The 72089-nt window shown below is 44.2% G+C and overlaps 2 protein-coding genes across 2 annotated transcripts; both read right to left on the reverse strand.

Moving 5' to 3' along the window:
• Positions 1-4492: 4492 nt before the first annotated feature.
• Positions 4493-30079, reverse strand: LOC115082422 (OX-2 membrane glycoprotein-like). The gene is made up of 6 exons (XM_029586656.1): positions 29965-30079; positions 26156-26494; positions 10612-10893; positions 9663-9762; positions 8442-8634; positions 4493-5226 (listed from the first exon to the last, which is right to left on the reverse strand). Exons 1-6 carry the CDS (start codon positions 30044-30046, stop codon positions 5095-5097), a joined length of 1128 nt encoding a protein of 375 aa, XP_029442516.1. The 5' UTR covers positions 30047-30079; the 3' UTR covers positions 4493-5094.
• A 24981-nt stretch (positions 30080-55060) lies between these two features.
• On the reverse strand, positions 55061-61504 carry LOC115082423 (cell surface glycoprotein CD200 receptor 1-like; the record flags this gene model as incomplete). The annotated part of the gene is made up of 5 exons (XM_029586657.1): positions 55061-55150; positions 55215-55832; positions 59055-59247; positions 60274-60373; positions 61223-61504. Coding segments are annotated over 4 exons (707 nt in total), but the record flags the coding sequence as incomplete, so codon positions are not given.
• Between the last annotated feature and the right edge of the window lie 10585 nt (positions 61505-72089).

Consider the following 72089-nt stretch of genomic DNA (forward strand, 5'->3'; position numbering starts at 1 on the left):
TCAACAAACTCTGTTTCCAGATGATATAACGAAAACCACCTATATTCTCTCATTACTTGAGGATAAGGCTCTGACCTGGGCCTCTCCGCTCTGGCAGCACTCGGATCCAGTATTACAGGATCTACCATGATTTCTTGAACTGTTCCGAATTGCGTTTGAAGAACCAGGGAAGCAAGCTGCTGCCAGTACGGATCTGCTGCATCTTCGACAAGGAAGACAATCTATTTCAGATTACAACATCGAATTTCGGACACTGGCGATGGAACTTCATTGGGAGGAATCTGTTCTACGATTTATTTATCTAGAAGGTCTATCTGCCAGAATCAAGGACGAGCTAGCCGCTCTTGAACTTCCTTCCTCCTTAAATGCAGTAATTGAAATGGCTACCAGGATCGACCGATGGCTACAAGAAAAGGCCCGGGAAACACTAGGATCACGGAGGCGCCCGGCTACCCCTTACATTCTGCCTTTCACCTCTACTACATCGAGAGAATCCTCAGTTCCCGAGGGACCGGTGGCCGAACCCATGCAATTGGGCCGCGGACCTCTAACACCTGAAGAACATCTGAGACGTCGCAAGGCGGGCCTTTGTCTTTACTGTGGGGGAGCTGGCCATCGTATTGCCACATGCCCTATTCGGCCGGGAAACTCCAAAGCCTAGGGTGCTCAGGGGGAGTCACTCTAGGTCTCGCCTCCCCATCTCCCCCACTCACTTTACAAGTCACTCTGGACATCAGTGGACATGTATTTAACACTTTGGCTTTAATAGACTCTGGCGCGGGGGGAGAATTCATTTTGCAGGAAGTAGTGGATCAACTCCGCATCCCCACTCAACTCTGCTCCACACTGTTGATCATCTCTTCTATCCATGGGGAACCATTACCTGGGAAAATCACACATCACACAGTACCTATAAACTGCCACATTGCACCCGACCATACCGAACAAATCACCTTCTACATCCTCAGCAAAGCCATCCACCCCGTTGTGCTCGGGATTCCCTGGCTTCAACGCCACAATCCACAATTCGACTGGACGTCTTTGAAACTTATTCAATGGGAAACCAGATGCCATGGGACTTGCTTACGGAGATCTACTTCTGATTCTAGCCTCATCTGCACTTCGGTACTACAGAAACTACCCCCACAATATGCACAATTCGCAGACTTTTTTCCAAAGAGGCCGCGGATATTTTACCCCCGCATCGAGAATTCGACTGCGCTATTCGATTGGTTCCAGGATCCACTCCTCCGCGGGGTAGAGTTTATCCTTTATCTGCCATGGAGATATGGGCGATGACTGAATACATCCAGGACAACCTACAGAAGGGGTTTATCTGTCAATCCAACTCTCCTGCAGGGGCTGGTTTCTCTTTTGTTGAAAAGAAAGATGGGACTTTACGTCCTTGTATTGACTTTCATGGTCTTAACGCTATCACCATCAAGGATTGTTATCCCCTGCCTCTTATTGCTGAACTGTTCGATCGTCTGCAAGGAGCTCAAATATTCTCCAAATTGGACCTGCAGAGGGTGTACAATCTAGTTCGGATCCGGGAGGGAGACGAGTGGAAAACAGCATTCAACACCAGAGATGGACACTATGAATATCTAGTCATGCCTTTTGGTTTAACTAATGCCCCTGCTGTTTTTCAACATTTCATTAATGAGATTTTTTGAGACTTATTATATATTTGTGTGATTGTTTATCTCGACGATATTTTGATTTTCTCCAGGGACCAACAGTCGCACCACCAACATGTGACGCAAGTTCTACAACGTCTAAGGGAACATCACTTATATGCCAAACTGGAGAAATGCATCTTTGAAGCAGAATCCTTACCCTTTCTAGGATATATTATTTCAAATCAAGGGTTCGAAATGGATCAGACTAAAGTGAAGTGTATAAAAGAATGGCCCCGACCCAATGGGCTACGAGCTCTCCAACGTTTTTTGGGTTTCGCTAATTATTATCGTCAATTCATCAAGAATTTTTCTAAACTGACTGCACTGTTAACTGCACTTACACGTAAGGGGGCCAACATCAAAACCTGGTCGGTAGCAGCGATGGAAGCATTCCAAACTCTCAAGGACGCTTTTCTGCGGCAACCCTGTCTCCGTCATCCAGATCCAAGATGTCCATTCACGGTGGAGGTAGACGCTTCTACGGAGGGGGTTGGAGCAGTTTTGAGTCAGAATGATGCTGGTGGGAAATTCCATCCCTGTTCCTATTTTTCAAAGAAATTTTCACCTGTGGAACGCAATTATTCCATCGGCGATAAAGAACTGTTAGCCGTCAAACTTGCATTTGAAGAATGGCGGCAGTGGCTAGAGGGAGCTCAACATCGGATAACAGTCTTTACGGACCATAAAAATCTGACATATTTACAACAAGCCCACCGCCTGAATCCGCGACAAGCTGGGCGTTATTTTTTACACATTTTGACTTTGAATTAAAATATCGACCAGCCAGTAAGAATATTAAGGCCGACGCATTGTCACGATCATTTATCTCCGAAGACATAGAAGAACCCTTACAGTACATCATTGACCCTGCCCGTGTCATTCTTTCAGCAACTTTCATGGTTCCCGTTGGTAAGACCGTGGTACCCAAGAGGCTCCATAATAAAGTTCTAAAGTGGGGACATGACTCTCAGTTGGCAGGGCATCCGGGACGCAGACGTACTCAGGATCTGCTTCAACAACACTATTGGTGGCCAGGGATGCGTAAAGACATTCAAGCGTATGCTGACTCCTGCCCTGTTTGTGCGCAGCACAATAATCCTCCTGGGAAACCTTGGGAGCAGTTGCAACCACTTCCTACACCCACAAGACCATGGACACACATCTCCACTGATTTTATTGTAGACCTCCCAGTTTCTGCATGACATACAGTAATATGGGTGGTAGTTGATAGATTTTCTAAAATGGCTCACTTTACACCATTGCCCGCCCTTCCCTCCGCTCCACAATTGGCACAGCTCTTCATGGCACATATTTTTCGTCTCCACGGAATACCCCAGCACATCACGTCCGACTGTGGGTCTCAATTTATGGCTCGATATTGGCGAGGTCTCTGTACCAAGTTTCAGATTGCACTGGACTTCACCACGGCTTTCCATCCCCAGGCCAATGGGCAGGCAGAGAGAACGAATCAAGCTCTGAAACAATTCCTGCGCTCTTACGTCAACTCCCGACAGGACGACTGGGCGGTTTTGCTGCCTTGGGCAGAATTTTCCCACAATTTCCATTCCTGTACTTCCCACTGGATCCTCTCCATTTCAAATTGTCTTCGGTCATCAACCGGCCCCACCAGTACCGCTACCTCTGCCTGTCTCCTCTCCGGCAGCCCAGCTCACCGCCATCCACTTCCAAAAACTTTGGACACGTACGCAACAAATGTTACTGAAAGCGGCTCGGACCGCTAAGAAATTTGCTGACCGACATCGGAGACCCACACCATGTTTTCACCCTGAAGATAAGGTCTGGCTCAGTACCAGATATATTCGTCTACGGGTTCCCTCGATGCGTCTAGCTCCCCGGTACATTGGTCCCTTCCCGGTAATCAAGCAATTGGGGCCCGTGACTTATCGATTACGCCTTCTGGCTACTCTACGCATTCACAACTCATTTCATGTTTCTCTTTTGAAGCCATTGATCCTCAACTGGTCCTCTCGGAAGGTTCCTGTTTCTTCTTCAGTAAGGGCGGAAGACGACACTTATCAAGTTCGGGAGGTTCTTGATATTCGCAAGCGTGGTCGTAAGTGGGAGTATCTTCTGGCCTGGGAGGGATTTGGTCTAGAAGAGAATTCATGGGAGCCTGCTACGAACATCTTGGACAAGGATCTCCTAAAAAATTTTTCACATCAATCATCCTGGGAAGCCCAAGACTTCTAGGGGGAGGCCTAAAGGAGGGGGTACTGTTATGACTATTGGCCACGGCAAGCTGCGACCAGGGCCGGTCACTTACCCCAACAACCGGACTGACCGCCGATGCTGAGGCCGGCGTCGGTGGTTCCTTCAGCAGCAGCAGCCGCTACTGCTTCAAGATGGCCGCGGCGTCCTTCCCCCGCGCGGCTATGCTCCGCTCCCTGAGGTCCTCTAGGGCCGCACGGGCGGCTATGGCCTCGGTTTAAAGGAACACCTACAGGAAGTAGGTTGGTTCCTTCCTGCTACCTCCAACCTTCAGGGGACTATTTAAGGCAAGGTCTGAGCCCTCAGACCTTGCCTTGGCTTCTTGGCTCCAGTGTTAGTTCCTGATCTTGGTTCCTGGTTGCTTCCTCTGTGTTTGATCCCTGGACTGGCTGCTGAACTCTCTGGCTCTCGACCCCTGGACTGGCTGCGGATTCCTCTGATTCTCGACCCCTGGACTGGCTGCAGATTCTTCTGGCTCTCGACCCCTGGACTGGCTGCGGATTCTTCTGGCTCTCGACCCCTGGACTGGCTGCGGACTCTTCTGGCTCTCGACCCCTGGACTGGCTGCGGACTCTTCTGGCGCTCGACCCCTGGACTGGCTGCGGGGTATTCTGGATCTTGATCCTTGGACTGGCTGCGGAGTGTGCTGGCTCTTGATCTCTGGACTGACTTCTGTTACCTCTTCAGGTTTCTTGACCTGCTGGAGGCGCCAGCTTCTGTTTCCACGACCCGCTGGAGGTGCCTACCCCTGTTCTCTCGACCTGCTGGAGGCGCCAGCTATCTGGACTAAACGACCTGCAGGAGGCGCCTGCATCCAGATCTTCTTCAATTACCTCCAGTGATCTTCGTGATTGGCCTCGCCTACCGACGAGAGGACCAAGGGTCCACCTCCCAAGTCAGAACAATATATGCTCATTTTTAATTGCGTAATGTTTGGAAAATTCACCTTTAAAAAGTTTCTCTTCAATAATTTTGCAAACATCGAATTGTTCCCTGCATTTAAACTTATCATATTCCATCCACTATAAATTTCCTTCCCTCTTCTCATCTTTTTTGTTGTTTCAAGTAATAATCTTATATTCTATATGCCTGTTTTTTCCAATTCATTCTTCTGAAGTTTCGACTTCTCTAGGTACCCTGCACGTTCTGCATTTCTCCTTCTTCCTGCTAAATCTTGTTAAAATCATCCTGAAGTGATTTTTTCAGTCTCATGCATGTCCTCATTTTCAAAAATGCACCTAGACACCTTCTTTTTGCCATCCTCTGGTTTCTGGTCTATTTTCCTCTGCTTCACCTTGGTTCCTGGGGTTCCCACCTGTAATGTAAAACATCAAACAGATCAATGCAGGTACTGGAAGAGGAAGGTTTCTGGAGATTAAGCAGTCTTCAGAATACTGATTTTCCTGCTTTAGTCCCACTGCCTGACTTTTTATATACCCTCTTAGAAGGCAGAGATCTTTTGCTCACTCAAAACCTGCTAAAAACCCACCTTTTTGAGGCAGCTTCTAAATCGTAGATGTGATTCTTCCTGAGCATGACTTTGTTTTTAACCAGTTTCTACAATAATCAATTACCTGAACCTCATGCAAAGTTCCCAGAGCCTCTTTATTTGTTTGGTCTATGTGTCTTGGCTAGATTGTGAACTCCATGGAGCAGGCACCCTGTGTGTGCCTTGGAGCATTAAATAAATAAATAAATAAATAAATAATAAAGTTGAGCAGAGAGAGATATAGTGAGAGAGCATTTGCCCAGTTCGACTGGCCTGCCTGCAGCGAGAACAAGACGGGAGAATGCATGCCCACATACAAGGAAATCTCGTTTCACAAGGGGTTGCTTCGTCACAGGAAGGCCTGAAATGGAACACCAGCAGAACCATCAGCAGAAAGTGGAAGGACTGAATGCAGAATACATTTAACAAGAGCTGAATGAAATATTCAATCAGGAGCTGTTTTTGCCATTTGTTTTTAGACTCAGGGGAGGATTACAACAATGTAATTGTTGATTCAGACAACAACCAACAAGGCCTGACTACACAGTTTGGATAAACAAATAAGCGTGGGGGTAGCTTGCTTATCACGGCGGTTACTACCCTAAATCAATTAAGCCTGATACATCACTTGAATGCATATACAGCATTGCTCTCTGTTTCAATGGCAGGGAGAAAATGTGGAAAAGAGGATGTACATTCAGACAATATCCAACAAGGCATTGATCTGTGCAGTCTAGGTAAACAAGCATCGGGGTAACTTGCTTGATGCGGCGATTACTACCCTTAACCATTAAGCCTTATGATTATCTTTGTTACGATTTCTCCTGTAGCTGTGCCACAGGAGGCCTCTCACCTTTTTCTGGAGGCCGCTCCGAAGCCAGGGCCTCGCTTGAGCAATTGTCCGGATCCTGCTCCACGGCCTGAGAGGCCTTCGGCGTTGTTCGGGGCCTACTCGAGGCCTGCTCTACTGCACCTGGACGTTCTGGTTTGGGCCATGCCCTTCTCCCTAGGGGCAACCCCGCGGCTCCTCTCCACTCTTATAGACCCAGCGAGGGGCGGCCCATCTGGACTCCTCCCAGGGAGTTGCCTGTATAAAAGCTCTTCTCCAGCACTCATGCCTTGTATCGGAATTACTTCGTCCCTGGAAGTTCCGGTCTTCCAGCACTCCGTCAGGCCTCTGTGCATCATTGGAGCTCCATGTCTCGTCTGCTTCCTGTGTTCCATGTCTTCATTTCCTGAGGTCCCTTGCCCAGGCTTCCTGATGTTTCACTTCCCGATGTCTCGCTTCCTAATGTTCCAGGATTCCTGATGTTCTTCTCCTGTGCCTTAAAGTTCTCCTGACCTACCAGCTCCTATGGTTCTCTGGATGACACTCGCTCCGTCATTGGAGTCTCCTCACAGCTGGATCCATTTCCTGTGTTTCCGAGTTCTCCTCACCTGCCAGCTCCTATGGTTCTCCGGATGACACTCACTCCGTCATCAGAGTCTCCTCGCAGCTGGATCCATTTCCTGTGTTCTCGAGTCCTCCTGACCTGCCAGTTCCTGTGGTTCTCCGGAAGACACCGGCTTTGTCATTGGAGTCTCGCCTTGGCTGGTTTCCTTCCTGCGCTTGTCCCGCTCTCCGCGTGGTCCGTGACCAGCCTCTTCAGGTTGTGTAGGGCGCGCAGAAGAACAGGGTGGTCCATGACCAGTCCCGCGGGTGGACTGTGTAGGGTGTCCTGAGAGACAGTGCCAATGACTACCTTCCCAACTTCTCGTCTCGTCTAGAGTCTTCCAAGTTCCTCGTCTCGTCGACAGTCTTCCAAGATCCTCATCCACTTCCGGTGTCTTCACATCCTGAGTCTTCTGTGACAGCAGGCCTCCGTCTGCCCTCATCCTCAGTCCGGCCTGCTGCTTCATGCCGATACCAAGCAGCAGGTCCGAAAGGGCTGGGAACGGTCGGAGGACTGTTCATATACGAACATCACATTGTTGGCTCCGGAAGCATACAGGTCAGACCTTGTCTTCGCCCATGCTGGACACACCGCCAACCCTCGGTTCGGGTCCTGCATTCGTCTGGGATCGGGCCGAGGCCCAAAGGCACACTAAAACCCCCTCATTTGCCATGCGAAATCGCTAAAAATGCACCCCCTTTGTGCGTGCCGCCCCCGATTTTCTAACAGACTCGCACATGTTATAAATCGCGCATCCCCCGATGCGCACATGGATGTGCGATTTTATAACATGTTGAGTCTGTTACAAAATCGGGGGCGGCGCGCACAAAGGGGGTGCATTTTAGCGATTTTCGCATGGCAACGCAGCGGGGGCCTTCCCCATTTCCCTCCCAGTCCGCTCCAATTTAGGAGCAGACTGAGAAGGAACTTTCCTACCCTCCCTTCCCCCCTCCTCCCCACCCTCTAAAAACAATTTCAAATTTTGTTACCTTTTATTTTATTTTGTTTATTTTGTTACCTTGTTACCTCTCACTAATATATTATCTCTTAGGAGCAAAGATTTTTATACTTATATGACATTGGGTCCTGGGGAGAGAAAGTAACCTATAAGAAACTCGTTATTAAAGATTTTTTCACTCAGCACTGCCTGACAGATTATGAACCCAAGACAGAAGATGGGGAGAAGGATTTACTGTTGCTATTAGGTTTAATAATTTGGGTTGTGGATGGGATATTATATTTTTGGATGGTTGTTTTGGCATAGTGCTTAAGAAGGATATCTATGACTATTATTTGTCTGTAAATGTGGGCTATATATGACCTGTCAGTGTGTTTCTGAATAGTTTTATTGTTCCTTGCTTTGAAACTGATAGCATAATGTAAGCTACCAAGCAAAGTGAAATAAATAACTAAAATAATTGTCTTTTGCTTTTCTTGACAGTATGAAAAGAAAGAGTTATTTTCCTGGCCAGCTAGCATCTGTTGGCTTTCTTTCCATGTACGGTAGGCTATGGATAAAATCATGCTAGTGATACAGTGTAAATTCCCAACACTGGGAGAATAAAATGTTTGTTTAGTCCCATTAATAAGGCCCACTGTGATTCTTACATGTGTTTTCTCCGTCTGGGGATTGGTTTTGCAAGGTGTTTTCTGGGATGCTTCACCCAGGGTCTGGTACCGCAGTTCTCTCTCATCTGGTCTGCTGGGGCCATCTTCAACCAAAATGTTGGGGGCATCCCCTTGTTGGGTTTTGATCGGTATTTTTAACTCTGGAATGCTAGGTACACTTGGAATCTCTGACCTGTAAGTCAAAACACATACTGTTCAATATCTCTTCCAACACAACTAGGTTGAGCAACCAAAATATCTTATAAAAGGAGATAATACAAATTCAGTGGTGAATTTTTAGTTAAAGAACAGCAAAGTTCACTGTCTCAGCAAAGTAAGCTGCTGTATAGACTACATCTAGTACTTCTTTTAATCATTTTCCAATGTGATGATATAATTGTTTCAACAGCATAAGACTTTGAATTGAATTTTCAAGCCATTGAATTGGTCCCTGGTTTCCCATTCGAGTAATGTAAAATGGAGTGTTGCATTTAGGATACACTTAAATGCTGTGAGAATGTGTCCATCATGTTATTTATTTATTTATTTATAAAATTTATACTTGTTTGATCCACTGTTCTTGGTGGTTTCTAGTAAACAAAAAATGATTTTGAAATAAGGATAGACCTTGGTAGAATGGTGTTCTTGTTATTTTTTATTACAGTTCATGAGAAGCCCCTGAAATAGACATCATACCAAACATTGTGCCTGAACCAATCAGACTGCATTTCATATGAGGTCATTGCTGACAATTTCTAAACATGGCTGTATCAGAAATTTGAGGCAAATTAGTTAAACCAAACAGTGTGGATAAATGTAGAAGCATGGTGGACAAAAAAAAACCCAAAACATACGGCCCTATCATTCCTTCAAAGATTCCCTGTGCTTGTTTGATGCTTTCTTGAAAATAACACTATAAAAGTTTCTGAGCCATTCTTGACTCTCAGCTCCAGCATTCCAGACATTATAACTGGATGGAGACTCAACAGGAGCAAGGGCACAGTTCTCGGGTATTTGGGGTAAGGCTATGGGACAGGGAAGATGCACTCTGCCCATACACAAAGAACTATATATAATGCCAGGAGCAACGCTAGTAACCTAATATTTTTTAGGAAGAATTTTGACTGATTTTCTAAAAGTGAAGACTATGTTATATATAATGGAAATTTCTGAGATGCCCTTGTAAAATGTATATTTCCCAACAAATGAAAAGGCTCTCACTTTCTAAGTTTCCTTGTCCAAATCCACACAAAGATGCACACTATCAGGACAGGCATGCTGATTATTCCCCAATGATGATGTCTTATTTCTCCATCAATGGCTGAAAACACAAAGCAACAGAGAATATGAAACAATCCAACCAGACGTAGAATTTAAATTTCAGGTTTACAACCCACTCCACACCACATGTTCTCCTCCACCTTTGCCCTGGTCCTCTCCCTGATGGAGGAAGGCCTCCTCTGAGATGACCCATTAAGGGCAGCTCCTGGGCCAGCAAGGGTCACTCCTCGAGCTGCATTCTGTTGCCATTGCTCATGAGTGGTAGACTCATCATCTCCATGATGTGCCAAACACCCATACCTACATCCTGTGTAATTATTCTGCCTTGTGCAGCTCTCCTCTGCCTCTCTCATCTGGGATCCCTGCTTCGCCCTTCCTGAGAATAGAGACGTATGTCCCAGATTCTCCTCTCCAGAACAGAAAACAATGGAAGGAAGCTTCTTCTACTGGGGGCTTCTTCTACCCAGATTTACCTATTTTCTGTAAAAAATTAATATTTATGTGCTTCATGAATTACAAAACTGAGCTAACAAAAACAGCTGGCTCAGCACATGCTCCCATCTTTGAGAGTATGCTGAGCATTCAGTTTTTGCTAACATGCCACATCCCCATCTACATAATAATGACACATCAGAACTTCCTGTGTGATTGAAAACCATTCAGCATTGTGCCTCATAATCAATTTTCAAAAAAAACAGTAGCTTGCCTAAGTGCCTAAATGCCTTTCAAAATTGCTCTCCCCATGATCAAGGATTCCCAGCCAAAAAACTGGGTGCCAGCAGTTAAATGGTTCATGGCCCATTTCCTCTTCCCCCCAGTTGGAGCGCTTTGCCTAATCTGCTATTCCTCAGAGGTGAAAGGTTGCATTCAAAAACTGGAAGGGACTCACCTCTACCCTCCGGATACTGGAAGACTAGAAGTTCCTTGCTCTGCACTGGGTGAATGATAACACAACTCAGAGATTGCAGAGATTCTGCAGAGAAGTTGCATGTGCTCGTCACAGTGACTGTTCCATCAGCATTCTGAGTTCTCGACTCCTGGGGTGGACCAATCAGGGCTGTCTCAGGCTTCCAGTTGATTTCTGGAGTAGGCTTCCCTGTAGCTGTGCAGTTGGCTAGAATAAATCCATCAGTGCTCTGGTCTGAATGCAGGGCACTTACTTCAGCCAAGGCTGGGAAGGATAGGGGAGAAAAGTGCAGATAAATGAAAACAGCATTTACAATAAAAGACATTTCATTGTAATCAGAGCTATGTAACTCTAGAGCGTTGTCCACTTACATTGTCCAAAATGTCATAACCTACTTCAAAGTACACCTTCACAAAAATTACTTTTTGAAAGTAATCCTTCTCCGTTTCAGATAATGCCGCTCCAATATGCTCCCAAAGTCAGACGCGCATAGTGGCGGCAAAGCATCAAAACAACCCTTGTCTGCAGACTGTTCTGAACTGTTTGCACACATTTCCTCCCTAGTGGATTCACTCTTGAGTGTGTTCCATCCTCCATTTATTTGTTGGTTTATAAATACTAGAGTGACATATTGGTCCCTATAAAGTCTCTCTCTCTTTCTTTCTTTCTCTCCCCCCCCTCCCCCCATATAGGGTGGTATAATCAACAATATAGACTTTTCAGCCATGGCTCCCCACTAGAAGTAGAAATCAAGTCATCGGGGTCTTATTAGACCCATCCTGGGGCACCAATCGAGGCTGCCCCCCCAAAACAATAAAATAAATTCTTATAAATGCGTGTGACTACGAGCCCCCATCTCAGCCAACTCCTTATTCCTCCAAACCCAAATAGTGACCCACGTCCGTCCCCCCCCCACCCCAGACTCTCCCGATACCCCAGTACCTTAAAATCTGCATTGGTGTTAGGTTCAGGGCCTGGGGTGTCCCCTAACCCCAATTAGCGCCAACATGACCTTGCTCCTATCACATGTCTGGGGACTGGGCCATGGCCATTTGGCTTTGTTCCAGGTCCTTGCCCCATCACATGACAGGGTTAGGATGCAACTTTCTATTCATTTACCTAAATTTAGATGCCTAAATTAGGTGCCTAGTTCTGAAAATCAGTGCTAAGCTCCTGTTTCCCCACCCTTACTCTGTCCCTGTAGCCATCCACTTTTTAGGATCCTAATGAAATTAGTTTCCTAAATTTAAAACTTAGTCCTAGTAAATTTTCAAAAAGGCCAATTTAGAAGCCTAACTCCAAAGATTAGGAGCCTAAACTCTTCAAAAATTGGGACCATAGTAAATAATGGCAGATAAAGACCAGAAAGTCCATCCAGTCTTCCCAGCTGTTATGATTTTTCCTGTTTCACAATCTTATCCTACCTTCTTAATGCCTCCCCACCAGTAGAGACCCTCAGTAAGCCTCTCTACTAGCCTTGTCATGATCCTTCTCACTGTAGCTTTCATCACCACTTGTTTGAGTCCCTTGAAAGGCATCCACAATCTTTCTACTTCTTACAGATTCTGCAGAAAGGTTATTCCAATCCACATCTGTCAGATTAAAATCTCCATTGAGCTGCACTTCACCTTCCCGACTCACCTTTTGGCAGGGCCGACACATCCTATTAGGCAAGCTAGGTGGTTGGCTCGGGCATCGACCCTTAGGGGGCACCAAAGAGCAGCCAAGTGGGGCCACAAGTGGAGCCTATCCCGCTCACGGCAGAGGAGTAGAGATTCAGTGGGCTACAAGCACTGCCCATCCTGTTCGTGGCCCAAAGAAGCAGACACTCAGCGGGCGCGAATGAGGTAAGAGCCGAGGCTGAGACTGGGGGTGGGGGTGGGGTGGGAGTGCTAGGCAGAAGGCTTGCCTAGGGCGCCTAACATCCTTGCACCGGCCCTGCCTTTTGGATGTTTTTGGCCAGATCTCTGTCCAGTTCCTCTGAGTGGCAAGTAAACCACACCAATGTAAATGGAAGTGCCATTACTTCCATTTTTAAAAAAAATATTTATCTTATTTAGACAGAGTGTAATGGTAAATGAAACCTACTCTGAAGAGAGAACCATGTTAAGTGGCGTGCCACAGGGATCAGTGTTGGGACAGATTCTGTTCAATAACTTCATGAACGACATTGCAGAACGGTAGAAGGTAAGGTTTGTCTATTTGTGGATGATACTAAGATCTGCAATAGAGTGGACACGCCTGAAGGAATCGAGAGAATGAAAAGTGATTTAAGAAAGCTGGAAGAGTGGTTGAAGATTTGGCAGCTGGGATTCAGTGCCCAGAAGTGCAGAGTCCTGCATCTGGGATGTGGTAATCCAAAAGAGATGTATATGATTGGGGGGGGGGGGGGGGGGGGAGAGAGACTGACGTGCATGGACTAAGAGAAGGATTCTGGCAGAAATAGTGTCTGGCAATCTGAAGGTGGTGAAACAATGTGACAAGGCAATAGCTAAAACCAGAAGAATGCTGGGCTGAATTGAGAGAGGAATAACCAGTAAAAAAAAAGGAGGCGATAATGCCCTTGTACAGATCCTTGGTGAGGCCTCACCTACAGTACTATGTTCAGTTCTGGAGACCGTATCTCAAAAGGATACAGGATGGAGGCGTCCAGAGAAAGGTGACCAAAATGATGTGGGGTCAGCATCGGAAGACTTACGAGGAGAAGCTGAAGGATATGAATATGTACACCCTGGAGGAGAGGAGGTGCAGGGAGATATGATACAGACTTTCAGACACCTAAAGGTTTTAATGATGCATGAACCTTTTCCATTGGAAAGAAATCAATAGAACTAGGGGTCATGAAATGAAACTCCAGGGGGGACGACTCAGAACCAAAGTCAGGAAATATTTCTCTTCATGGAGAGCGTGGTGAATACCTCAAATGCCCTTCTGGAGGAGGTGGTGAATACAAAAATAGTCAAAAAATTCAAAGGGGCATGGGATAAGCACCGTGGATCCCTAAAGGCTAGAGGATGGAAAAGAGGAAAAGAAGAAAAGAGTGCATGTGGGTAACTTGTTTGTGCTGTGGTTACTATCCTTAACCAATTAGCCTTGATGCTTATTTTTTTCTGATTTCAAGACTATTGACCACAATAACAAAGAACAGCCTTGCGATAACAGCAAATAAGCAAATACTATAGTCTTTGGTACAATTTCCTTTAGTTTGTTCCGTCCCCACCCCCCTATCCTCCCAGCAACACTGTTAATACTGCACATCAAATGTCAAACAAAGGAATATATTATATATAACATCATAGTGTTCAAAATCAGGGTTGTTTTACTTTCAGCCAATTTATATGCAGTTCCCATTTCTTATTACATATCTACAAGTTATTACATCTCAAAGCAGTAAGGTGACCAAAAAAGTATCTCTCATGACTACCTCTAGAGATGGACAATAAGGGGTAGATTTTCAAAACTTAGGCGTGCACACATGGACATGCGATTTTATAACATGATCCCTGGTCCAAAGTGGGACCATAGATGTTCAACAGAGTGCATATTTCTTCAGCTATCACCGTTTTAAGCATAATATAGCATCCCTCATTGTCTTTGCAAATTTCCCAAAAATCAGCACAAACATTCTTAGAAATTAAAACCCGCACTCCACCATATTTATTTTTCCTAGAACTAGACGCTAGATACATGGATGGGGAATCCTTTAGATTTTATCAGCAGCTCATCCTTTATATGTAAATGTGTTTCCTGTATAAATAGAATGTCTGCCCTTAACATCAGTGCTTCTTTGAACAACATGCTCCTTTCAGATGGAGAATTTAAACCTTTAAAATGTATTGAAACTATTGTAATAGCTATAATGTAGAAAATAAACATAAAGGCCCAAGATGTCATTAGAATGTAGAAAAAAAAAAAAAAGGCAAATAGCTGTAAAGTGTTCAATTCTCAACCTCTGAAAAATAACCTTGCACAAGGTAAAACAAAAACCCTCACAAAAACCACACATTGTTTACTCCTTCCCAGTGTTGTCTTACCCCTCACAGAAAATTCCCTTCTCCCCGCTCCATAATTGTTATAATCTACTGCACACTTTACTGTGGAGGATTGACATCTCTCAAGGCCGACACTTCTATTACCTGGAGCTAAAACATAAAAAAGTAAATTCAACTCCTGTGAAAGGCAAACTTTCTTTTAAAAGCATCGGCTTGAGGAGTTAGTCAACTAAGTGGTCATCTTGAATGAGTGATGCCACTTCCTTCAAGCACTGATGCTTGATGCAACTGCAACATTGCTCTCCGCTTTGACGGCAGGAGGAAAGGGGAATTGGATTCAGACAGCAACCGAGGGCCCCGACTTTTATGGTCTGGAAAGCTGATAAGCATGGGGTAACTTGCATCGAGCCGCAATGACTACCCTTAACCGATGATATGGTCTTACCTACCTTAACCAATAAGTCTTGATGCGTTTGATGCCATTGCATCATCGCTCTCTGCTTTTGTCGGCAGGGGTTGGGTGGAAGAGGAATTGGATTCATACAACAACCAACAGGGCCCCTGGCTTTTATGGTCTGGGGTACTGATATGCAAAAATAAGGGAAAAAGCATAGGACTGCTTCTACAGCCAAGTACGTAAGCAAAGCACATCAAGCAGCACTGTCTGAATTTTCAAGAAGGCTCATCACCCAGTAAAAATGTTGCTAGCAGTCATTTTTTTTATGGGTTATCATAAGGCTTGGGGATAACTGCATGGAACGGCAGTTGCTATCTTGAAGAGAAACATGGGTGTAACCTACATGGCATGGCAGATGCTACCATAAGAAGCTTGCTGGGCAGACTACGGTAGATGGATCATTTGGTCTTTTCTTCCATCATTACTATGTTAACAAATACAACTCAAGAATGAACTTGATTTGAAATCAGACATCTAGTTATAATAATAAGGGAATAAATTAATAAAAATTAAAATAAATGAAACGCAATAAGATTCTGCTATATGAGGGGGGAGTGTCCACAGTAAATGTACAACACCAAATCAAGAAAAACAGATCCTCAGAGGAAACAAAGAGGGCATGCAGAGAGCAGCTTAAACCAAATAGCACAAGAACACCCACCAGTTTATCCAGTGGAGAGGGGGGGGGGGATATCACAGGAAGGTCCCCAACCAGGACCCATTTTGGAAGACAGAAAAGCAGTGAGCTGAGGACGATTTTAAAAAAGGCACGTTAAACCCTGGTACTACCACAAATGTAGAACAAAGCTGCAAAACCTGAGGTTGCATAAAAAAATATTAAGGAGCAGACTAGGAGGGAAATTCCCTACCCCCTACCCTAACCTTTCTTCCCCTTCCCCTATCCTATCCATCCCCTATCCCTATCCTAGGCCCCCCCCATTTTTTAAACTTACTTTTTCCTCCTGCAAAGGAGCTGCAGCAAATGGCCGCTGTACCAGGCGCCCCTAGCCCCGCCCCCAGACCGCCCCTCTGCTGAGGCCCGGCTGTTGTGCGTGTAATAGGGGTTATGTGAGCCGCCGGACCCTTTTAAAATGCACACGTAACCCTGTGTTTTACGCACGTGGGCCATTAGAAATCCGGCCGCCAGTGTAGCAACTTCAACCGCTGCCGAGTCACCATCACTTCTTTTTACAAATGAGTACAGCACTTAAACTTTTCCCCTGTGTTTCAGTTGCTTGGATATTCTTGACATAAAGAGATAACCCTCTCCCTTTTCTGTCATCAGTATCCTTATAGCGCAGTACAGCCGTGTCCCATTCATAAGTCTCCGTAATAGCGATAATATACAAGTCTGCCTCCACCATTAGGGCCTGCAGATCTGAAACTTTATTGGCCAGATTCTAAGCATTTGTGCTTATAACCTTCTGGCTGTTCCTCCTTGGCTTGCTGTTTTTCCTGATCTCCTTTTCTGCCTTTTTGCCAAGGAGTGATTAATTTTGTTATTTTATCCACTCCACCTCCATTTCCAGAGATAGTTTTCAAGGGTGATGAGTCAGATGAACTGAACCAAATCACTGTGTACCTGGAAGATGTAGTAGGCCAGATTGACAAACTAAAGAGTAGCAAATCACCTGGACTGGATGGTATGCATCCTAAGATACTAAAGGAACTCAAAAATTAAATTTCTGATCTATTAGTAAAAATTTGTAACCTCTCATTAAAATAATCCATTGTACCTGAAGACTGGAGGGTGGCCAATGTAACCCCAATATTTAAAAAGGGCTCCAGGGGCAATCCGGGTAACTAAGGACCAGTGAGCCTGACTTCAGTGCTGGGAAAAAATAATGGAAACTATTCTAAAGATCAAAATCGTAGAGCATATAGAAATACATGGTTTAATGGAACACAGTCAACATGGATTTACCCAAGGGAAGTCTTGCCTAACAAATCTGCTTCATTTTTTGAAGAGGTTAATAAACATGTGGATAACGGTGAACCGGTAGATGTAGTGTATTTGGATTTTCAGAAGGCGTTTGACAAAGTCCCTCATGAGAGGCTTCTAAGAAAGTGAAAAAGTCATGGGTTAGGAGGTGATGTCCTTTCGTGGATTACAAACTGGTTAAAAGACAGGAAACAGAGAGTAAGATTAAATGGTCAATTTTCTCAGTGGAAAAGGGTAAACAGTGGAGTGCCTCAGGGATCTGTACTTGGACGGGTGCTTTTCAATATATATATAAATGATCTAGAAAGGAATAAGACGACTGAGGTTATCAAATTTGCGGACGATACAAAATTCTTCAGAGTAGTTAAATCACAAGTGGATTGTGATACATTACAGGAAGACCTTGCAAGACTAAAAGATTGGGCATCCAAATGGCAGATGAAATTTAATGTGGACAAGTGCAAGGTGTTGCATATAGGGAAAAATAACCCTTGCTGGAGTTACACGATGCTAGGTTCCATATTTGGAGCTACCACCCAGGAAAAAGATCTAGGCATCACAGTGGATAATACTTTAAAATAGTCGGCTCAGTGTGCTGCAGCAGTCAAAAAAACAAACAGAATGTTAGGTATTATTAGGAAGGGAATGGTTAATAAAACGGAAAATGTCATAATGCCTCTGTAAGGCTCCATAGTGAGACCGCACCTTGAAAACTGTGTACAATTCTGGTCGCCGCATCTCAAAAAAGATATAGTTGCGATGGAGAAGGTACAGAGAAGGGCAACAAAAATGATAAAGGGGATGGAACAGCTTATCCTTCTGAAGAGGTTAGGACTATTCAGCTTGGAGAAGAGACGGCTGAGGGGGAATATGACAGAGGTCTTTAAGATCATGAGAGGTCTTGAACAAGTAGATGTGAATCGGTTATTTACACTTTTGGATAATAGAAGGACTAGGGGGCATTCCATGAAGTTAGCAAGTAGCGCATTTAAGACTATTCTGAGAAAATTCTTTTTCACTCAGTGCACAATTAAGCTCTGGAATTTGTTGCCAGAGGATGTGGTTAGTGCAGTTAGTGTAGCTGGGTTTCAAAAAAGGTTTGGATAAGTTCTTGGATGAAAATTCCATTAACTGCTATTAATCAAGTTGACTTAGGGAATAGCCACTGCTATTAATTGCATCAGTAGCATGGGATCTTCTTGATGTTTGGGTAATTGCCAGGTTCTTGTAGCCTGGTTTGGCCTCTGTTGGAAACAGGATGCTGGGCTTGATGGACCCTTGGTCTGACCCAGCATGGAAATTTCTTGTGTTCTTATGTACCTCTGACTATGCTCTTTTGATAGTGAAGGCATTCAGCAAAACACTGGTCCTTCATAGAACTAATGTACCACCATACCTGTGCAATGCCCTCTCTGGATCCTTGGGTATTGCAGCTGGAGCTGGGGTTCAGGGCAGATGAGGAGGTAGAAGGCCAGAGGCCCCTCTCATGCTCTCAACTATCAGCCTTTGCTGGAGGGTGCTTGATCCCAGCAGTATCAATTATTACTTCAATGGGCATGCTATCTTCCTGCCCACTGGATTTAACCCTCCTCAGTTACCAGACTATCAAATCCCAAACATTATATATGATTCATCTGAATCAATGGGCTCTTGAAAGATCTGTTCTAGAAACTGATCAGTAGAAAACAGGGAGCGCTGCACTGGCTTTGGCTGAAACCCTAGGCCTTGCCTTCCCTGCTCCTGTACCGCCCTGCATGGAGATAAAATGAAGAATATTGCATTAATGTCTGTCTCTCACAGGAGACTCATCTGGCATGTTTACTAAATGTCATTTTGACCTAAAGAAATGAAGAAAAACAGTAAAAAACACATATGAAGTCTTCACTGTAGGCTACACAGCACTCCATTATTATGTGTCTTTGTAACACTCTTTCTACACAACGCTGAAAAGGCACTGTATGAAAAGGTGCAGCAGCCCTTTCCTAGTGTGTGAACACTCCAATAATCTGTGTTTCAGTCCTGTCACGCAACAGGAATACACAAGGGAACATCCACAAGAATAGGTTCACACACAGCTCAGGAGCTATACTTGAAAGGTTTTAATGATCCATGTTCGTCAACAAACCTTTTTCATTGGAAACAATTCAGTAGAACTAGGGGTCACGATTTGAGAGGAAGACTTAGAACCAATGTCAGGAAGTATTTCTTCACTGAGAGGATGGTGGATACCTGGAATGCCCTTCCAGAGGAAATGGTGAAGACTAAAACTGTGAAGGATTTCAAAGGGGCATGGGATAAACACTGTGGATCCATAAAGGCTAGAGCAGAGCTTTCCAAACTGTGTGTCGGGACACGTTAGTGTGTCGCCTGCAGTGTGCAGGTGTGTCGCGAAAGCCCGGTCAACTCTGATGCGAGTTTGGGCTTTTTTTTTCTAGAGATTCACTTTTTTTTTTCAGTTTATGGGTTGCTTATTATTGGGTGATTTTTGCTGTCAATTGCATTTTTTGGGGGGGCTTGGTGGGTGGAACGAGCCCAGCCATCCTTGCATTGGCTGCTGCTGCCGATGAGGCCTGGCCATGAGGAGTACTGACTGCAAGCAGCAGTGTCTGGTGATCATGGAAGGGAGTGAAGCACTTAACTGGCAACAATAAAAAAGACGAGGTACACGAGTGTGGGGGCCAGACATGTGCTGGGGGGAGAGAGATGAGTGAGTGGGGGGCAAACGTGCTGGGGGGACAGACATGTGCTTGAGGGGGAGAGATATGAGTGTGTGGGGGCCAGACATGTGCTGGGGGGAGGAGAGAGATGAGTGTGTGGGGGACAGACAATTTGTTTTATTATTGTTTCTCATAAATTATAACAATAACATGAATCTTGGAATATATATTTTTAATATAAATTTAAGGTTTTCATGAGATAGGTTGTGTCGTGAAACATTTTATTTATGTATATATTTAAGGAAACATACATAAATTGTCGAAATATGTTTCGTTCGTTTAACCTTTAACCTCTGGTTTACTAGTAGACTGAATTACCGTGTCGTGAAATTATGTTTGTCTAAAAAGTGTGTCACCAACATGAAAAGTTTGGAAAGCTCTGGGCTAGAGGATGGGAATAAATAAAAATGCTAAACCTGCCTGGAGCAGCAGTTACTACTACCCTTAGGAGAAACTTAGGGGGTAAGCTGCATGGAGCGGCAGTTGCTACCCTTAAGAGAAACATGGGGGTATCCTGCACGGAGCGGCAGTTTACTACCCTTAAGAGAAACATGGGGGTATCCTGCACGGAGCGGCAGTTTACTACCCTTAAGAGAAACATGGGGGTATCCTGCACGGAGCGGCAGTTTACTACCCTTAAGAGAAACATGGGGGTAACCTGCACGGAGCGGCATTTACTACCCTTAAGAGAAACATGGGGGTAACCTGCACGGAGCGGCAGTTACTACCCTTAAGAGAAACATGGGGGTAACCTGCAAGGAGCGGCAGTTACTACCCTTAAGAGAAACATGGAGGTAACCTGCACAGAGCGGCAGTTACTACCCTTAACAGAATCATGGGGGTAACCTGCAAGGAGCGGCAGTTACTACCCTTAAGAGAAACATGGGGGTAACCTGCAAGGAGCGGCAGTTACTACCCTTAAGAGAAACATGGGGGTAACCTGCACGAAGCAGCAGTTACAATCCTTAAGAGAAACATGGGCGTAACATGCACAGAGCGGCAGTTACTACCCTTAAGAGAAACATTGGGGTAACCTGTACGGAGCGGCAGTTACTACTTTGGGAAGCTTACTGGGCAGTCTAGATGGACCATTTTGATCTTTTTCTGCCATCATTACTATGTTACTATGTAAGCTCAGAAACAAAAAAAAGTAGGCGGTTTTCAGGGGTCAGAGAGGACAGGGGAAAAGGGAAGGAGTATGGGCAGTGAGATAGGGACGTTCCCTCCCAGTCCGCTCCTTAATTGGAGCGGACTGGGAGGGAACTGGGGAAGGCCACGAGGTGTCGCCGTGTGAATTTTGCAGTATCCCACCCCTTCTTGCGCGCGCTGGCCCGGATTTATAACATGCAAGCCCATATGTGCACATGGATGCATGCACATACGTTTTAAAAATCTACCCCATATCCAGTAAATCCAGCCTGTTTTATAAATTTGCCTTGCCCAAAGAGCAATGGTATTCTATTCTACACTCAAGGGAGTTTATTCCAGCCCTGGGCTTTGGAGGTTATCCTTCACCCCAACAGAAAGAACCCATCCTTTAGGAGCAGAATCGGGGGAAAGAGACTGAGGAGGTAGCCCCAAAATGCAAATATTTTATGGCCCTTTAGGACATAATTTATCCATAAAGAAAGGGTTACACAACCTTTAGAGGCTACTCTTATCTGAGAGATAAAAAACTAACTTAATGATGTGGATCTTTTGACTGAAGATTCTTTGTTCCCTGAAATAAAGTACATGTCACATTAATCACACAGTGCCTGGATGGAATGGGTATTCATTCAATAGTCACTTGATTATTGAATGAATACCCATTAATCTTTTCTTCTCAGGGTCATGGTACTAGTGTGCAGCAATTACCCTAGTTCACACTTATTATTTCTCTGCAGGATTTGGAAAATCATCTGCTTGGAGTGACTAAAAGATATAATTCTACCTTTATCCTTCTGCATTCCCACATTCCCAATTTCTTTTGGAGTATAGCAAAGAAAGACATTGTTAAGAAAATAATATGCTGCCTGCTGAATGGTTTAATCGATTTGGTATACTAACTTATCATATAGAATAAAGGTGGTTGGCAATACAAATTATAAAACAAACCATATAGCAATATAACAATATCCACAAAATGACAGAATTAAAAATTCATTATAAACTATAATAAATATATACAGTGGTCATGCCTCTTAATCTTATTGCATCAGACTCTATGATTTAGAATTCAGTTAGTGAAAAGTTGTTCAAACAGCCAGGTCTTAATCCTGTTTCTAAATTTAAGGTAATTCAAGAAGGCAAGAAGAAAAATAATATAGATGCAAAGAGTTAATTTATTTAATTTAAATGACTAAAGAAAACAAAATTTTGAAAAAAAAAACCTATAACATTTCATAAAAAGTACAAGAAATATGAAAAAATTATTCCACACTTTTTTTATCCTATTTTCTTATTACCTATTACTGTGTCTGCTTAATTATTGTTCTGTTTCTGGTACCAGATCTTTATATAGAAGAATGGTGCCCTACAATTACTCTTATTCCCTTTACAGTGACAATGTAGGCACTCTACTTGTGAACTCACAGGTCAGTAAGCTGGCAAGTGGAAAGGTTATCTGGATAAAGTTAGCTGGATAACTTCAGCTGCTCAGCTATTTACTGCATATTTGAAAAAGGTTACAAAGGGGCCAGTCTTCCTTATCATGGGCCTCCAGGGACAGGGTTTCCCATGCCTTCTCTCCAGGCAACATCCAGAGGTCTTCCAAGGTTTCCTACCAAAAACATTTTCCAAAACCTGAAAATAAACCAGAGGCAAAACCCAAACCAGCCAGTTAGTGGACTGGAAGTGTAGTCTCCTGACCTTGCTCAGGATCCCTAGGCAGGGGTTGCTTGGATCCTCTAAGTAGGCACAAAAATCCAAATTAGAAACACACTTCTGTACTGCTCTGGAACCCCACCCTTATTCTCTCAGTAGAGAGCTGCTTTTATTGCCTACCAAAGGGATGGCCATCCTAGATCTCTAAAAGGGAGGGGCTGTACCAAATGGGACCTCCCCCTAATTGCCAAGTATATTGCACGAGCTAAAAGGAGTTCACTAAGACCTTAATGGTAATGAGCCCAAAGGGTCATTACATTAGACTGGCAGGGCTTCCACTTAGCTGGACAGTGCTGATGTTCAGACTTACCCGGTAAAACTTAGCCAGTTAGTTCTACATATCAGCACTGTCCAGCTAAGTGGAAGCCCTGGCCTTCGAATGCCGTTGTACTGCTTCTTTTTATACAGTTAAATTTTAGCTGGACAATGACTTACTCAGCTAAAATGTAACCAGTCAGTGGGCGTGGATATTTAGAACCCCCAAAATATGTCCAGTTAAGTTGCAGCTTATCCAGACAAACCCTATTGAATAAGGAGCTCACTAGTATTACACAAATAGAAAATAAAGCAAAATATGCAATCTACGTTTTTCTGTCCTGTTTCATTTTCTCCTAGAGGAGAGATGGGGATGTAAGATAGAAATATCTCAAAGGTGTCAATAATGCACAATATGAACATTTTTTAAGCTCTTTATTTTAATTTTTTTCATAGAAATTACACAGCTGACAATGAATATTACTGAACAAATTCACACCAGTTACAAACCCTCTTCCCCTTCCCAGCCCCAAATCAACCCACCCTTTCCCACCACAGTTGCATCACAATGCTGAAATATTTTCAAGTGGAAAAAAGATGTTCTAGAACAAGAGATCATGATATGAGGCACAAAATGAGCAGGCTCAGGAGTAACAAAGAAATATTTCTTCACTGAAAGGATGCATGGAAAAGTGGAGATGATGGAGTCCAAAACAGTAACGATATTCAAGAAATCCTGGGATAAATACAGAGCATCCTTATCAGTGGGGAAGTGAAGGGAAAGTCAGAGATCAAACAGGGTCTGATACTGCAACAGGAAGGAAACTGGGCAGACTAACTGGACCTTACCGCACTTAGAATGCCCACTTGACCACTTTTGCTCAGCAAAGGTTCATGCCAATTGTGGGGTCCATGTCCTCCTGGGTACCTTACTTCACCTCCCAGTCTGTCTCTGGGGACCATGCCCTCCTGGGGAACCTGACTGCACCTCTGAACTTGCTGCTGGGGTCCCCTTCCTCCTGGGGAACTGCTCGATCTGCTGCTGGGATCCACACCTTCCAGGCAGACAGCTTGATCTGCTTTTGGGGTCTACACTCTCCTGGGAGAATCAGGGTTACATACCAATCTGTTGCTGGGATCCACACCCTCCTGGGGGACCACTTGATCTGCCACTGGGATCCACATCCTCCTGGGGGATTGCTCAATCTACCATTGGGGTTATTTTGCTCAAGGGGGACCCAAGATCACATCCCGATCTTCCGCTGGTCTCCTCTTCCTCCTGGGCATCTGCATGATCGGATGCTGGGGTCCATACCCTCCTGGGGGACTCAGGTTCACCTCCTGATCTGTCACTGGGATCCCCTTCCTCTCAGGGGGGGGGGGGGGGGTCACTCGATCTCCAGATCTGCTACTGTCCTTCAGGTCTTCTCCAGCTTGGGTTTACAACTCCACTAGGCTCATGGTTTCTTCAACATGCAATGATTCAGGACCTCCGCAGTCATAGCTTTCAGCAATTTTAGCTCCACTAAGCTCATGGGCAGTCATTCACTGTTATCCAGCCTAGATGGGTCACCTTCTCTCAGCCAAAAAGCCAAGACCCAGGCAGAACCATGGAAAGAGAAGATGTGCATACCCTTCCATCCTGCCTGATTTTTTTTTTCTGTTGTCTGAGAATTGGGTACCCAAGGGTATGACTCCCCTTATTAGTCAGGGTGATAATCTGTTTGCTTCTAGGACTGTTTTTTCAGTACATTTCTCTCATAAATCCTTCTCTCATTCAGAATTCTTCAGTGTAGGACTTTTCCAGTCATAGTTCTGTAATTTAGAATTTTGCTATCCTTTGATTTAACGTGATATTTCACTGCAAGTTACCAACAGTAGTCTGGAGGCTATGACATGCAAATCCCCTATCTGAGAGTCTCTGACTCATCTATTCAGTGTAAGATAATATCATAAAAATCAGAGGTTAACAATACTTCTTCCTAATGCATTTTATTCGTAACAGCTTTAACATTTGTAAACCTAATACCCACGATAAATCCCCACTCACACAAACCCTCATTCACACCATTTATCGTGAGTATTAGGTTTACATATGTTAGAAAAAATATTTTCTTTATGTATTTAAGATTGTATGTAAATTAGGGTCCAGTCGCAATAATAAATAGTGAAAAATTATTTTGTACATGTTAAAGCTGTTATGAATAAAATACATTAGGATGATGTATTCTTAACCTCTGACTTTTGTGATATTATCTTACATATGTTCAGAGAATATGCATGTATGTTCATCTATTCAATGGTTATTTAAGCACCTTCAATGGTCATTTAAGCACCTTCTGGCAACCTTTTCAATCTCATTTTGGGTTTCCTGGGCTGGTGGTGCATGTTACATAGCTGCATTGTGCTCTTTTTTCTCTGCTGTAGTTCACTTAAATGGTAGCATGCTCTTTACCCTCTCTCCCTTGGGAAGGGGGTTTCAGACTTTTCTGCTTTCATATCCTAAATTTCTGTGTTTTAAAACATTTATAATATTTAAATGATCATAGCAGAGAGCGAGTGAGTGTAGCTGGGTTCAAAAAAGGTTTGGATAAGTTCTTGGAGGAGAAGTCCATTAACTGCTATTAATCAAGTTTACTTAGGGAATTGTCACTGCTATTAATTACATCAGTAGCATGGGATCTTCTTAGTGTTTGGGTACTTGCCAGGTACTTGTATCCTAGATTGGCCACTGTTGGAAACAGGATGCTGGGCTTGATGGACCCTTGGTCTGACCCAGCATGGTAATTTCTTATGCTCTTATGGCATAGGGAGAGTTATTTTCAAACAACCCACATGGGCTAAAGTCTGTGGACATTTTGCCCGCAGATTGGAACTAGCAGTTTCTGTCTATTTGTTTCAGTTTTCAATGACCTGAAGCAAAAATACTCTCATTTGTTTCTGATTACCCATTTGTTTCAAATGAATGCACATTCCTAGTTATCAACCAGTTTCCAGTCCATAGATGCAATGGGGCAAAAATAAACTAGCTCAGACTGACCTTAATGACCTAAAACCAGCTGGTAATTCTAAAACAGTGTCAACTGTGGCTCAAATAATCCAAATTAGAATTAATTCTCTAGTTTGGATGCAATAATACTCATTCTCCATGGACACAGCATTAAGTATAATTTCACTAACAGCTTCTTATGTGAAACACTGTGTGTAGACGAGAGGCACTGGCATGCAGAGTGGCCAGAACTATGGGTGAATTGGGAGATTGGCATGTGTAGTGTTCCATTTTTAAGGTTTAACTTACTTTGAACATGGAGGCATGTTTTCCCGCTGTAAAATCCATGTGGATAAGCATTAAAAATGCAGATATAGCAGGCTTCATCCTCCAGCTTCACTGCCTGCAGACTGAAGGATGTCATGCTGGTTCTGATGCCTTCAATGTGCACTCGCTTGCTGAATGCACCCAGCACTTTAACCCCATACTTCTTGCTGTAGGTAGCCACATTTTCTGAGGTGAAACCTTTTATCTTCTGCCAGGTTAGCTGCAGAACCTCAAATTGCAGCATGAACTCACACTGCAGGGTCACGTTCTGGCCTGTGACTGCTGTAAGTGAATGTTTATATCGCACTGCAACATTAGAACCTAAAAAATAAAGCAGAGTGAAACTCAGCTTTAGCACTCAGTGGTAGTACAGAGGAAGTCATCATTCAGTAGGGTGGCCAGCTATCCTGCTTTATTTGTTTATTGCAATTTTTATACCTGAGTGGTTTACAACAAACAGAACATCAAGCAAATATAAAAGCAACTACAAAATCAGTTACAGCAAAGAAATAATCATAAAATTACAAAATAATCTATCTATATAGGGTATATATAATTACAAAATCAAATTCAACAAAGCAAAATTGATAAAATAAACAACTCTCTGTCTTTAGAAAAACCTTCGCAAATCTAAAGCCTCCAAGGAGGATAAATCCAGAAATCAATTAAACCATAATATTAAAGCCTAAAAAGATCCCCATTTACAAATTACCACAAGCCATTCAAAGACAGTTAGTTTGATGCAACAGCAACAAAAAAAATAAAATATAAAACAAAAAAAACGGAATGCAGCTTCAATTCACATTTCATTTATTGACATTTATATAGTGCCACTTCCTAAACAACTCATGGTGTTTTATAACATAGAAAATCATCACACATAATACAAATAAACTACTATAGCATGTAACTATAAAACGTGATCCCTTACTCCACCACCAGCCACCCCACAAAACCTCTCTAGTTAGAAAATAGAATCATAAAACTTTATACCTCAAAACAGTTCAGAATTATCCTCCCACTTCTACTACTGTGATCACATTCCCATCTATCTACTGCACTATCCCAAAAGCAAGAATTCAGAAATAAACGGCAGGTGTATACACCCTACCAAAGACCTTCTCATTTCCTTCCAGAAATAACAATAATACTTTTGTTACCGCAACACAGCTGGCAGCCACAATGAAAAAATAAATACAGTGCCCAATTTTCAAAGGCCTTAGGCTCCTAACTTTTGGAGTTAGGCACTTAAATTGGCCTTTTGAAAATTTACTAGGACTGAGTGTCTTAATTTAGGAGCCTAAAAAGTAGGTGGAGTTAGGCGATGATACAAACAGGGTCATTCTTTAAACTGTGATGTGCCGTTATCACGGAGGTACAATTTAAATCAGGGAAGGGCAGGAGTGTGGACGAGGTTTGGGCAGGGTTATAGCCCGGCAGCGCTGCGAGCAATAATGTTTTGGGAAATTTTCCGTGGTGCTATGGGGAAAACGCACTGCCGCGATACCGCCAGTTGCATATTATTGCCCCCTGCCACTTTCTTTCCCACAGACCATCATTCCGCTATATTTATAGTGGAATGATGAATCCCAGGGTTAGTTAGCCACTTAGCACTCATTTTCAGAATTAGGCACCTAATTTGGGGCGGTCATTCACTAAAGGTTTTCTCTCATTTTGTGTCTATGGGAAAATGCTTAGTAAATGACTCCCTTAGGATCTTAAATTTATTGAAATAAATAGAAGACTTAAATTAATGTCAATTTTCAGCTGAAAGGTACCTAAGTTCAAAGTTAGGCACCTAAACTAAATGGAGAAGCTCAACCTTTTTTATTTTTTTTATTATTGACCTCTAGAGGTCCCCGGATCACAGGCTGTCTGTGTCTGTGCCATCCCCTCCCTTCAGACTTCCTGTTGAAACAAAGGGACAGGTTGAGAGAGGATGAGATTGGAGTGGGCACCTTTGCTCTCTTTTCCAGCCCCTCCCCTCCTATTCCCCCCTAGTGCTACCTCCAGGGTCTGCTCCAGTCCTTCCTGTGGGGGACAAGAGGTGCAAGGGGTGAAGCTGGAACAGACAGGGCTCTGCTCCTTTCTCCAGCCCCATTCCCTTCTGTTCCCTGCAGGCTGCCTTGAGGGGAGGGGTGGGAGCAGTAATCAGAACAGTTCTGTTTGGATGCTTGAGATTCAGGGCATTTGCCAACAGACAGGGCCAGCTCTAGAGCAAATGGCATCCTGAGCAAAAATTCCCCTCACCCTCCCGACCAATGGCACCCACGCCCTTGGCCCTCTCCTCAGCCTGTGCCGCTGCCCTGCTGGATTTCTCTTTGGCCACAACGGGATGAGATCTGCCGCTGCCCACAGGGCCTCTCTTCAGCCGTGATGGGATGGGATCTGCCACGCTCCCGCCGCCTCAGAACGAGTGATTCTTATTCTGCTCAAGGTGTCCCTCACCTCACGGCACCCGGGGCGACCACCCAGTGCATCCTACCCAAACACCGGCTCTGGCAAGAGATTCGGGTCAGCCTGTGCGTCTAATGCCAGCAACACCCGTCAGACACTGATAATGCCCAGCAGACCCCACTCCTGCCTGCAGATGCATCCTACAGTTAAGAGAGGACTAGCACAGTCAATGGACTCCCCCGCATCTTGGAGTTTCATGGCCACTGATTCAATTCCTAGGGAGAAAAAAGTCAACACTAGTCAATTATTTTATGATTATATGGAAACCTAGGAAAAATGAATATTTTTTAAAAAGTCATTTTTCGGGTGGAAACATCCTGGACTCCATTTGTGGGGTTCTCTTTAGTCAAGTGGTAAGAGGATGGGGAATACCAGGCTTGATCCTTGTAAATGTGAAAAGCATCCCATCCTGTCCCATAGCAAGGTCTGCTTTTATTTCAGCTGCTTCCAAAGCTGCAAATCCTTTATACCATACCATTTGCAGCATAGAGGAGTTGTGTAAAAGCAGACATAGCTATGGGCCTGGATTTACTGATTCACATTTACTGTCTGCACCATCCAAAGTACTTGGCGGATTACAATAAAACGTACATATTCAAAAACAATAATCTCAAATTAAATTAAACAAGTTTCTTACCTAATAAAATAATAAGATGAGAAGTAAAATTTGGTAAAAACAAACAAACAAACAAAAAAAGCACTGAGAAAACCACAGCAAAAGCTGCTACTGAAGAGCTATTAAACTGCTAAATGCTTATGAAAAATGAAAAGCCTTTAATTGTATCCTGAAGGTGGAATCACAGTAATCAGAACAATTTACCCAGTGAAATTCACTTAAAGGACTGGACCTGTGACCTTATCTCATCAGCCTTGCCAACCGAGCTAAGGGAATGACTATCAAATTCTGACCTGCCGATGGGATACATGTTAGTATACTAAGGAAATTCAGAGGTTCTTTTTCCCCTATTTTAAATTCATATCCCGGCTCACATCGGCTATACCTATATCCCTGCATGTTCAATTTAAGAGTGGATATTTGACTGTCAAAGCTCTGCGTAGGGAAGCACCTTCATAGCTTCTCCACACTCGTTTCCCCTAACTTGCCAACATGCTCGCCTTGATCATCCCAGCAAGAAGATTGGTGGAGGTACAAAATAGCCCCCACCATGGAGTATGCGGAGAGAAAGACATTAAAGGAATTCAAGAAAGCATGGGATAAGCTTCAGAGGAAGTGAGAGAAAAGCAGGAGATCACCCGGGGTCATTGGGCAGAGAGTGACTGGGCCTCATGGTCCACATCTGCAGTCACATTCTGTGTTTCTATGCAGCACTCACCTGGGAGCGGCTCCGTGAACGAGAGAGCACAGAGCATTGCCAGCAGAGCTGCGGACTGCAGAGTCGTCCCTAGGTCACACATTTCCCTGGAGACCTCCGTAACATGGATTTTTGTGCAGCAGGTAACCTAGTCAGAAGAGAATTTGACCTTTTATTATGAATAGTTTTATCTACAGCTGTTGTCAGAGGTGAAATTGGATCTATGCCTGTTGCTTTCGCTTTCTTTTTTCTCTGGGAGAGCGAGAGACAAACCAAATACACTTGTGGCAGAAGTTTAAACTCCTGTTTCCCTCCACTCAGTGCAGGGAACCGACACAGGAGAAAATAGAGAAAAATAAGGAATCTATTGACAGTTATATTTACTGTGATTAGAAAAGAAAGCAGAGTTGCTTACCTGTAACAGGTGTTCTCACAGGACAGCAGGATGTTAGTCCTCACATATGGGTGACATCACCACTGAGCAAGCCTTATCTATGTATAGGGAATCACATCAGTATTATTTTCAAATATTACACCCAATATTACCACTATGTTCAATAAACCTTAATTTCATATCATATTACATACCAAAATTATGTAATTTGCACATGTGTTATAAGATTGTATAATTTTTTTTTTTTAATTTTTTATTTATGCTGATTTTAACAATCTTACATAGAAGAAAATAAACAATTGGTTACAGATTTTCCATACTGTTATCAATAATAACTAAGGTATATATCTCTAATCTGCAGTAAGAAATGTGAGAGGTAATGCTCCAGGATTGAGAAAGAAATTTGAGCGGTTTAAGGAAAACAGGAATACCTTTTACAATTGAAAAAGGAAAAGAGAAACCTAGATATATATATATATTTTTTTTTTCTGCTTCGTTCCTGTTGCTAATTTTCACGGGGGGGGGGAAGATTCAAGAAACTTTTTTAACTGTGTTATCTCAAAATAAACATATTTTTGACCATTTCTCCAAACTTCACACCTACATGGATATTTTACAATCATTTTCCCACCTTTACTTTCCACGTCTGTTCTTAATTCTAGGAATTTTTTTCTTCTTAATTGAGTTGTTCTGGAGAGATCTGGGTAAACTCAGATCTTTCCACCGTGGAAGAGTTCTGTTCTTTTCTTCATAAACAATCTAAATATAGCATCCCTATCTGTTGCAAAAACAAAACTAACATGTAAGGTAGTTCTATCCTCAATTTTTGATTCTAACGTCATTTCTAACACTTCTGATAAATTTAATGACAATCCCTCCTCTTTCGTTCCCTCAGCTATGTTACTCTTAATATCCACATAGTATATTTTAGATATAGTAGGCATTGATTTCTCAGGCCATTTCAATATAGATGATAAATATTCCTTAAACATGTCCAAGGGTGAGACTGGATTGAGCTTAGGAAAATTAAGTACTCTTAGGTTTAAGTACTTTTGTTGATTCTCAATCATCTCTAATCTCTTGTTGTGTAATATCTCTGTTTATTGTAAACCTTTGATGGCAGGTTTCAAGCGCATTCAATCTTAGTTCCACTCCTTGTTTTTCCTTGTTCATTTTTTCTAATGAAGATTCCAAATTTTTGTTTGCAGATTCGCATCTGTAGTTTGTTGTGTTAGTTTTATTATTGCAGCTTCGAGAGAGACAATAGCAGACCATAGGGAGTCAAGTGTTTTTCGTTTGGTTTAGGTGGTAAAACTTTCAAATCTATTCCTGTTCCTGATTCTTCTTTCACCTTATTAGCCAGGACCTCTCCATTGCCTTCACTTAAAGATAAGGAAACTTTTGATACTTCCAAAGAATTTACTTGTGGCGGTGGAGGGGTACACGGAGCTCCGGGGCTCAAAGATGTTTCGGTCGGTAGATTAAGCGCCCGCTCAGTGCTTTGATCTACAATGACCACCTCCTCCGGCTCTATTCTAGGAGGGGATGGAAAGATTGCTGGTATCTGAGATTGATGTGGCTCAGATAGAGAGGGTGTTGTTGCCTCTGCCTCTCTTATCTTTGCCTTTCTTTTTGTATGCGGCATTTTATTAAGAATTATATATAGTGATACCAGATATTACTTTTCTCCAAGTCTTCTCCAATTTAAAACTCTAACCTGGGCAGGTTGGGAGCAGGGAGAAAATATAAAGTGATTACTCACTTTACTTGTGTCAATGCAGCCCAAAAATTCCCTGGTAGCGACAAGCGCCGAGGGAGACTGGCTTTTAAGCTCCAGCCCAGCTGTTAACGTCGACGTGCTGTTCAGTGGGGCGTCACCCCAGGAGCCAGGAAGCAAACAAACAGTCTTTACCTTCTCCAGGAAAGTTCAGGCTCAGACGAGAGGTAATTGTTACAAAGAAACTTTTTTCCCCCTGCTCCTTCTCCAGATTGTATAATTTAATAAAATTGAGAAATATATTATTTTGGTATGTAATATGATGTGAAATTAAGGTTTATTGTCATACAATAAAAAATAAATAAAGTCATAATATACATTTTCACATCAATTCTTATAATCCATTATATCATGGACATGCCACACACAATCTTTCCACACTCATACCACACACACTCCGCAACCCATCTTAAAAAACCTAAAGTGCACATTTTAACAATCCCAGGAGATCCACTCTATAACCTATCCCTTTTACCCTTTATTCTCCTCATTTACTAATTCATCTCATATTCCCACAATAATCTTTAATGAGTTTATTCCAATACTTCCTCACAGAAACCCTTTTAACAATGTTATCCTCTTGAACAGAGTGTTTCCAATAATCCCTCACTGGGCCTCTCTTTCCAATCTTCCCTACAAGGTTCCTTGTTTCGCGTAAGCTTCTTCAAGGGACAACTTGCACCAAGATCATTTATGAACCAACATCTCCATATTCCCAGAATACTTCCTCCAGTGTTATCTGACACTACCAAATGTGAGATCCGCTGTGCTGGGTTCAAAATCGGCTGGTTTGGAAACTCTTGTACAATCAAGTGCTTTTGAAGGTACATGTGAATCCGGAATAGAGATGATGAGTGTTTGTCTTATCATCTGAGGTCGATTTAAGAGCTTTGCAGGAACTTTAAGGTTAAATAGAATCAATGGAAGTGGACATGAACAGATATTGATAACATTGGAGGAAGTATTCTGAAAATATGAAGATATTGACTCATAAATGACCTTGGTGCAAGTTGTCCCCTGAAGAAGCTTATGTGAAACAAGGAACCTGATTGAACAGCCATCCCTTAGCCTTTTTGATCAACCAGTTGAATACTTCTCACCTAAGAAAACCCAAACTCCCGGGGAGGGGTCCTAAGAAGGGGGGTACTCTTACGTTCCGCGCCCGCAGACGGCTGCGACCGCTTCTGCTCACCTCTCTTTTTGCTACCTTGGCTCCATTGGGCAAACTTGCGGCCTCTGCCAGCTACCACTGACCTTCCGCCTCTGCCACTTTAAATTTGAAAGGAGTTAATCTAAATTTTGGACAAGTATAGCACAGAAAAAGTACAAGAAAACCTGAAAACTATTGTACTTGTATGGGGCCTGATTTTAAAAAGCATTTATACACTTAAAATTGGATTTTTTCACACGCACATACACTTTACTCGAGTAAGTGGGCAATAGAAAATTGCTACAATTTATGCCATTGACTTGTCCACAGGATTTACTTACGTAAGTACACTTTATGTGAGTAAATGGCTTTTGAAAATTGCTACGATATGTTACATTTACATGCATAACTCCTTTGAAAAATTACCCTCCATAGGGTTTAATTTCCTTCAGCTTCAGGAAGAGAAACATCTGCCCAGAAGAAAGGAGATAAAAGCAAGGCGAGACACTTTTTTCTTTGCTCAAAACTTAAATCTGGCTCGAAAATTAATACAGGAAGGCGTGCATCCTTTCATTCTTAAACTAGAGTCCATTACCTGCTATTAATTAAGTTGACTTAGAAAATAGCCACTGCTATTACTAGCAACGGTAACATGGAATAGACTTAGTTTTTGGGTACTTGCCAGGTTCTTGTGGCCTGGTTTGGCCTCTGTTGGAAACAGGATGCTGGGCTTGATGGACCCTTGGTCTGACCCAGTATGGCATTTTCTTATGTTCTTATGTTCTTAATGCTTGTGAAACCTGGGCAGAAAAAAGGAAGCAGACAGGAAACAGGGTAAAAGAGTCCTGAAAAAAATAAAAGATGCAGGGAATATGGGGGAATAAAGACCAAAGCGCCTGGAGAGAGTGGCCTGACTACTCGTTGGGGCTCCAGGCTGCCTCCGTGCCAGCTAGGAAGCGGAATCCTGCCATGGGAGGTCGCGTCCGTACCTGTCTCCGGCTGCTCATCCTCACTGGTGGCCCGGGACCGCAGCTTTCTGCCTTCGAGTCAGGCTCCGGGGCTCAGCACTGATCTCGCGCCCCCCCCGCGGTATCCGGAGGGAGCGGTGCCCATGATCGGGCTCCTGGAGCCCTGGCATTACCCTGCCCGACCTCCCCCTGCTTCCTGCGAGAGAGCCTCGCCCCCCCCCCCCCCCCCCCATCCTTCCCAGCAACGCCCGCAACCTGCAGGTCCCCTGAGAGTCTGCCTGCCCAGTTACTCCTTCTAGGGAAGGTCTTTTAGATCAGGACAGAAAAAGAAAATCCTGTCATGTAAGTTAGAAGTGCTGATTCCCTAAAATCACCCTTAGCCCTAACCTTCTCAGGTTACCTGTTCATAATAAACATATTTTTTTATTTTCTCCTTCCCCTCCTCGCTCTCCTGTTTTGGAGGTTGATGTTCCTTGCTGAGCCTGACTACAGCTTCCTCTTTCAGAAATTAGGAAGGTTCCTCTATTCCGTCCCAGCCCGCAACTCTCAGGCCAATACCATACCACGTGCGCAGGCTAGCGCACTGGTTAACCCGCGTCCATAACTCCTCATGCAATAAAAGGTAGATTTTAAAACCCGCGTGCGGACATGGACACGCCAATTATATAACATGAGCGCGTCGACGCATGATATAAAATCCACTACCCGCGCTCACATGTGCGACCGATTTTATATCTGTGCGTGCTAGTGCCGACTTCCACGCAAAAGGGGGGGGGGGGGATTTTACGAGATGCACGCGGCGATGCGCTAGGCTCTTTCCAAGTTCCTTCCCAGTCTGCTCCAACTTCCTAAACCCCCTGGCCAACGCGCTTCGCTTTTCCTCTATCTGCACCGACCTCTAAAATCCCACTAACATTTCTTTTTTTGTTTTAAAACTTACCTGCTCGCCGGAGCAGTAGCAGGTTGCGCACGTCGGTTGGCTGCCGGCACACGCTTCGGTGGGTCACTGGCTAATGGCACTGACACAGCCCACCCAAGGCCCTCCCACACACACCCTGCCCTGGACTGCTCCTTTTTGCCAAACCCATTCTTCTGCACATACGGGCAGATACGCGTCTGGCCGTGGGCATTTGAAAATACCCACGGCACGTATCTGCCCCTTTTGGTGCACGCCAGGTTTTTAAAAATCGGGCCTTTAGGTGATTAGCGTGTCCAAAACGTGCATCCAAAACACGTGTCCAAACCAGCGCATAGCTAATTGCACTCATCACATGTAAATTCATGTTGATGAGGCTATAACCTTATTACCCACTTATATAAAAATTAAATGCGCACCCGACAGACATTTTTACTCTCAAAAATTAACCCCTGCCCCGCAGCAGGCGTTAAGTCTTCAGAAGCTCCTAAATTTAACAAAAAGCAGAAAACAGTGCTTTTCTGTAGTTCCTCCCACTTATCATGGCGATATTAAGCCGGAGGAACTGGAAAAAAGTAGTAAGGAGTAAAAAAAAAAAAAAATGTCTTGCGGCAGTCAGGTTAGGAAAAGGGACGCTCAATTACCGAGCGTCCATACTCCCAACCCAAGCACAGCCACTTCTCCTGGGTGGCCGGTGCCGAGGAGGCACTAGGGACACACATTTGTCCCTTCTGTATCGCGTGCCCAGGAGAGATGGATGGGTGTGCGTTAGGGTCGTGGCCGCTCAGTCTCAAGCGTCCATTTTTCGTGCACCAATACTGCATCGGCCTGTCTGTATATAAGGAGAGTTTGGATAAAACAAGGCAATATTTGGAGCCTGCTGAATGGAAATGCATGGACACACCCTGTCATACCTGGCAAAATCATCAAATTCCTGAGAAGTCTGTGCCAGCGAATCAATGACACCATACCCTGGCACTTGTGAGTCGCGGTTGATTAGTGAGAGGGGGAGGTAAGAAGAAGCAAACCTGATCTAATCTGCCCATCCACACCAACTGCTCAGCTTTACAATCTCTATCATTCCCTCCGAGATCCTCCGTGCTTATCCCACGCTTTCTAGAATTCAGATCCTGTCCTTGTCTCCACCACCTCCATGCACCCAGCACCCCTTCTGTAAAGAAATATTTCCTTAGATTACCCCCTTTCACCCTCATCCTATCAACTTTCTCTGTTCCACCCCCTCCCACCCCCTCCCCACTATCTCTGCCCTCAGCACCACTTCTCCCCTCCAGGGAGGACGCCAGCATTCTTTCCCCTCCTTCCTCCCTGACCCCAGCACTCTCCTTATAAAAGTCACCGCTCATAAACCTGCGCAGGCGTTCTCGAGCGTCAGCTGAATCCCAGTTGCAAGCTCTCCCCCCATGCTGCCTGCGGTGGGTGCGCTCCACCCTCTCCCCCTCTGCAGCGTTACTGAAGGGGAGCGCCTGGAGCGGTAAAGAGAGAAGCTCGCAGCTTTGTAGCGTTTCCCCTGAGGCCCCGCCCTTGATGCAAATTTCCTGAGTCTCCCCAGGGAAAGCCAGAGAGTTAACAGGTATGATCAACACAGAGATCATGCGACATTCCTCATAAAGGTTTGGGAGTAAAATTCAAAGAGAAGGAAATATATAGGTCGACAACTGCAGTCTTCAAATGCACCAAGCCGGTCTGGTTTTCTAGAGAGGTCCATGCTGAAAATCCATTTGCATCCATCACCTCCACCGCATGCAGACACATCTCATGAAAATGCATTGTGGATATCCTAAGAACCCAAGCAGCTTGTGGCACTCGAGAACCGAAATTGCCTGTACAGTGTGGTCAGTGGTACTTGTGGCTGGCGTGCTTGCATGCCCCTTACCTCTCCTCCCTTGCAGTATATAATATATAATATAGTGTCATATTTCTACATAGTTGATGAGAAATAACTTATGATAACAGAGAAGTGATGAGCAACCAGAAAGTAGATGAATATAATACGTATCTTCATATTTTGTGCAATAAATCTTCTTATTGAAACATTTTAGATCTATTAATCCCGTTGCTTGTTTTTGTCAAAAGATGGTATGGATGGTTTCACTGTGGAGCTCCAGGCTTTCATTCTTTTTTTGTAACTTTTAATAAATAGTGCTGTTTTTGCACAAATAATTCCTTCCTGTCAGGATTATTGTCTTACTCTCAGAAGTCGCCAGCCAGACAGCGCATTATCGTCCTGATATCAAGATCTGCTCCATTCCGTTTTCGTTTCCTACCTCAGGGTTGATTTTAAAAGGAGCGCGCAGCCGTCCATGTGCGTACAGTTCCTGGTGCATGCACATGGACGCGCCGATTTTATTACATGCTTGAGCCGGCACGCACATGTTATAAAATCGAATTGCCGTGTGCACATGTAACGGATTTTAAAATCCGCATGCTCATGTGCGGGCAGCGGGGGTGGGGAGGGGTAAATTTTCAATTAATATGCACAGTGCTGCAATCGGGCCTCCCTCAGGTCCCTTCCAATCTGCTCCAATTAAGGAACAGATTGGGAGGGAACTTCTCGAACCCCCCCCCCCCCCCAACTAAAACTCCTCCCTCTTCCCCTCTCCTAACCCCTTCCTATCTACTTACTTTTTTGGTTTTATTACTTACTGCTCCTCTGGAGTTACCTGCGCGTGCCAGCCGGCTGCAAGTGTGCGCTTCCCTGGGACAGCGTAGAATGGCGCTGTCCTGGCCCGCCCACCCCTTCGGAGAGGCCTGGCACTTATGTGCGCGGCACGCGCAAGGCCCGGCTACGCACGTAAACCCCTGTTTTTACGCGCGCGGGCCTTTTAAAATCCGGGCTTCAGTGAACACCCTTAACCCTTCGTTTGTCTGGTTTTATTGTGTCTTTCTTTTTTTGGTAATACTGACTGCCTCATAGAATGTAGAAATATACATTATTTGTTACATGTGTGAGATGGTCTCTGTGTGCGCCACATCCAATAAAACCTGTTTGTCCTCCTGGGGTAATGTCTCCATATGGCTTTGTTTTGCATATACCATGACATGAATGAACCTCACATGTAAGCAGAGTATGTTAGGCATAAGCTCAGGCTCTCACTTTTTGGGACATGTGGCAACGGATTTTGGTTCCTTAAGCTTGCCTCTCGCTATCCCACCCAAAATTGTCCCTTAAGAGTGTTAATTAAGGATGAAAGCCCATTAAAATTAATCTTCCATTGTACACATTTCCCATGGGTAAGGAGCCATTTAAGTCAGTAAACCGCAGATCACTACACAGGTGAAAATATCCACCGTGTTACACGTGCTGTGAGACCTACATGTGTTGTGTATCTCACAGTCAAAAAGTGTGGAAATGCATGCACTATTCACTGGAGTTCTCTCAGCAGGTGAAAGTACACGCGGTGTTACACTTGCTGCGCGAGGTACACGCATTCTGTTTCTGGCAGCCAAATGGGGTGAAGGTATGTGTGCTATACATGGTACTTCTGAGTGAGTGGAAGCATACACAGTGTTACTTGTTGTGAGAGGTGTGCTCCTTGTGTGCCTGGCAGGGACATAGTATGAGTGTGCAAGCAGTGTTATACCTGCTTCTAGAGTTATGTGCATTCTGTATTGGGGGAGGGGGGAAACGCTATGAAAGTACATCTGGTGGTACAGATGTTACGAGAGGTATGTGCATTCTGTATCTGGCAAGCAAAGAGTGTGAAAGTATGCCCGCTGTTCACAGGACTTTTGCATCCACTGTTGGGAAGTACGGATGCCTGTGCAGATCCTTTTTTTCACCTATCATTCTTGACAGGCATTTCCACTAGTTTTCCATAAATACCCAGGGCTCAGATAAATAGGCTGTCATCTTATTCCACCTCATGCAACTTCCCATTTTCATATCAGACTGCTGCTATCTAGTGTCAAACATGAGAAATAGCAGCAACACGCCACTAATTATTCAAGTTTTCTTTCGTCATTGCTGAATGAAAATGTCATCCACTTAATGCTAACTGATACTTTCTCAGCAAGTATCTAGACACAGCCTTTTTGACAACAACTTCTCTTAAAAGATATACATTGTACTTTGAGATATCCAACACTTCATTGGTTAGGTTAGGGCGGTTCAGCTTGGAGAAGAGACAGCTGAGGGGGGATATGATAGAGGTCTATAAAATCATGAGAGGACTAGAACGGGTAGATGTGAATCAGTTATTTACACTTTAGGATAATAGAAGGACTAGGGGCACTCCATCAAGTTAGAAAATAGCTCATTTAAAACAAACTGAAGAAAATTCTTTTTCACTCAAGGCACAATTTAGCTCTGGAATTCATTCCCAGGGGATGTGGTTAGGGTAGTTGGGTTTAAAAAAGGTTTGGAGAAGTTCCTAGAGGAAAAATCCATAAACTGCTATTGATCAATAAAGAATAGTAGCTTGAGATTGATTTAATGTTTGGGTACTTGCGACGGACTGGCCACTGTTGGAAACAGGATATTGGGCTTGATGGACCCTTGGTCTGACTCAGTATGGAAATTTCTTATGTTAAAAAAAAATCCATCTGTACTCCCAGGGGTTGGACAGAGGAAGTCATGGCACTCTTTCCCCATGGCACTTTGTGCTGGACGCCAGCAGTATCGCAACCTTCTTTTTCTTCCCAATAGAGCACTGTATACCCTACCCTTTTCCCAACTGTGAGTCCATTGTCGGTTTGTTCTGCTCATGTTACCCTGCCTTCCTGGGTACCCTGAGTCCAGCTCCATGTGGGCCTTGCTCCTCTACTGGGCTACTCGAGCCCATCTATTCATGATGATGTTTAGATGTTATAATGTTTAGAGCTATTTAGATCATCTATAGAACTCACTTAATCTATGGCAGTCGAAGACATAACCTAGTCTTATAATTAGCAACTGTTTATTTAACTTAGGCCTCCCCTTATAATTAGCAACTGTTTATTTAACTTAGGCCTCCCCTTATAATTAGCAACTGTTTATTTAACCTACATTAGGCACTGTATCTTTTACTTATACCTATATTAGGCAATGTATCTTTACTGGTTAACCCCATATTTACTTATCCAAGTTATATCGACCTGTTCTTTGTAAGACATTTACTTGTCAATGTTATTGTTCTGTTAAAATGTAAACCGAATTGATCAGTAATTCTGTTATTGGAAAGTCGGTATATAAAAATGCTAAATAAATAAATAAATAAATGATGTTAGGCACTGTGGCTGCACTCAGGTTTCTCCCCTGCCATGCAAGTGTTCTCCTGGGTGAGCAGCTGCCTCGATCCAGCATTGGGCTTCAGAGGCTGTGACTGCGGTCTGTGTCTCTCACCCTGGCAAGAACGCCCCCATGTTTCAGACTGTAGGAGCACTGCAGAGAGAAAGGGATCACAGATGGAAAGACTCAGCTTGCATATGAAGCATTCTTTTTATCTTTATTCACTGAAGAATTCCTAAAAACTGAAAACCAATCTATGGAAATGGCATTAATCTTATTAAAATGGTTGCAAATTTCCATTTAAAGTTCTCTCTGATTTAGAAAGCTGTGTATCCATTTTTAGTGAATTAAGTGTACTTGTGACGCGTTCACTGGTCCATGCACTGCCGCTTGTGTCTGTTCCGGGGATCCAATCCCTGACCAAGCTTCCCTGGTCGCTCAGGAACTCAAATAGTAGTTAAAGTTATTTTCCTTTACAAAGTCCTCAGGTGGGTTTTGAACCTCCTCCACCTGGATGGGAGGCAGATGCCTTCCCCACTGAGCTAGCAACTCAGTTTCTGTAGTCTAGCTTCAAACGTCCATCTTTAACCAATAAATCCAATGTTCAAAAGTCTGGCCCTGCTGGGCCTAACTGCCACCACCCACCGTATCTCTTGGGATAGTTTGTTTTCTCATCCCAGGATACAACCACCCGCTTGGCAGTTCTCCAGGAAAAGTATCTTTATCTTAAGTCTAAACCAACAGAAGTCCCCGCGCTCACCTTCCTTGTGATAGTGGTTGCAGTCCTTCACACAGTCGGGGAATATCCAGTGTCCAAGTTTCCAAGAGCAGCCAGGTAGTTCGTTCCTTCCTCCTCAGTCCCCAGCAGGAGACTGAGGCTGCTCTCCCAGGCCGTCCTTTTTATCCTCCAGAGACTCCTCCTCCACTCGCAGCTGGTTGGCTCAGAACGGCTCCTCCTCAATTTGGCCCTCCCCTTGAAGCCAAGGATTAGTTCCCAGAGCTCCACCCTCCATTTCCCATACCTGTGGCTCCTCTGGTCTTATAACCTCTGGGGGAAGGAACCAAGGGACGGCTCTAGCCTGGTGGTGCTGTATTTTCCTTCCCCCCTTCTCCTGCATCTTTGGTTCTTGGATTTTTAACTGACATTTCTGGTTTGGGACATAGACCCCATCACAGTACTATTTAATCTTTAGTGAAGTCCTGGCACTGCCAAACCTGAAGCTACATTACTTAGAGGGCAATTTTCAAAGAGCTAGCCACAGGTAAAAAGCAAATGTACCTGGGTAAATTGCTGTATAAAAATTGCCCACTTTGAATGGGGGTAAACATAGGCGCATAGTTCCACACCCCGCATTGCAGTGGGGGGCATTCCCAGAACGGGGTCAGGTAAAGGCAGGAAACAAATCTTTTTCCATGGCAATTTTCAAACTTAAAGTATTTGCTTACCTTTCCTTTCAAAATGGGTGCAAAGGCTGAGGGTATAAAGTATCCGGGACTTTGCAGTGCCGCGGGCAGTTTGAAAATTGCTCTCCAAGGCTGGCTCGACTTGGGTCCTTCTCAGTGCTGGGCTGATCTTAAGACCAGCATTGTAACTTTGCAGCCGTCCTGCATGTGCCCCATGCTGTACTCACTGCAAGAGCTCCAAGGACAGTTTTCTGAAGGAGCTAAGGAGGTCAGCGGTTAAGTCAGCAGGGCCACGCCGGTAAGTACAGCCACTGGATTTTGCTAGGCGGGGCTGCCGCTGGCTTTGTATCTATTTCTTGCACTGTGAGGGATGGGGAAGATAACTTTTACTCAGGTAAATGCCTTTAAAAATTGTTCTCTGGCTGTATGTGTCATATAAAAAAATCAAGATGTTGAAACGATTACTGGGGTTAAGACTTAATTTGTACCACTGATGTGTCTTCCAGGTGTTCAGAGTAACGAGAGTGCCTTCTAAAATTGTAAGTTACTCAGTCAATACCTGCTGACCATACATTTATTGGAAATTGATACCTCAGATAGATTTTTGGCATTATTATGAATTAGTCTCTCTATGTTAGCAATATCTATCTCTTGCACGTAAACATAATTTGGAGAAACATGATAGGAATTATAAAATTCCTTTAAGACATTCGTCACGGCAGCAGAGCCAAATTCACTTGCCAGGTACACCCACAATAATTTTTTTTTAGGGAGGGGGAGGTAGTGAGAGCATGTAGTGAGTATGGTGAAAGCACACTCCTTCAGTCTCCTCTTCGGGGCCGGTGGAGCCATGAGGTGGATGAGGCGGCTACCTAGAGGAAAACGGTCTGGGGGCAGTGATGGAATGGCTTCTCCTTCTTCCCGCCTGTGCTGCCCAGAAGAGGAAGTGGTGGCACTACATGGGCGGGAAGGAGGAGATGCAATGCAGTCACGGACAGAAGCAGGAGAAAGAACAGTGCATCCTCTGAACTGTTGCAGGAAGAGGCATCACTGGCCCTGAGCCCATGCAGTGTTTGAGCGCAGGAAGAGGAGCAGCAGCAGCAGCACCCTCCCCCTCCCCAGCAGGTGCAGTCAGCGAGCAGCCTCAGCCCCCCACAACCTCAAGAAAGATGAAGAGTCCCGTCTGCCACGGGTGCTGAAGGAGGAGGCCACAGCTGGACTTGTGCTTCTGAGAGGTGTGTGTGTGTCAGCAGCAGTTTTTGGATTTTTCCTCTAGGAACTTCTCCAAATCTTTTTTAAGCCTGTGTGCTTGTGTGCCAATGAGAGCCCATGTTTGAAATATTTATACTTGTTATGATTATGATTTTACTATTATGATTGATGTTTTATATTTCTTGATGGCAATGTGCCTGTTTTTCCATTGCTGCTCTGCTGGCTTGTTGTGGGTTCCAGTTCAGTTCTCAGCACGTTTCTGTTGATACTTTCTGATCTCTTTATTCTGCATTTGGTCAGGGTCTCTCTGTATTCTGCATATGTGACCGAGATGAGGTATTTTGCTAGCATGTAATTTCTGTGTATGCATCTATAGCAGCCTGGTTTCCTAATAAGAGTTTTATTGCTGTCCTAGGGCCTGGTGTAATATGTGCAGTGTTGCTGTTTCATAGATAAGATTGTCAAGGTTGGTTTTGTATGGGAGGTTTATTTAATTTATTTATTTAAGCATTCTTATATACCGAGTTTCGTTGGGAACATCACCTTGGTTTACAGGTAACTTAATGCAGCAAGAGGCTTTACATTGAACAGGTAACAAAATGTAGCAACATGATAAGAAATAAAATGGAACAGAAAAAATAAACTATGTAGAGGGGGTATATATACAGACAAGGGGGGAAGGCCCAAATATTCTGCGCATACATGAAAGAGTGGCAAATGCCTGGAAGAAGATAAATACAGGGGGAAAAACATGTTCGGAAAATTCACTGAGACCTGGGGGAGGAGGAAGTACAGGCAGAGAGGAAGACATTAAGGGGGTGGGGAAACGTTAATGGGAGGTATTTACAGAGAGGCAGCGAGAAGGTGCTCAGGTGTAGGCCTGTTTAAAGAGCCAGGTCTTGAGGTTCTGTTTGAATTTTTTTGAGCACAGTTCCTGGCGAAGACTGGGGGGCATCTTATTCCAAAGGGCGGGCCCAGCTATGGAGAGGGCATGTTCTCTGGTAGAACTTAAGTTTTGTCAATTTGGGCGAGGGTGTCTGCAGCGTCGCACAGTGTTGTGTTCGGGTAGGTCAGAGGTGCTCTTTGAACCAGGGCATGTCAGGGTTGTGAATGGATTTATGAATGATGGTGAGGGATTTGTACATGATCCGTGAAGTAATTGGCAACCAATGTAGGTGTTTGAGGACAGGGGTGATGTGATCATATCGGTGGGCATTAGTGAGGATACGTGCAGCAGAGTTCTGGAGCATCTGAAGGGGCTGGAGGGCATTTTTGGGGAGGCCTAGGAGGATAGCATTGCAATAGTCAAGTTTGGATAAAATAATGGCTTGGAGGATTGTGCGAAAGTCATTAAGATCTTTACTTTTTTCTATTTATTTATTTTGTTTTTATTTTTCTTTAGTATTATTATTTTTTATCTTTATAATTTGAAGTTGTGAACCGTTTTGGTCGGATACTTTCCGTGAAAATCGGTATATAAAATGTTTTAAATAAATAAAATAAATAAATAATGGTAATTCTATTTGTTCATGGCTTTCTGTGAGCCAAGCTCACATCCAAAACGCATTACAAAAATTCCATAGGAGTTCCAAGAGTCTTTTTTGCAGGATTTTCTTGCTGGCACCACAGCAGTACATGTAAATATAATATGCATGTTGTAAGTGATAATTGTGCCTCAGAAGACTGTACTTTTGAATATTCTTTTTAATGTAAATTTTGTTATCAATGCATAATTTAATTATGTCTGTAAAAGGTGTATGTGGGGGGTGGTGGTGGTGCATGTGCAAGGTTGTAGGGTACCTCATACTCTTCCCTATCCATGGGTTCTGGGGTGGGGTGTATGTGTGACAATTTTTAAAGATATCGATTGCAGGAGGGAGCTGGGCTTTATTTGATGGGCCCAGGACATACACTGAATAAATCGGGAGGGGGGGGGTGTGCATGTTATAAAATTGGGTGTACATGTGCGTGCACACATGTAGACCGCATGCGCTCCTTTTAAAATCCACCCCTTTATCTTTTTCAGGTATTTGGTGTAGTTTGTGTCTGATGTTTAGAAATAATGTTTTGCACTTTGGAAAATGTATATGAGTTTTAAATTATTGGAAGTTACCGTACTCTATTTATCAGCTGTTTTGAAATATTTTTATTAGTATGGTTTTACTTATATTGATGATTTATATTTCTTGATTTTATTGTTTGATGTTTTTTGAGGAATTGTAAATGTGTGACCACGTATTCTGCTAGGTAGGTTCTATAACCCCTATCCTAAAGGACCTTCACTGGTTACCCATCCATTTCAGAATAATATACAAGACCATACTCACCACATACAAAAACATCCATCAACTGGCTCCTATCGACCTTCAGATCCCTCTCCGACTACATATATCATCAAGACCGACAAGAGATGCATACAAGGGATCGCTTCAGGTACCGCCTTCCAAAACTACCAGACACATCACGTTAAGAGATCGGGCCTTCTCTACAGCCAGTCCACCCTTATGGAACTCCATCCCCCCAGATCTTAGACTGGAACCCTGCCTCTCAACCTTTAAGAAAAGACTAAAGACCTGGCTGTTCACACAAGCATTCTCGGACTCCATCTGATTCAACACCCCAACCTCAACCCCCATTGTCATTTACACTATTGTTAGCTATCTCTACTAGCGTTAGCCATTATTAATTAATAACTGTCCTTTCTCTTCCTTCTTCACCAAGTTCTAGCTACCCTGTTACATGTAACTGCCTTTTCCGCACCAATGTTCTAGTTTATGTTTATTATGCACTCTCGTTTTATGTGAACCAGCATGATGTGACTGCTGTCTCGAATGTCGGTATATAAAAATCCGAAATAAATAAATAAATAAATAAATGTAGGTATATATAGCAGCATGGCTTGTTCTGTTTTCCTAATAGGAGGTGTACTGGTGTAATAATTGTAGTATTGCCTTTTTGTAAGTAGGGTTGTTTTTGAGTGCTGGCAATTATTGCACTTTTGGCATGGGAGATTTATTATATCACTTTCAGCAATTTTTAATCTGGAAGAGCAATTAAAAAATGTTTTAAAAATAAATATATTGAAATTGTAATTCAGTTTACTCATGGCTGTCGGAGGACCAGGCCCATTGCAGTAGACTAATACCAATTCCAAGGGTCTTTTTTATTTTTTTTTTTATCATTTTACAAAATATTTCAAGAATAACTTGAAAATGAAATACATACACTTCGCAGAGTTTAAATTTTAACATAATTAATATAATCAAGTTAACAAAACCTAATCAACCAACAAATAGAAAGATCAATTTACAGTCCTCAATTTTCAAACTGCAAAGTATATTATTTAGCCCTCAATATGAGTCCAAAATTCACACAACCTTTTTTAATTTTTTGCAAGGTTTTACAGCATTGCATGTAAAGAAATATACTGTATATGTGAGTTTTTTTACTTCATACGTCTATACTTTAAATGTTCTTGTTCATGTACAATCTATTATAAATGCAGCATTTTTAATTGTGTGTGGGGAGAGTATGATGGGGGGGGGGGGGGGTAGCAGACTGTAGGCTTCGCTTAGGGCACCTAATACCTTGCACCAACCCAAGAAAGGTTGCTGGGGGATGGGGGTGGAGTAAGAGGACTGGAGATTGGGACGTGGGCAAACTCGTGTGGCCTTGGTAATTATTTATCAGAGCCCTGCTCCGGACAGCTCCAACTGAATTTAAGACCTAGATGTAATTACAGATAATAATGACAAGAAGGTGCAGATGAAGTGATAAGGACAATGGATAATAAAAGCCACAAACTACTTCTATTGAAGATTCTTTGCTAAATGGACTTATTAATCCTAAAATAATTGAGATAATAAAGCATGCAGTTACAGAGTATCTAATCACAGAAATGCAATATTTAGATATTTCTCATTTCTATCATGCTCTATACAAGAGTGCTTTGCTGCAATGCAGGTACACACAGTCCCTACCCCAAAGAGTTTATAATCTTACTGGTAAATTTTAAAAGAAATGCGCATGCGCCCATTGTGACGCGAGCAAACATATGCCTCATTTCATAAAGTACGCACATAGCATATAAAATACTCATGGTATGCAAATACCAATAGCCTATACATACATATCTTATGTGAAGAGAGAGATAGCGAGAGAGAGAGAGCCTCTGTATAGGGTCAGGCTGACACTGTATATATAGGTACTACTGTAGAGGGGCACTTGGAGTGGGGGTGGGGTTTTGGGAGATGGGTTGAGGTTAGGGGTGTTATTACAGACACCTTCAGTGGTAGTCATTGTAAAATTGACATCATTAAAGAATTGTAGTCTTTAAAAGCAATGAAAAGTCTAACAAGAGGAGTTGATTTGTACACTGCAGTCTCTGCTAGCTGCATTGTACAAATCAACTCCTTCTCCTCGCTTATAAGGACTAAAATTCTTCGGTGATGTCAATTTTACAATGGATACCCGTGAATGTGTCTGTAACACCCCCCCCCCCCCCCTAACCCCAACCCACCTCCCAAAAACCCACTCCGATTCAAAGTGCCCCTCTACAGTGGTACCTATATGTAGAGTATCAGACTGGCCCCATACAGAGTCTCTCTCTCTCTCCTCCCCTTCCTCGTCAGGAGCTGTAGCAAAGTTATGCAGGTAACATACACCTGTTGCCTTTGCAAAATTCATGGTTATGCGCATCAGTCTTGGTCCTGCCCCCTGAATAGCCCTTTTCTGCCTCCTTATTCTGGACGTACATACATGCCTGTATGCGTGTCCTTCCCAGCTTCTTAAAATTCACGTTGCTCGCGCACGGTCCACATACGCATGTATGTGGCCATTTTTGCGCGAGCAACGCTTTTAAATTCTACCTCCCATTGGGTATTGAGGTAATGGGAGATAAAATGGCTTGCCCAAGGTCAGTGGGAAAGGCATGATTTGAACCCAGGTTATTAAACTAGGCCTACCTTTCTCCAAGATGCAGTAATAGAGTAATGGAAAGGTGATCTCATCAGTAGCAACTGTGATTATTTGTCCTTTCATATTATGATCCCCAAATGTTATGATCCCAAACTCTAGGGGCCAAACATGACATTGACCTTTTTAATGTAAAGTTAGCATATGCAATGTACTTTCTACTTCCATTCTACTGCTTGAAATTTTTTAAAACCAAATAGTACTCTATTTCCTCTTTCAATTACATCAATGTAACCTATCAATTGGGGTTCTCAACTAGAAGTCCAAGGGCATACCTCCAATTTTAGGGCTTAAGGTATCAATGCCTTCCATAAACCCACTATGTTGCACCAGGCTTTCCTGTCGGGGGGAGAATAATCTCCCTGAGCATTGTTTTAACAGTTTTTAAGATATACAGTAATAATCTCGCTGGACAATGAATGTGGTTTCAACATAACATTACTGATAATTGATTGTAAGGTGAAATGAATAGCAATTTACAAGTCCTTGTTCAATGCAGTCCATTACATTCCCATTTTCCAATAAATCTGTGACTCTGGCCCTGGCCCATCCCAATGTCAGGAGCAGTTTTGGAACTTCCTCCCAAGATGGTGGACAGGATGCTTAAATTTGTCTGAATGACATAATTCAAAGTCCCATTTCTCATACCTTGATTCATTTGTCATGAATAGGCTTCAAACTTCTTATCCAACCTCTTTACAGAATCTCTTGATGATAGGTAGTTGTTAGAACTGGAAAATTGTGGCAACTATTCTTTCTTCCTGTTCTCTTCTCCTCCCAGGAATGAATGAGAATCCATTTGAACAACGACTTCTGAAGGGTCATTTGATCTCGCCGGGTGAAAGATTCCTCTGAAAATTCCTCCCCCAGTGATGGCAACTAAACACCATTTGCTATGGGGAACCCAGTTAACCAGACAAAAAATAAAAATTCAGTCTTCAATAGTCAAACAAAAAGGAAGGAAGAGTGTGTGGCACCCCTAAAGGTTGGCCACAAGATTTTTCTAAGTAGCTCATGAATCATGTACAAGGAACACCACTTTTCAGCTCCTCCTCTTGGCAGCCTCAACTAAGGGTTGAGAGGATAGTAGGTGTGTTTTTTGGTTTGGCTCTTGAAGAAGAAGGAGCTCTATTTAGTTTCTGCCTAAGTGAGGCCTTTACCCCTCATTGGGTGTGCTTTTTGTTAAGGGAATTCCCTGCCAGGTACTCCCTTGTCAGTGTGGGCACCCCTGAGAGTTTTAATTGAGAACTTTTGAGACTGGTGTACAAATACGCGAGTAAATTGGACAATGTAAGCGCTTGTCTTTTAAAATAGAAACTTATGCGCTTAACTGTAGGCCCCGCCCAGGAACGCCCTTAGACTGTCCCTGTTTTAAGTGCACAAAAGTGAAAATACATGTGTATTTTGGACTTTTATAAAATACTGAGTATGTGAGTAGAGGCTATTTATGTGCATATATGTTATGACTATCGGCCGCGGCAAGCAGCGACCGGGGCCAGTCACTTACCCCAGCAACCGGACTGACCGCCGACGCTGAGGCTGGCGTCGGTGGTTCCTTCAGCAGCAGCAGCCGCTACTGCTTCAAGATGGCTGCGGCGTCCTTCCCCGCACGGCTAAGCTCTGCCCCCTGAGGTCCTCTAGGGCCGCACGGGCGGCTATGGCCTCGGTTTGAAGGAACACCTACAGGAAGTAGGTTGGTTCCTTCCTGCTACCTCCAACCTTCAGGGGACTATTTATTTAAGGCAAGGTCTGAGCCCTCAGACCTTGCCTTGGCTTCTTGGCTCCAGTGTTAGTTCCTGATCTTGGTTCCTGGTTGCTTCCTCTGTGTTTGATCCCTAGACTGGCTACTGAACTCTCTGGCTCTCGACCCCTGGACTGGCTGCGGATTCCTCGGATTCTCGACCCCTGGACTGGCTGCGGATTCTTCTGGCTCTCGACCCCTGGACTGGCTGCGGACTCTTCTGGCTCTTGATCCTTGGACTGGCTGCGGAGTGTGCTGGCTCTTGATCTCTGGACTGACTTCTGTTACCTCTTCAGTTTCCACGACCTGCTGGAGGCGCCAACTTCTGTTTCTCGACCTGCTGGAGGTGCCAGCTTCTGTTTCCACGACCCGCTGGAGGTGCCTACCCCTGTTCTCTCGACCTGCTGGAGGCGCCAGCTATCTGGACTAAATGACCTGCAGGAGGCGCCTGCATCCAGATCTTCTTCAATTACCTCCAGCGACCTTCGTGATTGGCCTTGCCTACCGACGAGAGGACTTCATCCCTCGCCGGACCAAGGGTCCACCTCCAAAGTCAGAACAGTAAGCCAAGGCCATGGACCCGGCCGAGGCCTCCGCCCTAAGAGCAGTTCCTGGTTTGGCTCAGAGGATCATGGAGCAACAGAGTATGTTAGAATCCATGGCTGCCTCAATAGAACGACTCAACGCTCGGCTTGACGCTGTAGTCGCAACATATTCTAGTCCTCCGGCTCCTATTCCTCCGCTAGTACCCACTCCGCCTGTTACTCAAAGTTACCATCCACCTGTTCTTCCTCTACCCATGCCACCCCGATATGGCAGGGATTCTCGTCTATGCTTGGGATTCCTGGATCAGTGCAGCATGCATTTTCGCCTTCAACGAACTCTGTTTCCAGATGATATAACGAAAACCACCTATATTCTCTCATTACTTGAGGGTAAGGCTCTGACCTGGGCCTCTCCGCTCTGGCAGCACTCGGATCCAGTATTACAGGATCTACCATGATTTCTTGAACTGTTCCGAATTGCGTTTGAAGAACCAGGGAAGCAAGCTGCTGCCAGTACGGATCTGCTGCATCTTCGACAAGGAAGACAATCTATTTCAGATTACAACATCGAATTTCGGACACTGGCGATGGAACTTCATTGGGAGGAATCTGTTCTACGATTTATTTATCTAGAAGGTCTATCTGCCAGAATCAAGGACGAGCTAGCCGCTCTTGAACTTCCTTCCTCCTTAAATGCAGTAATTGAAATGGCTACCAGGATCGACCGATGGCTACAAGAAAAGGCCCGGGAAACACTAGGATCACGGAGGCGCCCGGCTACCCCTTACATTCTGCCTTTCACCTCTACTACATCGAGAGAATCCTCAGTTCCCGAGGGACCGGTGGCCGAACCCATGCAATTGGGCCGCGGACCTCTAACACCTGAAGAACATCTGAGACGTCGCAAGGCGGGCCTTTGTCTTTACTGTGGGGGAGCTGGCCATCGTATTGCCACATGCCCTATTCGGCCGGGAAACTCCAAAGCCTAGGGTGCTCAGGGGGAGTCACTCTAGGTCTCGCCTCCCCATCTCCCCCACTCACTTTACAAGTCACTCTGGACATCAGTGGACATGTATTTAACACTTTGGCTTTAATAGACTCTGGCGCGGGGGGAGAATTCATTTTGCAGGAAGTAGTGGATCAACTCCGCATCCCCACTCAACTCTGCTCCACACTGTTGATCATCTCTTCTATCCATGGGGAACCATTACCTGGGAAAATCACACATCACACAGTACCTATAAACTGCCACATTGCACCCGACCATACCGAACAAATCACCTTCTACATCCTCAGCAAAGCCATCCACCCCGTTGTGCTCGGGATTCCCTGGCTTCAACGCCACAATCCACAATTCGACTGGACGTCTTTGAAACTTATTCAATGGGAAACCAGATGCCATGGGACTTGCTTACGGAGATCTACTTCTGATTCTAGCCTCATCTGCACTTCGGTACTACAGAAACTACCCCCACAATATGCACAATTCGCAGACTTTTTTCCAAAGAGGCCGCGGATATTTTACCCCCGCATCGAGAATTCGACTGCGCTATTCGATTGGTTCCAGGATCCACTCCTCCGCGGGGTAGAGTTTATCCTTTATCTGCCATGGAGATATGGGCGATGACTGAATACATCCAGGACAACCTACAGAAGGGGTTTATCTGTCAATCCAACTCTCCTGCAGGGGCTGGTTTCTCTTTTGTTGAAAAGAAAGATGGGACTTTACGTCCTTGTATTGACTTTCATGGTCTTAACGCTATCACCATCAAGGATTGTTATCCCCTGCCTCTTATTGCTGAACTGTTCGATCGTCTGCAAGGAGCTCAAATATTCTCCAAATTGGACCTGCAGAGGGTGTACAATCTAGTTCGGATCCGGGAGGGAGACGAGTGGAAAACAGCATTCAACACCAGAGATGGACACTATGAATATCTAGTCATGCCTTTTGGTTTAACTAATGCCCCTGCTGTTTTTCAACATTTCATTAATGAGATTTTTTGAGACTTATTATATATTTGTGTGATTGTTTATCTCGACGATATTTTGATTTTCTCCAGGGACCAACAGTCGCACCACCAACATGTGACGCAAGTTCTACAACGTCTAAGGGAACATCACTTATATGCCAAACTGGAGAAATGCATCTTTGAAGCAGAATCCTTACCCTTTCTAGGATATATTATTTCAAATCAAGGGTTCGAAATGGATCAGACTAAAGTGAAGTGTATAAAAGAATGGCCCCGACCCAATGGGCTACGAGCTCTCCAACGTTTTTTGGGTTTCGCTAATTATTATCGTCAATTCATCAAGAATTTTTCTAAACTGACTGCACTGTTAACTGCACTTACACGTAAGGGGGCCAACATCAAAACCTGGTCAGTAGCAGCGATGGAAGCATTCCAAACTCTCAAGGACGCTTTTCTGCGGCAACCCTGTCTCCGTCATCCAGATCCAAGATGTCCATTCACGGTGGAGGTAGACGCTTCCACGGAGGGGGTTGGAGCAGTTTTGAGTCAGAATGATGCTGGTGGGAAATTCCATCCCTGTTCCTATTTTTCAAAGAAATTTTCACCTGTGGAACGCAATTATTCCATCGGCGATAAAGAACTGTTAGCCGTCAAACTTGCATTTGAAGAATGGCGGCAGTGGCTAGAGGGAGCTCAACATCGGATAACAGTCTTTACGGACCATAAAAATCTGACATATTTACAACAAGCCCACCGCCTGAATCCGCGACAAGCTGGGCGTTATTTTTTACACATTTTGACTTTGAATTAAAATATCGACCAGCCAGTAAGAATATTAAGGCCGACGCATTGTCACGATCATTTATCTCCGAAGACATAGAAGAACCCTTACAGTACATCATTGACCCTGCCCGTGTCATTCTTTCAGCAACTTTCATGGTTCCCGTTGGTAAGACCGTGGTACCCAAGAGGCTCCATAATAAAGTTCTAAAGTGGGGACATGACTCTCAGTTGGCAGGGCATCCGGGACGCAGACGTACTCAGGATCTGCTTCAACAACACTATTGGTGGCCAGGGATGCGTAAAGACATTCAAGCGTATGCTGACTCCTGCCCTGTTTGTGCGCAGCACAATAATCCTCCTGGGAAACCTTGGGAGCAGTTGCAACCACTTCCTACACCCACAAGACCATGGACACACATCTCCACTGATTTTATTGTAGACCTCCCAGTTTCTGCATGACATACAGTAATATGGGTGGTAGTTGATAGATTTTCTAAAATGGCTCACTTTACACCATTGCCCGCCCTTCCCTCCGCTCCACAATTGGCACAGCTCTTCATGGCACATATTTTTCGTCTCCACGGAATACCCCAGCACATCACGTCCGACTGTGGGTCTCAATTTATGGCTCGATATTGGTGAGGTCTCTGTACCAAGTTTCAGATTGCACTGGACTTCACCACGGCTTTCCATCCCCAGGCCAATGGGCAGGCAGAGAGAACGAATCAAGCTCTGAAACAATTCCTGCGCTCTTACGTCAACTCCCGACAGGACGACTGGGCGGTTTTGCTGCCTTGGGCAGAATTTTCCCACAATTTCCATTCCTGTACTTCCACTGGATCCTCTCCATTTCAAATTGTCTTCGGTCATCAACCGGCCCCACCAGTACCGCTACCTCTGCCTGTCTCCTCTCCGGCAGCCCAGCTCACCGCCATCCACTTCCAAAAACTTTGGACACGTACGCAACAAATGTTACTGAAAGCGGCTCGGACCGCTAAGAAATTTGCTGACCGACATCGGAGACCCACACCATGTTTTCACCCTGAAGATAAGGTCTGGCTCAGTACCAGATATATTCGTCTACGGGTTCCCTCGATGCGTCTAGCTCCCCGGTACATTGGTCCCTTCCCGGTAATCAAGCAATTGGGGCCCGTGACTTATCGATTACGCCTTCTGGCTACTCTACGCATTCACAACTCATTTCATGTTTCTCTTTTGAAGCCATTGATCCTCAACTGGTCCTCTCGGAAGGTTCCTGTTTCTTCTTCAGTAAGGGCGGAAGACGACACTTATCAAGTTCGGGAGGTTCTTGATATTCGCAAGCGTGGTCGTAAGTGGGAGTATCTTCTGGCCTGGGAGGGATTTGGTCTAGAAGAGAATTCATGGGAGCCTGCTACGAACATCTTGGACAAGGATCTCCTAAAAAAATTTTCACATCAATCATCCTGGGAAGCCCAAGACTTCTAGGGGGAGGCCTAAAGGAGGGGGTACTGTTATGACTATTGGCCACAGCAAGCCGCGACCAGGGCCGGTCACTTACCCCAGCAACCGGACTGACCGCCGATGCTGAGGCCGGCGTCGGTGGTTCCTTCAGCAGCAGCAGCTGCTACTGCTTCAAGATGGCCGCGGCGTCCTTCCCCGCGCGGCTATGCTCCGCTCCCTGAGGTCCTCTAGGGCCGCACGGGCGGCTATGGCCTCGGTTTAAAGGAACACCTACAGGAAGTAGGTTGGTTCCTTCCTGCTACCTCCAACCTTCAGGGGACTATTTAAGGCAAGGTCTGAGCCCTCAGACCTTGCCTTGGCTTCTTGGCTCCAGTGTTAGTTCCTGATCTTGGTTCCTGGTTGCTTCCTCTGTGTTTGATCCCTGGACTGGCTGCTGAACTCTCTGGCTCTCGACCCCTGGACTGGCTGCGGATTCCTCTGATTCTCGACCCCTGGACTGGCTGCAGATTCTTCTGGCTCTCGACCCCTGGACTGGCTGCGGATTCTTCTGGCTCTCGACCCCTGGACTGGCTGCGGACTCTTCTGGCGCTCGACCCCTGGACTGGCTGCGGGGTATTCTGGATCTTGATCCTTGGACTGGCTGCGGAGTGTGCTGGCTCTTGATCTCTGGACTGACTTCTGTTACCTCTTCAGGTTTCTTGACCTGCTGGAGGCGCCAGCTTCTGTTTCCACGACCCGCTGGAGGTGCCTACCCCTGTTCTCTCGACCTGCTGGAGGCGCCAGCTTCTGTTTCCACGACCCGCTGGAGGTGCCTACCCCTGTTCTCTCGACCTGCTGGAGGCGCCAGCTATCTGGACTAAACGACCTGCAGGAGGCGCCTGCATCCAGATCTTCTTCAATTACCTCCAGTGATCTTCGTGATTGGCCTCGCCTACCGACGAGAGGACCAAGGGTCCACCTCCCAAGTCAGAACAATATATGCTCATTTTTAATTGCGTAATGTTTGGAAAATTCACCTTTAAAAAGTTTCTCTTCAATAATTTTGCAAACATCGAATTGTTCCCTGCATTTAAACTTATCATATTCCATCCACTATAAATTTCCTTCCCTCTTTTCATCTTTTTTGTTGTTTCAAGTAATAATCTTATATTCTATATGCCTGTTTTTTCCAATTCATTCTTCTGAAGTTTCGACTTCTCTAGGTACCCTGCACGTTCTGCATTTCTCCTTCTTCCTGCTAAATCTTGTTAAAATCATCCTGAAGTGATTTTTTCAGTCTCATGCATGTCCTCATTTTCAAAAATGCACCTAGACACCTTCTTTTTGCCATCCTCTGGTTTCTGGTCTATTTTCCTCTGCTTCACCTTGGTTCCTGGGGTTCCCACCTGTAAATGTAAAACATCAAACAGATCAATGCAGGTACTGGAAGAGAAGGTTTCTGGAGATTAAGCAGTCTTCAGAATACTGATTTTTCCTGCTTTAGTCCCACTGCCTGACTTTTTATATACCCTCTTAGAAGGCAGAGATCTTTTGCTCACTCAAAACCTGCTAAAAACCCACCTTTTTGAGGCAGCTTCTAAATCGTAGATGTGATTCTTCCTGAGCATGACTTTGTTTTTAACCAGTTTCTACAATAATCAATTACCTGAACCTCATGCAAAGTTCCCAGAGCCTCTTTATTTGTTTGGTCTGTGTGTCTTGGCTAGATTGTGAACTCCATGGAGCAGGCACCCTGTGTGTGCCTTGGAGCATTAAATAAATAAATAAATAAATAAATAATAAAGTTGAGCAGAGAGAGATATAGTGAGAGAGCATTTGCCCAGTTCGACTGGCCTGCCTGCAGCGAGAACAAGACGGGAGAATGCATGCCCACATACAAAGAAATCTCGTTTCACAAGGGGTTGCTTCGTCACAGGAAGGCCTGAAATGGAACACCAGCAGAACCATCAGCAGAAAGTGGAAGGACTGAATGCAGAATACATTTAACAAGAGCTGAATGAAATATTCAATCAGGAGCTGTTTTTGCCATTTGTTTTTAGACTCAGGGGAGGATTACAACAATGTAATTGTTGATTCAGACAACAACCAACAAGGCCTGAACTACACAGTTTGGATAAACAAATAAGCGTGGGGGTAGCTTGCTTATCACGGCGGTTACTACCCTAAATCAATTAAGCCTGATACATCACTTTGAATGCATATACAGCATTGCTCTCTGTTTCAATGGCAGGGAGAAATGTGGAAAAGAGGATGTACATTCAGACAATATCCAACAAGGCATTGATCTGTGCAGTCTAGGTAAACAAGCATCGGGGTAACTTGCTTGATGCGGCGATTACTACCCTTAACCATTAAGCCTTATGATTTATCTTTTGTTACGATTTCTCCTGTAGCTGTGCCACAGGAGGCCTCTCACCTTTTTCTGGAGGCCGCTCCGAAGCCAGGGCCTCGCTTGAGCAATTGTCCGGATCCTGCTCCACGGCCTGAGAGGCCTTCGGCGTTGTTCGGGGCCTACTCGAGGCCTGCTCTACTGCACCTGGACGTTCTGGTTTGGGCCATGCCCTTCTCCCTAGGGGCAACCCCGCGGCTCCTCTCCACTCTTATAGACCCAGCGAGGGGCGGCCCATCTGGACTCCTCCCAGGGAGTTGCCTGTATAAAAGCTCTTCTCCAGCACTCATGCCTTGCATCGGAATTACTTCGTCCCTGGAAGTTCCGGTCTTCCAGCACTCCGTCAGGCCTCTGTGCATCATTGGAGCTCCATGTCTCGTCTGCTTCCTGTGTTCCATGTCTTCATTTCCTGAGGTCCCTTGCCCAGGCTTCCTGATGTTTCACTTCCCGATGTCTCGCTTCCTAATGTTCCAGGATTCCTGATGTTCTTCTCCTGTGCCTTAAAGTTCTCCTGACCTACCAGCTCCTATGGTTCTCTGGATGACACTCGCTCCGTCATTGGAGTCTCCTCACAGCTGGATCCATTTCCTGTGTTTCCGAGTTCTCCTCACCTGCCAGCTCCTATGGTTCTCTGGATGACACTCACTCCGTCATCAGAGTCTCCTCGCAGCTGGATCCATTTCCTGTGTTCTCGAGTCCTCCTGACCTGCCAGTTCCTGTGGTTCTCCGGATGACACCGGCTTTGTCATTGGAGTCTCGCCTTGGCTGGTTTCCTTCCTGCGCTTGTCCCGCTCTCCGCGTGGTCCGTGACCAGCCTCTTCAGGTTGTGTAGGGCGCGCAGAAGAACAGGGTGGTCCATGACCAGTCCCGCGGGTGGACTGTGTAGGGTGTCCTGAGAGACAGTGCTAATGACTACCTTCCCAACTTCTCGTCTCGTCTAGAGTCTTCCAAGTTCCTCGTCTCGTCGACAGTCTTCCAAGATCCTCATCCACTTCCGGTGTCTTCACATCCTGAGTCTTCTGTGACAGCAGGCCTCCGTCTGCCCTCATCCTCAGTCCGGCCTGCTGCTTCATGCCGATACCAAGCAGCAGGTCCGAAAGGGCTGGGAACGGTCGGAGGACTGTTCATATACGAACATCACATTGTTGGCTCCGGAAGCATACAGGTCAGACCTTGTCTTCGCCCATGCTGGGACACACCGCCAACCCTCGGTTCGGTCCTGCATTCGTCTGGGATCGGGCCGAGGCCCAAAGGCACACTAAAACCCCCTCATTTGCCATGCGAAAATCGCTAAAATGCACCCCCTTTGTGCGTGCCGCCCCCGATTTTCTAACAGACTCGCACATGTTATAAAATCGCGCATCCCCCGATGCGCACATGGATGTGCGATTTTATAACATGTGGAGTCTGTTACAAAATCGGGGGCGGCGCGCACAAAGGGGGTGCATTTTAGCGATTTTCGCATGGCAACGCAGCGGGGCCTTCCCCATTTCCCTCCCAGTCCGCTCCAATTTAGGAGCAGACTGAGAAGGAACTTTCCTACCCTCCCTTCCCCCCTCCTCCCCACCCTCTAAAAACAAATTTCAAATTTTTGTTACCTTTTATTTTATTTTGTTTATTTTGTTACCTTTGTTACCTCTCACTAATATATTATCTCTTAGGAGCAAAGATTTTTATACTTATATGACATTGGGTCCTGGGGAGAGAAAGTAACCTATAAGAAACTCGTTATTAAAGATTTTTTCACTCAGCACTGCCTGACAGATTATGAACCCAAGACAGAAGATGGGGAGAAGGATTTACTGTTGCTATTAGGTTTAATAATTTGGGTTGTGGATGGGATATTATATTTTTGGATGGTTGTTTTGGCATAGTGCTTAAGAAGGATATCTATGACTATTATTTGTCTGTAAATGTGGCTATATATGACCTGTCAGTGTGTTTCTGAATAGTTTTATTGTTCCTTGCTTTGAAACTGATAGCATAAATGTAAGCTACCAAGCAAAGTGAAATAAATAACTAAAATAATTGTCTTTTGCTTTTCTTGACAGTATGAAAAGAAAGAGTTATTTTCCTGGCCAGCTAGCATCTGTTGGCTTTCTTTCCATGTACGGTAGGCTATGGATAAAATCATGCTAGTGATACAGTGTAAATTCCCAACACTGGGAGAATAAAATGTTTGTTTAGTCCCATTAATAAGGCCCACTGTGATTCTTACATGTGTTTTCTCCGTCTGGGGATTGGTTTTGCAAGGTGTTTTCTGGGATGCTTCACCCAGGGTCTGGTACCGCAGTTCTCTCTCATCTGGTCTGCTGGGGCCATCTTCAACCAAAATGTTGGGGGCATCCCCTTGTTGGGTTTTGATCGGTATTTTTAACTCTGGAATGCTAGGTACACTTGGAATCTCTGACCTGTAAGTCAAAACACATACTGTTCAATATCTCTTCCAACACAACTAGGTTGAGCAACCAAAATATCTTATAAAAGGAGATAATACAAATTCAGTGGTGAATTTTTAGTTAAAGAACAGCAAAGTTCACTGTCTCAGCAAAGTAAGCTGCTGTATAGACTACATCTAGCACTTCTTTTAATCATTTTCCAATGTGATGATATAATTGTTTCAACAGCATAAGACTTTGAATTGAATTTTCAAGCCATTGGATTGGTCCCTGGTTTCCCATTCGAGTAATGTAAAATGGAGTGTTGCATTTAGGATACACTTAAATGCTGTGAGAATGTGTCCATCATGTTATTTATTTATTTATTTATAAAATTTATACTTGTTTGATCCACTGTTCTTGGTGGTTTCTAGTAAACAAAAAATGATTTTGAAATAAGGATAGACCTTGGTAGAATGGTGTTCTTGTTATTTTTTATTACAGTTCATGAGAAGCCCCTGAAATAGACATCATACCAAACATTGTGCCTGAACCAATCAGACTGCATTTCATATGAGGTCATTGCTGACAATTTCTAAACATGGCTGTATCAGAAATTTGAGGCAAATTAGTTAAACCAAACAGTGTGGATAAATGTAGAAGCATGGTGGACAAAAAAACCCAAAACATACGGCCCTATCATTCCTTCAAAGATTCCCTGTGCTTGTTTGATGCTTTCTTGAAAATAACACTATAAAAGTTTCTGAGCCATTCTTGACTCTCAGCTCCAGCATTCCAGACATTATAACTGGATGGAGACTCAACAGGAGCATGGGCACAGTTCTCAGGTATTTGGGGTAAGGCTATGGGACAGGGGAGATGCACTCTGTCCATACACAAAGAACTATATATAATGCCAGGGGCAAAGCTAGTAACCTAATATTTTTTAGGAAGAATTTTGACTGATTTTCTAAAAGTGAAGACTATGTTATATATAATGGAAATTTCCGAGATGCCCTTATAAAATGTATATTTCCCAACAAATGAAAAGGCTCTCACTTTCTAAGTTTCCTTGTCCAAATCCACACAAAGATGCACACTATCAGGACAGGCATGCTGATTATTCCCCAATGATGATGTCTTATTTCTCCATCAATGGCTGAAAACACAAAGCAACAGAGAATATGAAACAATCCAACCAGACGTAGAATTTAAATTTCAGGTTTACAACCCACTCCACACCACATGTTCTCCGCCACCTTTGCCCTGGTCCTCTCCCTGATGGAGGAAGGCCTCCTCTGAGATGACCCATTAAGGGCAGCTCCTGGGCCAGCAAGGGTCACTCCTCGAGCTGCATTCTGTTGCCATTGCTCATGAGTGGTAGACTCATCATCTCCATGATGTGCCAAACACCCATACCTACATCCTGTGTAATTATTCTGCCTTGTGCAGCTCTCCTCTGCCTCTCTCATCTGGGATCCCTGCTTCGCCCTTCCTGAGAATAGAGACGTATGTCCCAGATTCTCCTCTTCAGAACAGAAAACAATGGAAGGAAGCTTCTTCTACTGGGGGCTTCTTCTACCCAGATTTACCTATTTTCTGTAAAAAATTAATATTTATGTGCTTCATGAATTACAAAACTGAGCTAACAAAAACAGCTGGCTCAGCACATGCTCCCATCTTTGAGAGTATGCTGAGCATTCAGTTTTTGCTAACATGCCACATCCCCATCTACATAATAATGACACATCAGAACTTCCTGTGTGATTGAAAACCATTCAGCATTGTGCCTCATAGGCAAGCTACTGTTTTTTTTGAAAATTGATTAAGTGCCTAAATGCCTTTCAAAATTGCTCTCCCCATGATCAAGGATTCCCAGCCAAAAAACTGGGTGCCAGCAGTTAAATGGTTCATGGCCCATTTCCTCTTCCCCCCAGTTGGAGCGCTTTGCCTAATCTGCTATTCCTCAGAGGTGAAAGGTTGCATTCAAAAACTGGAAGGGACTCACCTCTACCCTCCGGATACTGGAAGACTAGAAGTTCCTTGCTCTGCACTGGGTGAATGATAACACAACTCAGAGATTGCAGAGATTCTGCAGAGAAGTTGCATGTGCTCGTCACAGTGACTGTTCCATCAGCATTCTGAGTTCTCGACTCCTGGGGTGGACCAATCAGGGCTGTCTCAGGCTTCCAGTTGATTTCTGGAGTAGGCTTCCCTGTAGCTGTGCAGTTGGCTAGAATAAATCCATCAGTGCTCTGGTCTGAATGCAGGGCACTTACTTCAGCCAAGGCTGGGAAGGATAGGGGAGAAAAGTGCAGATAAATGAAAAACAGCATTTACAATAAAAGACATTTCATTGTAATCAGAGCTATGTAACTCTAGAGCGTTGTCCACTTACATTGTCCAAAATGTCATAACCTACTTCAAAGTACACCTTCACAAAAATTACTTTTTGAAAGTAATCCTTCTCCGTTTCAGATAATGCCGCTCCAATATGCTCCCAAAGTCAGACGCGCATAGTGGCGGCAAAGCATCAAAACAACCCTTGTCTGCAGACTGTTCTGAACTGTTTGCACACATTTCCTCCCTAGTGGATTCACTCTTGAGTGTGTTCCATCCTCCATTTATTTGTTGGTTTATAAATACTAGAGTGACATATTGGTCCCTATAAAGTCTCTCTCTCTTTCTTTCTTTCTCTCCCCCCCTCCCCCCATATAGGGTGGTATAATCAACAATATAGACTTTTCAGCCATGGCTCCCCACTAGAAGTAGAAATCAAGTCATCGGGGTCTTATTAGACCCATCCTGGGGCACCAATCGAGGCTGCCCCCCCAAAACAATAAAATAAATTCTTATAAATGCGTGTGACTACGAGCCCCCATCTCAGCCAACTCCTTATTCCTCCAAACCCAAATAGTGACCCACGTCCGTCCCCCCCCACCCCAGACTCTCCCGATACCCCAGTACCTTAAAATCTGCATTGGTGTTAGGTTCAGGGCCTGGGGTGTCCCCTAACCCCAATTAGCGCCAACATGACCTTGCTCCTATCACATGTCTGGGGACTGGGCCATGGCCATTTGGCTTTGTTCCAGGTCCTTGCCCCCATCACATGACAGGGTTAGGATGCAACTTTCTATTCATTTACCTAAATTTAGATGCCTAAATTAGGTGCCTAGTTCTGAAAATCAGTGCTAAGCTCCTGTTTCCCCACCCTTACTCTGTCCCTGTAGCCATCCACTTTTTAGGATCCTAATGAAATTAGTTTCCTAAATTTAAAACTTAGTCCTAGTAAATTTTCAAAAAGGCCAATTTAGAAGCCAAACTCCAAAGATTAGGAGCCTAAACTCTTCAAAAATTGGGACCATAGTAAATAATGGCAGATAAAGACCAGAAAGTCCATCCAGTCTTCCCAGCTGTTATGATTTTTCCTGTTTCACAATCTTATCCTACCTTCTTAATGCCTCCCCACCAGTAGAGACCCTCAGTAAGCCTCTCTACTAGCCTTGTCATGATCCTTCTCACTGTAGCTTTCATCACCACTTGTTTGAGTCCCTTGAAAGGCATCCACAATCTTTCTACTTCTTACAGATTCTGCAGAAAGGTTATTCCAATCCACATCTGTCAGATTAAAATCTCCATTGAGCTGCACTTCACCTTCCCGACTCACCTTTTGGCAGGGCCGACACATCCTATTAGGCAAGCTAGGTGGTTGGCTCGGGCATCGACCCTTAGGGGGCACCAAAGAGCAGCCAAGTGGGGCCACAAGTGGAGCCTATCCCGCTCACGGCAGAGGAGTAGAGATTCAGTGGGCTACAAGCACTGCCCATCCTGTTCGTGGCCCAAAAGAAGCAGACAACTCAGCGGGCGCGAATGAGGTAAGAAGCCGAGGCCTGAGGACTGGGGGTGGGGGTGGGGTGGGAGTGCTAGGCAGAAGGCTTGCCTAGGGCGCCTAACATCCTTGCACCGGCCCTGCCTTTTGGATGTTTTTGGCCAGATCTCTGTCCAGTTCCTCTGAGTGGCAAGTAAAACCACACCAATGTAAATGGAAGTGCCATTACTTCCATTTTTAAAAAAAATATTTATCTTATTAGACAGAGTGTAATGGTAAATGAAACCTACTCTGAAGAGAGAACCATGTTAAGTGGCGTGCCACAGGGATCAGTGTTGGGACAGATTCTGTTCAATAACTTCATGACCGACATTGCAGAACGGTAGAAGGTAAGGTTTGTCTATTTGTGGATGATACTAAGATCTGCAATAGAGTGGACACGCCTGAAGGAATCGAGAGAATGAAAAGTGATTTAAGAAAGCTGGAAGAGTGGTTGAAGATTTGGCAGCTGGGATTCAGTGCCCAGAAGTGCAGAGTCCTGCATCTGGGATGTGGTAATCCAAAAGAGATGTATATGATTGGGGGGGAGGGGGGGGGGGAGAGAGACTGACGTGCATGGACTAAGAGAAGGATTCTGGCAGACAGAAATAGGTCTGGCAATCTGAAGGTGGTGAAACAATGTGACAAGGCAATAGCTAAACCAGAAGAATGCTGGGCTGAATTGAGAGAGGAATAACCAGTAAAAAAAAGGGAGGCGATAATGCCCTTGTACAGATCCTTGGTGAGGCCTCACCTACAGTACTATGTTCAGTTCTGGAGACCGTATCTCAAAAAGGATACAGGATGGAGGCGTCCAGAGAAAGGTGACCAAAATGATGTGGGGTCAGCATCGGAAGACTTACGAGGAGAAGCTGAAGGATATGAATATGTACACCCTGGAGGAGAGGAGGTGCAGGGAGATATGATACAGACTTTCAGACACCTAAAGGTTTTTAATGATGCATGAACCTTTTCCATTGGAAAGAAATCAATAGAACTAGGGGTCATGAAATGAAACTCCAGGGGGGACGACTCAGAACCAAAGTCAGGAAATATTTCTTCATGGAGAGCGTGGTGAATACCTCAAATGCCCTTCTGGAGGAGGTGGTGAATACAAAAATAGTCAAAAAATTCAAAGGGGCATGGGATAAGCACCGTGGATCCCTAAAGGCTAGAGGATGGAAAAGAGGAAAAGAAGAAGAAAGAGTGCATGTGGGGTAACTTGTTTGTGCTGTGGTTACTATCCTTAACCAATTAGCCTTGATGCTTATTTTTTTCTGATTTCAAGACTATTGACCACAATAACAAAGAACAGCCTTGCGATAACAGCAAATAAGCAAATACTATAGTCTTTGGTACAATTTCCTTTAGTTTGTTCCGTCCCCACCCCCCTATCCTCCCAGCAACACTGTTAATACTGCACATCAAATGTCAAACAAAGGAATATATTATATATAACATCATAGTGTTCAAAATCAGGGTTGTTTTACTTTCAGCCAATTTATATGCAGTTCCCATTTCTTATTACATATCTACAAGTTATTACATCTCAAAGCAGTAAGGTGACCAAAAAAGTATATCTCATGACTACCTCTAGAGATGGACAATAAGGGGTAGATTTTCAAAACTTAGGCGTGCACACATGGACATGCGATTTTATAACATGATCCCTGGTCCAAAGTGGGACCATAGATGTTCAACAGAGTGCATATTTCTTCAGCTATCACCGTTTTAAGCATAATATAGCATCCCTCATTGTCTTTGCAAATTTCCCAAAAATCAGCACAAACATTCTTAGAAATTAAAACCCGCACTCCACCATATTTATTTTTCCTAGAACTAGACGCTAGATACATGGATGGGGAATCCTTTAGATTTTATCAGCAGCTCATCCTTTATATGTAAATGTGTTTCCTGTATAAATAGAATGTCTGCCCTTAACATCAGTGCTTCTTTGAACAACATGCTCCTTTCAGATGGAGAATTTAACCTTTAAAATGTATTGAAACTATTGAAATAGCTATAATGTAGAAAATAAACATAAAGGCCCAAGATGTCATTAGAATGTAGAAAAAAAAAAAAGGCAAATAGCTGTAAAGTGTTCAATTCTCAACCTCTGAAAAATAACCTTGCACAAGGGTAAAACAAAAACCCTCACAAAAACCACACATTGTTTACTCCTTCCCAGTGTTGTCTTACCCCTCACAGAAAATTCCCCTTCTCCCCGCTCCATAATTGTTTATAATCTACTGCACACTTTACTGTGGAGGATTGACATCTCTCAAGGCCGACACTTCTATTACCTGGAGCTAAAACATAAAAAAGTAAATTCAACTCCTGTGAAAGGGCAAACTTTCTTTTAAAAGCATCGGCTTGAGGAGTTAGTCAACTAAGTGGTCATCTTGAATGAGTGATGCCACTTCCTTCAAGCACTGATGCTTGATGCAACTGCAACATTGCTCTCCGCTTTGACGGCAGGAGGAAAGGGGAATTGGATTCAGACAGCAACCGAGGGCCCCGACTTTTATGGTCTGGAAAGCTGATAAGCATGGGGTAACTTGCATCGAGCCGCAATGACTACCCTTAACCGATGATATGGTCTTACCTACCTTAACCAATAAGTCTTGATGCGTTTGATGCCATTGCATCATCGCTCTCTGCTTTTGTCGGCAGGGGTTGGGTGGAAGAGGATTGGATTCATACAACAACCAACAGGGCCCCTGGCTTTTATGGTCTGGGGGGTACTGATATACAAAAATAAGGGGAAAAACACAGGACTGCTTTTACAGCCAAGGCCATAAGAAAAGCACATCAAGCAGCACTATCTGAATTTTCAAGAAGGCTCATCACCCAGTAAAAATGTTGTCAGCAGTAAATTGTTTTGGGTTATCATAAGGTTTGGGGATAACTGCATGGAACGGCAGTTGCTATCTTGAAGAGAAACATGGGTGTAACCTACATGGCATGGCAGATGCTACCATAAGAAGCTTGCTGGCAGACTACGGTAGATGGATCATTTGGTCTTTTCTTCCATCATTACTATGTTAACAAATACAACTCAAGAATGAACTTGATTTGAAATCAGACATCTAGTTATAATAATAAGGGAATAAATTAATAAAAATTAAAATAAATGAACGCAATAAGATTCTGCTATATGAGGGGGGAGTGTCCACAGTAAATGTACAACACCAAATCAAGAAAAACAGATCCTCAGAGGAAACAAAGAGGGCATGCAGAGAGCAGCTTAAACCAAATAGCACAAGAACACCCACCAGTTTATCCAGTGGAGAGGGGGGGGGGGGAAAATCCAGGAAGGTCCCCAACCAGGACCCATTTTGGAAGACAGAAAAGCAGTGAGCTGAGGACGATTTTAAAAAAGGCACGTTAAACCCTGGTACTACCACAAATGTAGAACAAAGCTGCAAAACCTGAGGTTGCATAAAAAAATATTAAGGAGCAGACTAGGAGGGAAATTCCCTACCCCCTACCCCTAACCTTTCTTCCCCTTCCCCTATCCTATCCATCCCCTATCCCTATCCTAGGCCCCCCACCCCCCCCCCATTTTTTAAACTTACTTTTTCCTCCTGCAAAGGAGCTGCAGCAAATGGCGCTGTACCAGGCGCCCCTAGCCCCGCCCCCAGGACCGCCCCTCTGCTGAGGCCCGGCTGTTGTGCGTGTAATAGGGGTTATGTGAGCCGCCGGACCCTTTTAAAATGCACACGTAACCCTGTGTTTTACGCACGTGGGCCATTAGAAATCCGGCCGCCAGTGTAAGCAACTTCAACCGCTGCCGAGTCACCATCACTTCTTTTTACAAAATGAGTACAGCACTTAAACTTTTCCCCTGTGTTTCAGTTGCTTGGATATTCTTGACATAAAGAGATAACCCTCTCCCTTTTTCTGTCATCAGTATCCTTATAGCGCAGTACAGCCGTGTCCCATTCATAAGTCTCCGTAATAGCGATAATATACAAGTCTGCCTCCACCATTAGGGCCTGCAGATCTGAAACTTTATTGGCCAGATTCTAAGCATTTGTGCTTATAACCTTCTGGCTGTTCCTCCTTGCTTGCTGTTTTTCCTGATCTCCTTTTCTGCCTTTTTGCCAAGGAGTGATTAATTTTGTTATTTTATCCACTCCACCTCCATTTCCAGAGATAGTTTTCAAGGGTGATGAGTCAGATGGAACTGAACCAAATCACTGTGTACCTGGAAGATGTAGTAGGCCAGATTGACAAACTAAAGAGTAGCAAATCACCTGGACTGGATGGTATGCATCCTAAGATACTAAAGGAACTCAAAAATTAAATTTCTGATCTATTAGTAAAAATTTGTAACCTCTCATTAAAATAATCCATTGTACCTGAAGACTGGAGGGTGGCCAATGTAACCCCAATATTTAAAAAGGGCTCCAGGGGCAATCCGGGTAACTAAGGACCAGTGAGCCTGACTTCAGTGCTGGGAAAAAATAATGGAAACTATTCTAAAGATCAAAATCGTAGAGCATATAGAATACATGGTTTAATGGAACACAGTCAACATGGATTTACCCAAGGGAAGTCTTGCCTAACAAATCTGCTTCATTTTTTTGAAGAGGTTAATAAACATGTGGATAACGGTGAACCGGTAGATGTAGTGTATTTGGATTTTCAGAAGGCGTTTGACAAAGTCCCTCATGAGAGGCTTCTAAGAAAGTGAAAAAGTCATGGGTTAGGAGGTGATGTCCTTTCGTGGATTACAAAACTGGTTAAAAGACAGGAAACAGAGAGTAAGATTAAATGGTCAATTTTCTCAGTGGAAAAGGGTAACAGTGGAGTGCCTCAGGGATCTGTACTTGGACGGGTGCTTTTCAATATATATATAAATGATCTAGAAAGGAATAAGACGACTGAGGTTATCAAATTTGCGGACGATACAAAATTCTTCAGAGTAGTTAAAATCACAAGTGGATTGTGATACATTACAGGAAGACCTTGCAAGACTAAAAGATTGGGCATCCAAATGGCAGATGAAATTTAATGTGGACAAGTGCAAGGTGTTGCATATAGGGAAAAATAACCCTTGCTGGAGTTACACGATGCTAGGTTCCATATTTGGAGCTACCACCCAGGAAAAAGATCTAGGCATCACAGTGGAAATACTTTAAAATAGTCGGCTCAGTGTGCTGCAGCAGTCAAAAAAACAAAACAGAATGTTAGGTATTATTAGGAAGGGAATGGTTTAATAAAACGGAAATGTCATAATGCCTCTGTAAGGCTCCATAGTGAGACCGCACCTTGAAAACTGTGTACCAATTCTGGTCGCCGCATCTCAAAAAAGATATAGTTGCGATGGAGAAGGTACAGAGAAGGGCAACAAAAAATGATAAGGGGATGGAACAGCTTATCCTTCTGAAGAGGTAGGACTATTCAGCTTGGAGAAGAGACGGCTGAGGGGGGAATAGACAGAGGTCTTTAAGATCATGAGAGGTCTTGAACAAGTAGATGTGAATCGGTTATTTTACACTTTTGGATAATAGAAGGAACTAGGGGCATTCCATGAAGTTAGCAAGTAGCGCATTTAAGGACTATTCTGAGAAAATTCTTTTTCACTCAGTGCACAATTAAGATCTGGAATTTGTTGCCAGAGGATGTGGTTCGTGCAGTTAGTGTAGCTGGGTTTCAAAAAAGGTTTGGATAAGTTCTTGGATGAAATTCCATTAACTGCTATTAATCAAGTTGACTTAGGAATAGCCACTGCTATTAATTGCATCAGTAGCATGGGATCTTCTTGATGTTTGGGTAATTGCCAGGTTCTTGTAGCCTGTTTGGCCTCTGTTGAAACAGGATGCTGGGCTTGATGGACCCTTGGTCTGAACCCAGCATGGAAATTTCTTGTGTTCTTATGTACCTCTGACTATGCTCTTTTGATAGTGAAGGCATTCAGCAAAACCACTGGTCCTTCATAGAACTAATGTACCACCATACCTGTGCAATGCCCTCTCTGGATCCTTGGGTATTGCAGCTGGAGCTGGGGTTCAGGGCAGATGAGGAGGTAGAAGGCCAGAGGCCCCTCTCATGCTCTCAACTATCAGCCTTTGCTGGAGGGTGCTTGATCCCAGCAGTATCAATTATTACTTCAATGGGCATGCTATCTTCCTGCCCCACTGGATTTAACCCTCCTCAGTTACCAGGACTATCAAATCCCAAACATTATATATGATTCATCTGAATCAATGGGCTCTTGAAAGATCTGTTCTAGAAACTGATCAGTAGAAAACAGGGAGCGCTGCACTGGCTTTGGCTGAAACCCTAGGCCTTGCCTTCCCTGCTCCTGTACCGCCCTGCATGGAGATAAAATGAAGAATATTTGCATTAATGTCTGTCTCTCACAGGAGACTCATCTGGCATGTTTACTAAATGTCATTTTGACCTTAAAGAAATGAAGAAAAAACAGTAAAAAACACATATGAAGTCTCACTGTAGGCTACACAGCAACTCCATTATTATGTGTCTTGTAACACTCTTTCTACACAACGCTGAAAAGGCACTGTATGAAAAGGTGCAGCAGCCCTTTCCTAGTGTGTGAACCCTCCCATAATCTGTGTTTTCAGTCCTGTCAACGCAACAGGAATACACAAGGGAACATCCACAAGAATAGGTTCACACACAGCTCAGGAGCATACTTGAAAGGTTTTAATGATCCATGTTCGTCAACAAACCTTTTCATTGGAAACAATTCAGTAGAACTAGGGGGTCACGATTGAGATGAAGACTTAGAACCAATGTCTAGGGAAAGTATTTCTTCACTGAGAGGGATGGTGGATACCTGGAATGCCCTTCCGAGAAATGGTGAAGACTAAAACTGTGAAGGCTTTCAAAGGGGCATGGGATCAACACTGTGGATCCAATAAAGGCTAGAGCAGAGCTTTCCAACTGTGGTCGGGACACGTTAGTGTGTCGCCTGCAGTGGCAGGTGTGTCGCGAAAGCCCGGTCAAACTTGATGCGAGTTGGGCTTTTTTTTTTCTAGAGATTCACTTTTTTTTTTTTCAGTTTATTGGGTTGCTTATTATGGGTGATTTTGCTGTCAATGCATTTTTTGGGGGGCTTGGTGGGGTGGAAACGAGGCCCAGCCATCCTTGCATTGGCTCTGCTGCTGCCGATGAGGCTGGCCATGAGGAGTACTGACTGCAAGCAGCAGTGTCTGGTGATCATGGAAGGGAGTGAAGCACTTAACTGGCAACAATAAAAAGACGAGGTACACGAGTGTGGGGGCCAGACATGTGCTGGGGGGAGAGAGATGAGTGAGTGGGGGGCAAACGTGCTTGGGGGGACAGACATGTGCTTGAGGGGGAGAGATATGAGTGTGTGGGGGCCAGACATGTGCTGGGGGGAGGAGAGAGATGAGTGTGTGGGGGACAGACAATTTGTTTTATTATTGTTCTCATAAATTATAACAATAACATGAATCTTGGAATATATATTTTTAATATAAATTTAAGGTTTTCATGAGATAGGTTGTGTCGTGAAACATTTTATTATGTATATATTTAAGGAAACATACATAAATTGTCGAAATATGTTTCGTTCGTATTAACCTTTAACCTCTGGTTTACTAGTAGACTGAATTACCGTGTCGTGAAATTATGTTTGTCTAAAAAGTGTGTCACCAACATGAAACAGTTTGGAAAGCTCTGGGCTAGAGGATGGGAATAAATAAAAATGCTAACCTGCCTGGAGCAGCAGTTACTACTACCCTTAGGAGAACTTAGGGGGTAAGCTGCATGGAGCGGCAAGTTGCTACCCTTAAGAGAAACATGGGGGTATCCTGCACGGAGCGCAGTTTACTACCCTTAAGAGAAACATGGGGGTATCCTGCACGGAGCGGCAGTTTACTACCCTTAAGAGAAACATGGGGGTATCCTGCACGGAGCAGCATTTACTACCCTTAAGAGAAACATGGGGGTAACCTGCACGGAGCGGCATTTACTACCCTTAAGAGAAACATGGGGGTAACCTGCAAGGAGCGGCAGTTACTACCCTTAAGAGAAACATGGAGGTAACCTGCACGGAGCGGCAGTTACTACCCTTAACAGAATCATGGGGGTAACCTGCAAGGAGCGGCAGTTACTACCCTTAAGAGAAACATGGGGGGTAACCTGCAAGGAGCGGCAGTTACTACCCTTAAGAGAAACATGGTGGGTAACCTGCACGAAGCAGGCAGTTACAATCCTTAAGAGAACCTGGGCGTAACATGCACAGAGCGGCAGTTACTACCCTTAAGAGAAACATTGGGGTAAACCTGTACGGAGCGGCAGTTACTACTTTGGGAAGGCTTACTGGGCAGTCTAGATGGACCATTTGATCTTTTTCTGCCATCATTACTATGTTACTATGTAAGCTCAGAAACAAAAAAAAAGTAGGTGGTTTTCAGGGGTCAGAGAGGACAGGGGAAAAGGGAAGGAGTATGGGCAGTGAGATAGGGGACGTCCCTCTCCAGTCCGCTCCGTAATTGGAGCGGACTGGAGGGAACTGGGGAAGGCCACGAGGTGTCGCCGTGTGAATTTTGCAGTATCCCACCCCTTTCTTGCGCGCGCTGGCCCGGATTTTATAACATGCAAGCCCAATATGTGCACATGATGCAATGCACATACGTTTTAAAAATCTACCCCATATCCAGTAAATCCAGCCTGTTTTATAAATTTGCCTTGCCCAAAGAGCAATGGTATTCATTCTACACTCAAGGGAGTTTATTCCAGCCCTGGGCTTTGGAGGTTATCCTTCACCCCAACAGAAAGAACCCATCCTTGAGGAGCAGAATCGGGGGTGAAAGAGACTGAGGAGGGTAGCCCCAAAATGCAAATATTTTATGGCCCTTTAGGACATAATTTATCCATAAAGAAAGGGTTACACAACCTTTAGAGGCTACTCTTATCTGAGAGATAAAAAACTAACTTAATGATGTGGATCTTTTGACTGAAGATTCTTTGTTCCCTGAAATAAAGTACATGTCACATTAATCACACA

Source organism: Rhinatrema bivittatum, unplaced genomic scaffold (genome assembly GCF_901001135.1).
Source record: "Rhinatrema bivittatum unplaced genomic scaffold, aRhiBiv1.1, whole genome shotgun sequence".
NCBI lineage: Eukaryota > Metazoa > Chordata > Amphibia > Gymnophiona > Rhinatrematidae > Rhinatrema > Rhinatrema bivittatum.

Bases quoted from the DNA above. Each gene is read 5' to 3' on its own strand.
- LOC115082422 (XM_029586656.1), bottom strand. From the start codon at position 30,046: ATGTGTGACCTAGGGACGACTCTGCAGTCCGCAGCTCTGCTGGCAATG. The intron at 26,495-29,964 runs GTGAGTGCTGCA...TTTATTTTTTAG, and splicing joins GTTCACGGAGCCGCTCCCAG to GTTCTAATGTTGCAGTGCGA. The intron at 8,635-9,662 runs GTGAGAGCCTTT...TTTGACTTACAG, and splicing joins TGGACAAGGAAACTTAGAAA to GTCAGAGATTCCAAGTGTAC.